At 62.6% G+C, this 65,368-nt stretch overlaps 4 protein-coding genes and 1 long non-coding RNA gene across 20 annotated transcripts in view; 2 read left to right on the plus strand and 3 right to left on the minus strand.

The window, feature by feature from the left end:
- INTS1 (integrator complex subunit 1) overlaps positions 1–5,445 on the minus strand; it is a 24,125-nt gene extending 18,680 nt beyond the window's left edge. For 2 of the 4 annotated variants that reach the window (XM_055410449.2, XM_055410447.2), the window contains exons 1-9: positions 5,095–5,445; positions 4,170–4,460; positions 1,859–2,055; positions 1,615–1,752; positions 1,196–1,355; positions 980–1,085; positions 702–888; positions 456–601; positions 1–67 (exon numbers count right to left, since the gene is read on the minus strand). The exon at positions 1–67 is cut by the window's left edge and continues 75 nt beyond it. In XM_055410449.2, the coding sequence (XP_055266424.2) occupies positions 1–67; positions 456–601; positions 702–888; positions 980–1,085; positions 1,196–1,355; positions 1,615–1,752; positions 1,859–2,055; positions 4,170–4,460; positions 5,095–5,152 (1,350 nt within the window). In that variant the 5' untranslated portion in view covers positions 5,153–5,445. Of the gene's footprint in view, positions 68–455; positions 602–701; positions 894–978; positions 1,086–1,195; positions 1,356–1,614; positions 1,753–1,858; positions 2,056–4,169; positions 4,461–5,094 lie in introns of all 4 variants that reach the window. The other 2 variants (XM_088832875.1, XM_088832874.1) reach the window with 1 other exon arrangement.
- A 17,209-nt stretch (positions 5,446–22,654) lies between these two features.
- On the plus strand, positions 22,655–31,755 carry MAFK (MAF bZIP transcription factor K). Of its 2 annotated transcripts, none has more exons than XM_055410445.2 (3): positions 22,655–22,849; positions 29,766–29,845; positions 30,545–31,755. In XM_055410445.2, the coding sequence occupies exons 2-3, from the start codon at positions 29,810–29,812 to the stop codon at positions 30,980–30,982; spliced, it is 474 nt and encodes a 157-aa protein (XP_055266420.1). In that variant the 5' UTR covers positions 22,655–22,849; positions 29,766–29,809; the 3' UTR covers positions 30,983–31,755. The 2 variants fall into 2 exon arrangements, with proteins under 2 accessions (XP_055266420.1, XP_088689351.1); XM_088833225.1 differs by lacking the exon at positions 22,655–22,849 and adding an exon at positions 23,290–24,774.
- Positions 31,756–32,370: 615 nt separating this feature from the next.
- TMEM184A (transmembrane protein 184A) lies at positions 32,371–45,417 on the minus strand. 11 transcript variants are annotated; one of them, XM_088833222.1, is made up of 11 exons: positions 45,212–45,417; positions 41,206–41,394; positions 40,378–40,491; positions 39,378–39,444; positions 38,731–38,896; positions 38,266–38,356; positions 38,091–38,166; positions 37,885–37,976; positions 37,112–37,281; positions 36,488–36,685; positions 32,371–35,769 (listed from the first exon to the last, which is right to left on the minus strand). In XM_088833222.1, the coding sequence occupies exons 2-11, from the start codon at positions 41,313–41,315 to the stop codon at positions 35,507–35,509; spliced, it is 1,347 nt and encodes a 448-aa protein (XP_088689348.1). In that variant the 5' UTR covers positions 41,316–41,394; positions 45,212–45,417; the 3' UTR covers positions 32,371–35,506. The 11 variants fall into 11 exon arrangements, with proteins under 11 accessions (XP_088689348.1, XP_088689341.1, XP_088689349.1 ...); XM_088833215.1 differs by lacking the exon at positions 39,378–39,444 and adding an exon at positions 41,853–42,108; XM_088833223.1 differs by lacking the exon at positions 45,212–45,417 and adding an exon at positions 43,464–43,600.
- On the plus strand, positions 42,353–48,588 carry LOC148773599 (uncharacterized). Its single transcript, XR_016036636.1, has 3 exons — positions 42,353–42,492; positions 43,024–43,341; positions 45,737–48,588. It is a non-coding gene; the product is annotated as an uncharacterized LOC148773599 (long non-coding RNA).
- A 134-nt stretch (positions 48,589–48,722) lies between these two features.
- On the minus strand, positions 48,723–50,538 carry PSMG3 (proteasome assembly chaperone 3). Of its 2 annotated transcripts, none has more exons than XM_055410444.2 (3): positions 50,187–50,538; positions 49,806–50,043; positions 48,723–49,206 (listed from the first exon to the last, which is right to left on the minus strand). In XM_055410444.2, exons 2-3 carry the CDS (start codon positions 50,019–50,021, stop codon positions 49,054–49,056), a joined length of 369 nt encoding a protein of 122 aa, XP_055266419.1. In that variant the 5' UTR covers positions 50,022–50,043; positions 50,187–50,538; the 3' UTR covers positions 48,723–49,053. The 2 variants fall into 2 exon arrangements, with proteins under 2 accessions (XP_055266419.1, XP_088689352.1); XM_088833226.1 differs by adding an exon at positions 49,328–49,471 and having other exon boundaries at positions 48,723–49,210; positions 49,807–50,538.
- Between the last annotated feature and the right edge of the window lie 14,830 nt (positions 50,539–65,368).

Here is a 65,368-nt window from a genome sequence, read left to right on the forward strand (position 1 = left end):
GAGCTCGTTGAAGACCACAAACTTGATGGTGGTGCCAAGGTTGTCCTTGTGCGCGTTCAGCAGCTCCCTGGGCGCGACCGAGCAGAGGGAGATCCGGAGGCTGCCGCTCGGCGCCGGCACCCTCCACAATCCCCCACGGCCCCCGGCGGCTCAGCGCCCCTGCCGCCCGCCTCCGGCGCCCCTGATGCCTCCCCCACACCCCCCGGCAGCCCCGCCCCCCGGCAACCCCCAACGCCTCCCCCACATCCCCCGGCGGCCCCGCACCCCTGCCACCCGCTGCCGGCGCCCCCCACGATCCCCCACGGCCCCCGGCGGCCCGCGCCCCTGCCGCCCGCGCCCCCAACAATCCCCCACACCCCCCGGCGGCCCCGCGCCCCTGCCGCCCGCCGCCGGCGCCCCCGACGCCCCCCCAGCGGCCCCGCCCGCGGCTGCCCCAGGCCCCGCCCCCCGCACACCTGATGCAGAGCATGTAGTGGTTGAGCAGGACCTTGGGCTTGAGGCGGATCTTGATCAGGTGGGAGATGACATCCATGTCCTCGGCGCCATGCGTGCTGCAGTTCATGCACACGGACATGAGCAGGTCCTGGGCGGGCCGCGTCAGCTGCGGGGGGCGGGGATGGGGAAACGCCGTCAGCCCCGCGGCCTCAGGCGCCGGAAGGGCCCGCGTGCGCGTATCCGTGCGCGTACCCGCGCGCCCTCACCTTGGGGTTCTGCAGCCACATCTCCAGCTTCTGCACCGTCATCAGCCGCACCTCCTTGTAGCCGCAGGTGGACGTGAGCAGCCGTAGGAGGTTCCGCGAGACGCTGTCGATGGGCTGCCGCCGGTTGAGCTGGTCGCGCAGCACGTCCAGGACATACTCCTCCACGCTCTCCGCCAGCTCCTCGTACCTAGGCCAGAGGGGGGACGGCAGCGGGCAGGAAAGCAGGCGCGAGGGGGGCTCTCCCGGGCCGCGCGGGTTGGGGCGCGCAGCACACCTACCTGGGCATGAGCTGGCCCTCCTGCTCGGGGCTGAGCTTCTCCTCGGCGATCAGGAGCTCCGTCTGGCTGTCCTCTTCCTCTGTGAGGGACGGGTGCGGGCTGCTCCCTGCAGAAGGAGCGCCTCATGGACACCAGCTCCCCAGGCGCCGCATGCCCGGGCCCCTCCCACGGGGAACCCCAGCCCAGCTGCGAGTGACGGGGGGAGGGGGATCTCACCAGCACTGAGGTCCCCTCCGCCACGCCCCGCCTCCCCCTGCAGGAGCACACTCTTGGGGGGCATCTTGGTGTTGAAGGCCGTCTGGATGTTGTCCACGAAGGTCCTGCAGTGCTGGCTGTCCACCCAGATCCGCTCCCCCAGGGAATCTTCGATGTACACCTGCAAGGACGGAGCCTGAGCCTCAGCCTGCCCTCTACTGCGTCCCCCTGCGTGTGGGCAGGAGCGAGCTGGGAGCCTCCCCAGGCCCCGGCTGCCCCTTCGCAGCCGGCAGCTCAGGAGAGGAGATGCCCTGGGTTGCCACACGCAGCCCTTGGGGCTCAGATGCCTTTAACCCCCTGGTGGTCCAGCGGTCCCCTCGCCCCGATCGCGGCCCTCTGACCCCTTCACCAACAGTGATCACCTGGGAGAGGCTGCTCACCTTGACGAAGATCTCGGGCCAGTTCTCGTCCTCCTCATACGCAGCCATGAGGAGATTGCAGGCCAGCACAGACACCAGGCTGTTCCCCTTGGCCTTGAAGTTGATGGAGGCGTCCCGCCGCAAGAGGCTGCACAGGGCCTGCGGGAGACGCGGTGGAGGTGGGAGGCCCGTGTGGAGGCGGGAGGCGGCGTGGCCCCGCCCCACCCCGCCCCCCCACCCCTGCACAGGAGGGGGCGGGCCTCACCTCAATGACGCCCTCCGTAGAGAAGATGTTGGGCTTCATCTTTGCCAGGTACATGAGGCTGAGGTACAGGACGCTGTCCGGCTTGGCCCGCGTCACCCTCAGCTGCTTCACAGCCCCGCACAGCACGCCCTCCAGCCGGTCATCGTTGCCCTCCAGCTCGGCCGCCTCGATCTCATCCAGCAGCACCGTGGGCGGCACTGCCGGGGGGACGGCCAGTCAGGCGGGCAGCCCCAAGAGAGACCGCCCCGTGGGGCCCCAGGCCAGGGGCTGCCAAGGGCGACCTCCAGGGACCTGACTGAGGGCCTGGGGCGGAGCCACAACCACAGGTCCCCAGGGCGGGCAGCCGGGCTGTGCAGAGCAGGGGTCACCTGACCCCTGGGAGTGACCAGGCCCAGGAGGGGCCGTGCAGGATCCACCAGGCACTGCCAGAGCCCTCTCGCTGCACCCAACCTGGCCTAGGAACATCTCTTTCTCTTCAAATTGGTCCTTTTTTCTAAGCTTCTGAGCAACCCGGCGGGGCGCCACCTGTGGCCTCCTCCTCCACCGCGGCCGCTCCTGCGCGGTCTCCCTGTCTCTCTGAGAGAGCCCGCCGAGGGCTCTGACTCTCCCTCCACGCAGCTGCCCTCTGCTATTTCCCTCCTGCTACCTCCTCGGGCATCCTGGCCCCCACCTTCCTTCTCTGATGGGATCGGAGGCCCCCAACCCTGCCCCCTACCTCTGAGGGCCCCCTGGGCCAGGCTCGGCTCCACCCACGTCTGATCTGTGCTGCACTTGCCATCACTCGGGGCCACCTACTCTCTCACTTCCACTGTGATTTCTTCTCTGACTCAAGAGGTTTTTTAGGACTGTGTTTCTAGATACCCAAGTGATGGTGACACGACGGATTTCTGACTCAGATGCATGGAGGACAGAGGTTAACCGACACTCTCCAAGTGATTTCCATGTGCCAGGGAAAAAGACAAACAGGCAGGACAGGTGGTGGAGCTCGGAAGGTCTTGGCCGTGGAGATACTCCAAGCACCAGACGCCATGAAGTAGCTGAACTCAGCCTCTTCTGTTTTGCTAAATGTGTTTCATTTGTAATATGCCTTTCATAACCATACTCCACGTAACCTTCAAAGCCACCTCACCTGGGACTCGTATGATGGTAAAACCAATGCACGGCCAGTGAGGACAGAGCTGTGGCCTGAGTTGGGACTTGGCCCCTCAAATGCTCCCAGCACTGACCTGCCCAGCTGCCAGGGAGGGACCCCGAGCCGGGGATCCGAGGCGGCCTCCACCTCGGTCTCACCACTGCTCAGTGCAGCCCCAGCCCTTCCTCGAGCACGGGTCCCTCCACCAGCACAAAGGCCGCCACGCCACAGCTCCTCTCCTAGCCCCGCACTGCCAGTCAAATCCCAGCCAGCCTTTCAGGCTCTGTTTCCCGCCACAGTCCCCGACGGGCCTCCTCCCTCCCCGGTTCCCGATGGACCTTCCCTCTCCCCCACTGCCACGTGAGCACCCGTACACTTTAACACCTGGGACTAGAGTGACGTTAAACAGACCCGATCTACAGAAAAACAAGGGAATGTCAGGTTCAGAACTAACAGCTTCTGTATAGACAGTGGGCTCTTGGATAAGCTTAACGCTATCATGATACCTCATCAGCTAAGAAATAAAAAACAAGCAGGTAAACTCTGCATTGTTAGGAACTGGGAAGAGGGCTGAGGCAGCACAAACCACCTCCTCCTGGGTGGACAGGGTACTCACGAGACGCACAGCTCCCAAGGAGAGCACCTATCTGTCTGCGCTGCCCTGGACTCCCTGCGCTCAGAGAAGACTGTCACAGACATGGCCTCGGAAAACACATCAGACCAGCAAGGGAACAAGAGAGTGAGCCTGTTCCCCGAGGACAGGAGCAGGTAGCCCTCCAGGAGGGCATCAGGCTCACGCCGGCTCCAGCCCCGGAGCAGGGCCGACAGAAATCCGTACAAGGCTTTCCCCTGCAGGAGGCCCCTGCACGGCTCTGTCTGCTCCACAGAGAGAGGGCCGCGGAGGCGCACACTTGGCAGCAGTACCTTCGGGCCCCAGATCGACGTGGGCCATCTTGTCCTGAGTGACATACGCACCTCCTGTCACTGTCAGTCTGAGGCAGAGGTGAGGTGAAGGCGGCCCTATGAGAGATGCTCTGAAAAACAAACTCACAGCTGACTCCTGTCCTCCATTCTCCAAAGAGCCTATACGGCTAAACCTGGAAGTGGCCTTTCTGAACCCGGGGGCATTGACGAGGCAGGGGCTGTGCTCTCTGGGGGTCGTCCAGAGGCCGTCTTTACCTTCAATCGGGACCACGGATGGCTCTTTAATCGAGGGAGAGATGGCACGCTTCTCTGCAACCGCAGCTTCAGCCAGGCGTCCCAGGGCACTCAACGGGGGCGTGGAGGAGAGTTTGGGGCGCTTGGTGAGCCCCGGCAGGGCTGAGGCACCCGCCAACGCAGCCGCAGCATCGCGCTTCCGCTCCGAGGGCAGGCCAGAAGGAGCAGGCTTCAGCAGGGTGGAGGCTGTTTTTGATTCAGTGGTCTGACCCTTAGAGCCCAGAGCAATGAAGTCTCCTGGTGGAGGGTGACCTGCAGAGGGACATGCACCTTCACACAGCAGCTAGGTGGAAAGGGTATCCCAGAACAACCTCCCACGAGTTCCATGGGGATTCAACTACGGTTGGGGGAGGTGTAAAGACACCCAGAAGTCCACAGCAGTGCTGGGACTGGACAGTGAGCAACAACGGACAGTCACACGGCGCTGACTGCAGACCAGGCCGTTTCCAGCTGAACGGCATCCGTTCCCTTCACCCTCAACAAGTTTCTGAAACAGGCACCATTAACCTCACTTTACAGGTTGAGAACCACCAGGCACAGAGGAGTCAAGGGAAGCGCCCAAGGCCACTCAGCTAGAGGGAGCGAAGCGCGGGTCGGGGGCCAGGCTGGCTCCGGCCTGCTGTCAGCCCCTGCGTTTGTGCCGCCCCTCCTCCCGCCAGAGACTCCTGGGCTGCTGTCCACGGCCTCGGATGCACAGACCAACGAGACGGCCTGGGTCGAGAGGGCGGCGGCGGCGGTCCCACACCCCCGCCCCGGGGCTCCCAGGGCCGCCGGGACCAAGGGCTGCTGTCCGAGACCGCATTCCTGGGCACCGCGATCGGCTCGGGGAAACAAAGCCGCGGACCCGAGGGCGCAGCGCCGCGTGCCGCGGGGAGAGGCAGCGCACCCGAAGGCTTAGCCGCCGCGCTGGGCCTGCGGACAGTGGCGGGCTTGGCCCGGTTCATGCTGCCGCCGAGCGCTCGCCGCTCCGCGCTGCCGACGCCGCACTGCGGGGAAGACCGGCGCTAGTCAGCAGCGCGCCGCTCGCCCATTCATTGCGGCCTGGGCCTGCGGCCCGGGGCGAACGCTCCGCCGCGCCGCGGGCAGCGACTCCTGAAGCGGCCGCGCGACCCCGCCTTTCCGCCCGGGATCCCGGGAGGCTCCGTCTCTCCTGCAGAGGTGGCCCCGTCCCTTTAGTGAGATCGACAGGGGCCCATCGCAGCGGCGCCCGGGTACCGCCGCCCGGAACCGGAAGCCGTCCTCCGACCCCGACTTCCGGAGCACCCGGAAGCAAAATGGCGAGGGGCGGGGCAGCAGGGTGGGCCGGTGAGCGGGTCCGCGGCGCCTGCGGCGCCCCCTGGCGGCGGGAGGCCGGTGCCGCCTGCGAGGGGAGGCGGGGTCCGCCGCGCGCTCCCGGGTGCAGAGGCCCGTGGTGCGCCTGGAGCCCAAGGACCCACAGCGCGGAAGGGGGCCTGGGCCGCTCCCCGCGCGGGCTGGGCCGTCCGAGCGCTGTCCCGCCCGTGGGCCGAAGGGCGGGTTGCGGGGTCCGCTGGGGGCTCTAGGAGGGAGCCTGGCGGCCGGGGCTGGGCCCGCTCGGCGCTGAGGACGCGGTCGCCAACCGCGCGCTGCGTGCGGGCCCCGGCGACCCGCACGCGCTGCTCTTGCCGGGGGTCTGCACGCCGTCCCCGCCTCCTAACCAGGGCCGGGGACCGGGTGACAGCCAGGCGGCCCCCGGCCACGCGCAGAGGGCGCCCCGCTTGCAGGCGGAGCGGAGGGCCCCGCGCAGGACGAGGCCGCCGTGGGAAGGGCGCGGCGCGCGTCGGACAGGCGGCGTCGCCGAGAAGGAAGCCGGGCGCGGGTTTGAACCGCCGCAGCGGGCGCAGCGCTGAGCTTCGAAGGGCGCAGAGCGGGAGGGCTCAGGTGAACACCTGCGCATGGAGGTCGCTGTGGACGCCCCGGAACAGCTGCCGGCGGCTGTCAGAGCCGGGGGTCTGCCCTCCAGCGCCGGACCGGCCTTCCTCCCGAGGATGGTGTTCGGAGAAAGGGCTGCGACCCCGGAGAGACTCCTGCAGGGGAAGGGGTCCAGGGGGGCGGGTGCTGGCTGCACAGCCAGTGCTCTGCGCAGCCCGGACATTGCTGGACCGAACGCACACAGAGGCGGCGTCCTGGGACGTTCGTCAGCTAGAAGCCCTGCTCGTCTCGGTCACGTCTCTGAGTGAGGGTGTTTGTGCAGAGGTGGTGTCTTGTTTGTTTCTTAAAATTAAGTTTATTTGTTTTTGTCTGTGCTGGGCCTTCGTTGCAGCGAGGGCTTCCCTCCAGCTGCGGCGAGTGGGGGCTCCCTACGGTTTTGGGGTGCGAGCGGCTCACTTCGGTGCTTCTTTTGTCTCAGAGCACGGGCTTCTGAGCGCAGGGGCTTCAGAAATTGTGGTGCAGACGCTTAGCTGCTCCACGGGGAGTGGGGTCTTCCCGGACCAGGGACCGAGCCCGTGTCCCCTGCATTGGCACGCGGATTCTTCTCCACCGCTCCGCCAGGGATCCCCCTGAGCAGAGATGTGCGGTTCTCACAGCCCAGCCCCAGCCCGAGAGGGGCCTTCCCGGACCCCACCAGCCCCGCCCCGCTCCCCCGGGCCTCTGCTGCCCGCCTGGGGCGAGGTGGGTCCTGGTCGCTTTTCCCTGTGCTGCGACAACATTAGTTGCAGTTGGGGTGTTGAGGTTCTAAGCCAAGGGTCCAAAGGTTCCCAGGGGCGTCTGCAGGAAGGACCGCTCTCCAGGGACCCTCGACACCGGAGAGGCTGACCTTGAGCCCCCCCCTCCATAGGGCCAGGCAAGCCCCGGAAGGTACCAGGGAGCCGGCAGCTCCAGGTGCAGGGAGCGGGGGCCAGTCTGCTGAGACCGGGCAGGAGGGCCAAAGGCTCAGCAGAGGCTGCAGGGAGGGCCGGACTCTGTTTTGCTTCCTTGGGGCCCGTCTGCCCTAGGTGTAACGACGGTGAAGGTGACGGTGGAGCAAGCGGGGGACGCTCCGTGAGGAGAGAGGTGCCGCCTCCGGGAGGGGAGACGGGCGGGGCGGCGGGCGGCCGGGTCAAGACACGCCCCTCTGACGGGGTCGGAGGTGGGCCGCCAAGGTGGGTGGACGGGCGTACACCTACGGCGGACCCGTGCCCGATACGGTAGTGTAATTATTCTTCTATTAGGAATTAATGTAAAAAATTGAAACAAACAAACAAAGAAAACCCCTCAGCATCTGACTCCCGGCGGCACGCCCAGCACTCCCCGTCAAGGCTGCCCCTGGCAGTGCTGGGGAAGCCCCCTTCTCAAACCCCTGAGTGGGAGCCGGGCTGCTGCAGACAGCGGGGCTCTGGGAAAACGGCCCAGGGAGCCGTCACGCCAAGGCCAGGTTCCGGCAGAGACTCTGCCAATGCTGGCCTTCCCCCGGGGCGCCAGCCGCCCCCACACCACGTGAGTGCACGACCCTCCTGGAGGGGGGGAAGTCTAGCGACAGCTTCATTCTGTGAGCTGTGCCCAACCTCTGACCCAGCCGGCGCTCCTAGGATCTGACCCCAAATGTGCAGGAATTCCAGCACCAAGTTGATCCTCTTGGAGGCCCGGGGTCCAGCTGCCTGGACCGGTAAGCTCAGCCACAGGGCGTCCAGACGATGCACTTGTCAGAAGCTGCTGCGGAAGCGCCAAGCAGGGCTCCTGTGATGGAACAGCCCCGTCGGCAGCAGAGGGGAAGAGGCCATTCGTGCGTCAGGATGTGGGAAGTGACCACATCTATCTAACGGCAGAAACGGTCTAGGAAGAAGCATACCCAGTGCTCCCCGTGGTTACGAGCAGGGCCAGGCTGGGGCAGGACAGCCAGACAAGCTGTCCTCTCTGTGTGCTTCATTTCACTGATATGTGAATGGCCCAGATAAGTTTCCCACTAGGGAATGAAAGGCAGCGTGCCTGCCCCACGGGGCTGTCCCGGCTCCTCCCGTGGGGGCCACACAGGCCCCAGCCTCCCTCTGTGTCCCAGGAGGGGCAGGCACGGTCCAGGCTGGCAGTCACCACCCTGGCCTCTCCCTGGGACTTCAACCTCTTTCTCACTGGACAGCCTCTTCTTCCTTCAGAATCCAGCCTCCCAGCATGGCCCCTTCTTCCGTGAAGTCCTCCAGGGCTCCCCCCGCCGGGGCAGGTGGTGGCCATTCCCCTGCTGGTGCCTCCGCCCTGGCAGCTCGCACACCTGGGTGTCTGGGCCCCAGGAATAGCACCCGACCCTTGTGGAATGGAGCCTGCCTGTCTGAACTTTCTGGACAAGTCCCAGATGCAGAGATCGGGGTCACAGAGGTCAGAGGTCAAGGGGTGATGGACAGATCTTTCCCACTGGGATTCTGGGGCAGCAACACTGGAGTCCCGTCCCCCACGGTGCCGCCCGGCCACCTGGAGCTCTGCCGCGCCTGGTCCAGGAGGGAGGAAGGGGCTGCAGGGGGCAGAGAGGGACCACCCGGGCCGCCCCCAGAACTGAGTCCTGGGGTCCCAGGAATCTGCTTTCCACAGGTTCCCCGAGAATGCAGGGGTCTCCAGGCCTCCCTGAGGCCCCACTGCGTTCGTTAGCTTCCCAGGAAGCCCCTCTGCCAGACGGCTGGAGCACAGGCGTGTCCTGCAGGCTGGACGTCGAGGCCGGGCGTCCAGGGGAGGGGCCCTCTGCCCCTTCCAACTCGTGGGGCACTGGCTCCGGCCGCGCCCTCTGTCTCTGCTGCCTGATCCCCAGGCCACCCCTTTCTGGTCCCCTTTTCTCTTGATGGATTTAGGCCCCCCAACCCAGGACGACCCCAGCTCAAAGGCTTTCCCCGAATTAGAGCCACAAAGACCCTGTTTCCCAACAAGACCCACTCTAAGGGTCCAGGGGGAAGGGTGGAGTGGGCATGTGTTCTGGGGCCGCCCTCCCGCCCACGGCAGCTGCATTCTGAGGAACCCCGCCTGGTCTGCCACGCCCCCCGACCCTGTCCAGCACCCCAGCCTTATCTCTGTGCGCGCCAGTCTCCTGTCTCGGGGCCTCTGCCTGCCCGGGCTGTTCCTGCGTCAGAAACCCCAGGCGCTGCCGTCCTCACCCCAGGACCGTGGCCCGGGCCCCAACAGCACCCTTTGGAGCCCCCGCCACCCCGAAATCCTATCGTTTACCTCCTTATTTAAGGCCTGCCTCCTGCCTCCCCCCAGCAGCACCTCGCCTGGGTGTTCCCTGCCAGGTGAATGTGGGTGGGCTGACTGGACCAGGTGGGCAGAGGGAGATCGCGAGCAGAGAAGCTGTGATGGGCCGGAGCGGGGTTCAGCCGGACGGATGCATTGGCTGGACAAACCCAGGCCTCTGACCCCCGCAGCCCCAGGTCATGTGGGCAGCGACCCCGCAGCCACGGTGAGAACTCTCATCCCCCAGATTCCTGACCTAGCGACCATGTGGCAGGCATACACCTCCTCCAAGCCCCCGCGGCTCCGCAGGAGGGCAGCCCTCCCCGGCACCTGCGGGTCTCAGGAGCTGAGCGGCCGGGAGGTGGGGGTCAGAGGTGAGACGCACCCACCCCGGCCCCCCGGGAGGGGGTGGGGGAGAGGGCAGGGCTGCAGCTGCGTGTGGTCTAACGGCCTCCACGCAGGAAGCAGCTGCTCCAATCTGGGGCCCTGGGCCCCCCTGAGCTGGGCTCCAGCCCCAGAGGGCGCCCTGTCTCCGACTGAGGTCTCCTTGCCCAGGGCAGGGGTCCCCCACCCAGCCAGGCCTGGCCCGGCCCAGCACTCACGGTGGGGGGCTGGGAGATGGGTGCCCCCGAGAGACCACCACAGGCTGGGGACCCATCAGCTTCTAAATCTAGAAGCCACCTCGTCCATGCTGGAGGCCGGGTCAGCCATGAGTCAGCGGCCTTGGGGGCTCTCAGGAATTCCCTCTGCCAACGCCGGGGCTGTCGGGGGCGCAGGAGCCTGCCGCGGGGTGCGGCTGTGGTGGGGCCAGTTGGGGAGCAGGTGCCCTGGGCACCCCCCACCCCGCCACCCTGCCTGAAGCCTCTGCGGGGGGCTGGGGGGCTGGGAAGGTGGAGCGGAAGCCCCAGGGAGGCTGCCTCTGGCCGGAGGTGGGAAGCGCCTTCCAACAATGGTCTGAAAATAGAACAGGCAGCTCCCGAGGAAGCTGACCGTCAGGGGAAGGGGTGGGAGCAGGAAGGCTGCCCGGCCGGGAGGAGCCCCCGGCCTCAGTTTCTCCGCCGGCACCGCCCGGGTGTGGGGGCTTGCGGCTGAGGAAGCAGGCCTGGGGGGCAACCCCCAACAGGAGTGCCTCTCGGAGGGCATGCTTCCCACCAGGCCGCGGGCGTGCCCAGCAAAGGATTCCAGGGATGTTCCCGGGGCGGCCAGCGCCCCCTCCCGCCCAGTGAGGGTGGCACTGTCTGTGGGGCCCGCACCCGCCCGCCCCAGCGCCCAGGACCAGGCCTAGCGCCTCCAGGGATGAGACTGAGCCCAGGGTGCAGCTTTGGTGGGCACGCCAGCCCACGTGTGACACGCTGCTCCCACGCCTGCGAGAGCTGCGAAGCAGCGGGAAGCAAGTGTCCACTGCGGAGAGCAGAGTGGGGAGGAGTCGGGGCCCCGGGGAGACCCTTCCGCCTGCGCAACCCTGGGGCCCCAGGGAACCCTGCTGGAGAAGCAGGGCAAGCGGACTAAGCAGCAGGGACCCCCGGCCCAGCCCGACCCCCCCCCACCGACCAGTGCTTCGCCGGGTTCCAGGCTCCCCGGAACAGTCGAGGCTGAGCACCTGCATCGCGGCTGGGAAGCCCCAGGTGCACCTGGGGGGCCGGTCAGCTATGGTGGGGAGAAGAGGCCAGGGGTCCAGGGCACGGCGCTGGCAGGGCTGGGGTCACTGGTGTCAGGGCCGGGCCGGGAGGGGCTCCCCCAGGCCTGCACGTGCCCTGGCCGGGGACGGAGACCCTCAGCCCAGCACCCCCTTCTCGTCTGTCCTCCGGCTGGCGGGCCACATGGGGGTCCTGCGACGGCCATGGCGAGGGCGGCGCCCCTCTGCTCAGGGCAGCCCTGAGTCCGCGCTCCCGTCTCGCCGTCCCGACACCACCTCGGAACCTCCCAGCTCCACCAGCCGGGTTTAGCTTCCTTGTGGGGTTTGCTTAAGTTGGCTGCAAAAAGCATGCACCAGGTTTGAAATTAGAGAAATACCCTCACATATTTTCCTTTCTTCTTCCCACTTTTCTTAAAAGCAGATACACACACAGATAGACAAACGTCCCAGAGGTTCCGACCTCCTTCCAGGCCTGCTTCTCCCAGTTGACACTTTTTTGTGGGAAGTGCCCTCACAGACTCACACTCCGTCACGTGCTCCAGCTTTTGGCTCAGAAACGAGTCAGATGTCCCAGGTTGGCTTGGTCTCCATGATATTCTCAGGCTGAGCGGAGGCCGGAGGGAGGGGGGCCCCCCCCCCAGGTGGTAGACAGGCAGGCCCCACGGGTCACAGGACTCGATGCACAGCCTGAGTTATCTCTCCTGGTCCAGGGCTCACTGGACTCAGCTGGGCAGTTTTGGGTGTGTGTGTGTGTGTGTGTGTGTCTGGGCAGTTCTGGGGTGTGTATCTGTGTGTGTCTGTGTGTCTGGGCAGTTCTGGGGTGTGTATCTGTGTGTGTCTGTGTGTCTGGGCAGTTCTGGGCAGTTCTGGGGTGTGTGCATGTGTCTGTGTGTGTGTGTGTGTGCAGTTCTGGGGTGTGTATCTGTGTGTGTCTGTGTGTCTGGGCAGTTCTGGGCAGTTCTGGGGTGTGTGTGTGTGTGTCTGTGTGTCTGGGCAGTTCTGGGGTGTGTATCTGTGTGTGTCTGTGTGTCTGGGCAGTTCTGGGGTGTGTGTGTGTGTCTGTGTGTGTGTGTGCAGTTCTGGGGTGTGTGTCTGTGTGTCTGGGCAGTTCTGGGGTGTGTATCTGTGTGTGTCTGTGTGTCTGGGCAGTTCTGGGCAGTTCTGGGGTGTGTGTGTGTGTGTCTGTGTGTGTGTGTGCAGTTCTGGGGTGTGTGTCTGTGTGTCTGGGCAGTTCTGGGGTGTGTATCTGTGTGTGTCTGTGTGTCTGGGCAGTTCTGGGGTGTCTGTGTGTGTGTCTGGGTGTCTGGGCAGTTCTGGGGTGTGTATCTGTGTGTGTCTGTGTGTCTGGGCAGTTCTGGGCAGTTCTGGGGGATGTGTGTGTGTGTCTGTGTGTCTGGGCAGTTTTGGGGTGTGGATCTGTGTGTGTCTGTGTGTCTGGGCAGTTCTGGGGTGTGGATCTGTGTGTGTCTGTGTCTGGGCAGTTCTGGGGTGTGTGTGTGTGTGTCTGGGTGTCTGGGCAGTTCTGGGCAGTTCTGGGGTGTGTGTGTGTGTGTCTGTGTGTCTGGGCAGTTCTGGGGTGTGTATCTGTGTATGTCTGTGTGTCTGGGCAGTTCTGGGCGGTTCTGGGGTGTGTGTGTGTGTGTGTGTGCAGTTCTGGGGTGTGTGTGTGTGTCTGTGTGTGTGTGTGCAGTTCTGGGGTGTGTATCTGTGTGTGTCTGTGTGTCTGGGCAGTTCTGGGGTGTGTATCTGTGTGTGTCTGTGTGTCTGGGCAGTTCTGGGGTGTGTGTGTGTCTGGGTGTCTGGGCAGTTCTGGGGTGTGTATCTGTGTGTCTGGGCAGTTCTGGGGTGTGTATCTGTGTGTGTCTGTGTGTCTGGGCAGTTCTGGGCAGTTATGGGGTGTGTGTGTGTGTCTGTGTGTCTGGGCAGTTCTGGGGTGTGTATCTGTGTGTGTCTTTGTGTCTGGGCAGTTCTGGGCAGTTCTGGGGGGGGTGTGTGTGTGTGTGTGCAGTTCTGGGGTGTGTATCTGTGTGTCTGTGTGTCTGGGCAGTTGTGGGCAGTTCTGGGGTGTGTGTGTCTGTGTCTGTGTGTGCAGTTCTGGGGTGTGTATCTGTGTGTGTCTGTGTGTCTGGGCAGTTCTGGGGTCTGTATCTGTGTGTATCTGTGTGTGTCTGTGTGTCTGGGCAGTTCTGGGCAGTTCTGGGGTGTGTGTGTGTGTCTGTGTGTGTGCAGTTCTGGGGTGTGTATCTGTGTGTGTCTGGGCAGTTCTGGGGTGTGTCTCTGTGTGTGTCTGTGTGTCTGGGCAGTTCTGGGGTGTGTGTGTGTGTCTGTGTGTGTGTGTGTGTGTGCAGTTCTGGGGTGTGTATCTGTGTGTGTGTGTCTGGGCAGTTCTGGGCAGTTCTGGGGTGTGTGTGTGTCTGTGTGTGTGTGTGTGTGTGTGCAGTTCTGGGGTGTGTGTCTGTGTGTGTGTGTGTGTCTGGGCAGTTCTGGGGTGTGTCTGTGTGCATGTGTGTGTGTGTGTGCACGCGCAGGTCTGGGGCGGGGGAGGCAGGGACACAGGGCCAGACGGGAGCACCCCGCAGTCAGTCTGGTCGGGGGTTGGGACCTCCTTAGGGGCAGCTCTCCGCGGCTTGGGCCTCCTCCCTGCAGGACACCAGGTTTCCAGGTCAGGAGGCAGAAAGACAGCCCAGCAACACTGCATAGCAAGAAGGGTGTGCGCTTGCCCGGTGGTCCACTGGCTAAGACTCCACGCTCCCAGGACCGGGAGTTTGATCCCTGGTCAGGGAACTAGATCCCTCCTACCACAACCGAGACCTGCCGCAGCCAATTGACATTTTTTAAAAAAGAAGGATGTGTTTCGTCTTCCTGCAGATCGCCCGGCGGGGAGCTCCTGAAGCCTTGAAGCTTCCTGAAGGGCAGGGTTATCTGCAGTTGTTCCTGACAAGCCTCCGTGGCCCCACCAGAGTTCACGCTAAGGAGGTGACTCCGGCCGGGCCTTGCGCGCCTGCGGGTGGAACCGCCCAATGAGGAGGGGGTGGAGCTTACAGCTGCACCCCACCCCCAACTCGGAGGAGGTGGGGCGGGGGGACCGGAGGAGGTCCGGTGAGTTCAATGGTCAATGGCCAGGGGCTGGATCGATCATGTGTACACAGCGAAACCTTGATGGAAACTCTGGAAGGAGCGCGCCTAGGAGCCTCTGGGCTGCTGCAGGCGCGGCTGCCCGGGGAGGACGTCTGCGCCCGGGGAGGACGTCTGCGCCCAGGCCCATCCCCCCACGGCCTGTGACCGGCCCCCCCACGCCTTCCCTGTGACCGTCCCCGGTGGTTCCTGAGCTGCGTCAGTGACGCCCCGCCCTGAGTATAAGTCCTTCCTGCGCCCTGGGCATGGGTCTCTTTGAGTGAATCATTGAACCTGAGGTTGGGGTCATGGGAACCCCCGGAATCTGCAGTCAGACAGGTAGATGAGTGGGGAACCTGGGACCTGGGGCTTGGACTGGGCTCCTGAAATCGAGGGGGGACCTCCTGGGGCCGAGCCCTCGCCCGCGGGGTCTGCACCGACCCCGGGAGCTGGTGCTCGAGTCGAGTTGCAGGACACCCCGCTGACGTTGGAGCGTCACACGGTTGGTTGGTATTTGGAGAAACCGAGCAGCTCCTTTGGTGGCCTGGCGTGGAAGCCCCCACCGTCCTCTGCGCCCCAGTGCGCTTCGGTCTTGGAAGCGGGACTCAGGGCCCGGCCGCCGCTGACCACAGCACGTGGTGACAGCTATGTCTGCTGCTCAGAGGGCGCAGCGGACGTTTCAGTTTGGGGAGATTACGAGTCAGGCCAAGATAAACTCCTGTGCGCAAGCCTGTTACCTAGACTGACTTCACCTGCACACAGTCACCCAGACGTGCTTCTCTGACCTGGTAACTGGGAGGTGAGGGAGCTGTGTCTCCAGGCCCTTGGCGGGGGCGTCTAATGAAGGCGTCTGATGGCCTCACCCTGCGTCTGGGGCCAAAAAGAACACAAAACGCAGCCATTTCTGTCATTGTTGTGGTAGGGCGTGGGGGGACACAAGACTTGCGTTTCCCCAGAGCAGTTTTTTACCATCCTTTTAAAAAGTCAATATACTGTTTATTGATAGGGAGTGTGTGTATATTTTGGAGAAGGAAATGGCAGCCCACTCCAGTTCTCTTGCCTGGAAAATTCCGTGGATGGAGGAGCCTGGTAGGCTACAGTCCATGGCATCGCACAAAGTCAATCTTGACTGAGCACCTTCGCTGGTGTGTATATATAGTTGTTGTTTGGCTGCTAAGCCGTCTCCTGTTCTTTGCCACCCAGTGCTTTGCCACCAGGCTCCTCCGTCCGTGGGCTTCCCCGGCAGGAACCCTGGAGTGGGCTGCCCTTTCCTTCTCTTTCTGTCCTGCGGTCTGCTTTGCTTTCTGGGGCTGTTCTGTGCATTGTGGGGTGTTTAGCAGCATTCCTGGCAACCACATGCTAGATGCCATAGCAATTTGTTATCTCAGTGGGACAGGGGAGAACCGCTCAAAGTGTCCTCTTGAGCAGACCCACAGCATTGGCAGGGAAAGCTACAGGGTTTCTGTGTAGGTTTCACACACACAAAGCATCACTGGCAAGGAAGCCTATGCTGTGCTCTCTGAGCAAAGCCCACATGGCTGTGTAAACAGGGACCATTATCGTGGTCACTTAACGACTCCAGACGGAAAGGCATGACTTGGCAAAAGAATTTTTAGTTTTGGATCCTAAAGTCAAGTGCAGTTATTGAGAGAGGAACTTCTGACAACATTTTTTGTCACTTCTCCAAGCTGTGACAACCCAAAATACAAAACTGTGTCCAGTCTTGACCAAGTGTCCCTAGACCTGGGTCATCCCGGTTGAGAACCCCACCCTCCAGCATCTCTAAGCCCCATGGGCAGGAAAGGTGCGTTTCTTTGCAGAATCAAAGGATGGAGGGTACCTGGCGAGTGGTCTCCCCGCCCTCACCGCAGGCCCTCCTCCTGCTTTATAACCCGCAGGGTCTGGGGGCCCTGAGACAAGGGAGTGAGCACCTTCAGTGAGACGCTGGTGCCCGCAAGCGAGCTTGCCATCGCCTGGGTCTCAAGTGCCCCGCCTGGAAAGGGGGCCAAGCAGCACCTGGGTAGCCCGTGGATACCAGTGTAGGGCAGGGCTGCAGACCACGAGGGCAGCCAGTGTCCCCCCACCAGCTGGCCGCCACAGATGGGCTGGGAATGTCAGGGGCGTTGGTCACGGGACCCTCACCTGGGAGCGGGAGCTTTGCAGAGCGCGCGGCTGCTGCCCGACTCCTACACCTCAGTTCCACTCCAGCACTAATTCCCAGGGTCAGTGCAGACCCCAATAGGTGGGGGCTCAGTCCCGCGAGGACCCCCGACATCTCCAGGAGCCTGTTCCAAGCCCCAGGGCCCCGGGTGAACACAGGAGCGGCGGTGGGCAGGGAGTTTGCTGGGGTAGGGGGTGGAAGGAGGTAACTTCTTCAGGAAACTTGATAGAATTGTTCTCAAAGTGTGACTGGAGACAAGCTTTATTACTCAGGAATACGTGAACCTGGGGCCATCACGGCCGCGATAACCGAGGTCTTTTCCTTTCACGGGAGCTCTCCCATGTGATCCTCGGGCAACTCCGCTCAGATGGACGCGGAGAGGACCAGCGCACACAGCACCCTTGGGAGCCCAACTCCGCTTCCTCCCTCCGCGGCCCCTTGGTCCCCCCCCAGGGTGGAGATAGAGGGGCCCCTTCCCTGGAGCTGGAGGGGGAGGAGACCACTGGGACACGGAGGGTTCCAGACGGGCCCCTGTCCCAGCCAGGCTACCACCTCCTTTGCCCCAGAAGCCAGGTGGGAAGCAGCAGACAGAGGCTCCCAGCCGCCCCCCAACCCCTGCTTCCTGGTGGCTCTGCACTCCCAGGAGGGGCCTTGGCCCCAAGGGAGGGATCAGGGCCCGGAGCAGGTGCATACATCTCCCAACGAGGGCGGCCCCTTGTAGGCCTGAGTGCCAGCGCCAGCCCTTGGTTCCTCCAGAGCCCTGATGGCCTGCCCAGGGCTGGGGGGGGCATGCAGGAGGAGCCCCTGCAGTCCAGCCCCCCCCAAGGCTCCAGCCCCCCACCTTTCAGGGGTCTGGGATCCTGAGGGGTCGTAACTGCTGGGAGCCCCCCAGGGCTGAAGCAGGCCCCTCGTCCCCTCCCCTGTAGACAGAGTCACTGATCTCCAGGCCTCAGTGTGGCTCCCTTTCCCCGGACCTTGGCCAGGGACACCTGAGTCTGCCCACGGCCTCCAGCTGTCTGGGAGGAGGGAGGAGCCGGGCCCAGACTCCTCCCTGGAAACCAGCTCTACCCAGCTGGGCAACGGGCAGGTCTGCTGCAGGTGGGGGCCCTGATGGTCACAAGCCTCTTCCCAGGGCAAAGAGGAGCCATTTATCTGGTAACCAGCTCTGCCTTCACCATAAAGGCGTCATAAAAGGGCTATTTGTCAAGGCCAACCATGATCCAGAGCCGTGCAAAGGTCTTCGCCGCCATTTAGAAACTACACTCTCACGACAGTCCTGTGAGGTCAGCCTAGGTCCCTCCATTTTCTTCCATTTCTAATTTGACTTTATAGCTTTGAATATAGTACGCTGCACGGTCTGGCTGTGGGACTGATGTAGAGGCTGGCACAGTCCTCGTTTCCGTCGCCGCGGCATCAGCCCCGCCAGCGACAGGCAACCCTCGCCCCGGTTTCCGTTTTGCCCCCGGCTTGCCTTCTGCAGGAACAGATGTGAATACGGCCGTACCTCCTCCATGGAAACCAAGTTCCAAGGATGCTCAAGTCCATTCCGTAACATAGCACAGGGGACTTCCCCGGTGGTCCAGTGGGTAAGACTCTGCGCATCCACTTCCAGGGGCCAGAGGTTCGGTCCCTGGTCAGGGAACTAAGATCCCATATTCCGTGAGGCACAACCAAATAAATTAAAAAAAAAAAATCTCACAGTATTTGCATGAAACCTACACACATATGCTCTCAATCATCTCTAGGTTACCTGTGATGCTTAATGCGATGTCATTTCTATGTAAATAGCTGCCAGTGCATTGCAGACTCGAGGTTTTGCTTTTTGGAACTTCTGAGAAGTTTTACCCCCGAATATTTTCAATCTGAGACTGATTGCATCTGAGGATATGGAACCCAAAGATGCAGAGCACCGACTGTATGCATTTTTATGTCCTTCCCTTCCCTAGTTCTGCACCTTGATGCTTCGTGTACAACAGACCCTGAGGTCTTTGATATCGATGCGTGGGACCTCTCACGCTCTTTCTGCGTGGCTGCGTAGTGCTCCGTCACGCAGGCGTCCCACAGTTTATCCAGCTGGTCCCTTGATAATGACAATGTGGTGGTTTCCATCTTCCTTAATTAACGGTGAGCTCATGCACTCCCAGCTTCACATGTGGCCAGGTGCACATGTGGCTCAGATTTCCAGAAGCGAGTGACAGGGTCTGAGATCGAGTAAGGTCCACGGTGAGTGTGGAAGAAGCTGCCAGATACCCCCCGCACCCGCTGCAGTGCGCTCCAGGGCCCACTCCCCCAGCCGCTCCATCCGAGGAGGTGCTCTGGCGTTTGGACCCTAGAAGATGAGCCGTGGCGTTGCACGGCCATGGTACCGCGCGTCCTCTCTGTGATGGACGTCCTTGCTGCGTCTGTCAGGTAGATGTTTTCTTCTGTGACTGACTAGATCTGATAGATAGAGAGTGCCTGATGAACTCTGGACGGAGGTTCGTGACATTGTACAGGAGACAAGGACCAAGACCATCCCCATGGAAAAGAAATGCAAAAAAGCAAAATGGCTGTCTGAGGAGGTCTTACAAATAGCTGTGAAAAGAAGAGAAGCGAAAAGCAAAGGAGAAAAGGAAAGATATAAGCATCTGAATGCAGAGTTCCAAAGAATAGCAAGGAGAGATAAGAAAGCCTTCCTCAGCGATCAATGCAAAGAAATAGAGGAAAACAACAGAATAGGAAAAACAAGAGATCTCTTCAAAAAAATTAGAGATTCCAAGGGAACATTTCATGCAAAGATGGGCTCGATAAAGGACAGAAATGGTAGGGACCTAACAGAAGCAGAAGATATTAAGAAGAGGTGGCAAGAATACACAGAAGAACTGTACAAAAAAGATCTTCACGACCAAGATAGTCACGATAACGTGATCACTCACCTAGAGCCAGACATCTTGGAATGTGAAGTCAAGTGGGCCTTAGAAAGCATCACTAGGAACAAAGCTAGTGGTGGTGATGGAATTCCAGCTGAGCTATTTCAAATCTTGAAAGATGATGCTGTGAAAGTGCTGCACTCAATATGCCAGCAAATTTGGAAAACTCAGCAGTGGCCACAGGACTGGAAAAGGTCAGTCTTCATTCCAATCCCAAAGAAAGGCAATGCCAAAGAATGCTCAAACTACTGCACAATTGCACTCATCTCACACGCTAGTAAAGTCATGCTCAAAATTCTCCAAGCCAGGCTTCAGCAATATGTGAACCATGAACTCCCAGATGTTCAAGCAGGTTTTAAAAAAGGCAGAGGCACCAGAGATCAAATTGCCAACATCTGCTGGATCATGGAGAAAGCAAGAGAGTTCCAGAACAGCATCTATTTCTGCTTCATTGACTATACCAAAGCCTTTGACTGTGTGGATCACAATAAACTGTGGAACATTCTGAAAGAGATGGGAATACCAGACCACCTGACCTGCCTCTTGAGAAACCTGTATGCAGGTCAGGAAGCAACAGTCAGAACTGTACATGGAACAACAGACTGGTTCCAAATAGGAAAAGGAGTACGTCAAGGCTGTATATTGTCACCCTGCTTATTTAACTTATATGCAGAGTACATCATGAGGAACGCTGGGCTGGAAGAAGCACAAACTGGAATCAAGATTGCTGGGAGAAATATCAATAACCTCAGATATGCAGATGACACTACCCTTATAGCAGAAAGTGAAGAGGAACTCAAAAGCCTCTTGATGAAAGTGAAAGAGGAGAGTGAAAAGGTTGGCTTGAAGCTCAACATTCAGAAAACAAAGATCATGGCATCTGATCCCATCACTTCATGGGAAATAGATGGAAAAACAGTGGAAACAGTGGCTGAATTTATTTTTCTGGGCTCCAAAATCACTGCAGATGCTGATTGCAGCCATGAAATTAAAAGACGCTTACTTCTTGGAAGGAAAGTTATGACCAACCTTGATAATATATTGAAAAGCAGAGACATTACTTTGCCAACCAAGGTCCGTCTAGTCAAGGCTATGGTTTTTACCGTGGTCATGTATGGATGTGAGAGTTGGACTGTGAAGAAAGCTGAGCGCCGAAGAATTGATGCTTTTGAACTGTGGTGTTGGAGAAGACTCTTGAGAGTCTCTTGTACTGCAAGGAGATCCAACCAGTCCGTTCTAAAGGAGATCGATCCTGGGTGTTCATTGGAAGGACTGATGCTAAAGCTGAAACTGCAATACTTTGGCCACCTCATGCGATGAGTTGACTCACTGGAAAAGACTCTGATGCTGGGAAAGGTTGGGGGCGGGAGGAGAAGGGGACGACGGAGAATGAAATGGCTGGATGGCATCACCGACTCTGTGGACATGAGTTTGAGTGAACTCCGGGAGTTGGTGATGGACAGGGAGGCCTGGCGTGCTGTGATTCATGGGGTCGCGGAGAGTCGGACACGACTGAGCGACTGAACTGAACTGAACTGAACTAAAAATAAAAAGCCCATCTTCATTTTGGTTTAATCAAGCCCATCTTATTTAAAAAGTTTATTTTATGTTGGAGAATTGATTAACATTGCTGTGTTCGTTTCAGGTTTATAGCAACATGATCACTTATACGTGTATATGTGTCTGTTCTTTATCACATTCTTTTCCCATTTAGGTTATTAGAGAGTACTGGGCAGAGTTCCCTGAGCTATAGAGGGAACTTGTGAGACAGGTCCTTGTTGCTTATCTGTTTTAACTACAGCAGTGTGTACATGTTAACACTAAACTCCCAGTATTCCTGCCCCCTACACTTCCCCACCGCCACCCTCGTAACCATAAGTTCTTGCTCTACGTTTGTGAGTCAGTTTCTATTTTGTAAAGAAGTTCGTTTATCCAAGCCCATTTTCCAGCTGAGGACACTGAGACGCAGAAGTGAATCTGCATGACCAGCCCCAGCACAGGTGTGCCCTCCGGCTCCCGCGCCCACCTGCTGCCGCTTCTCTGTGCCCGGCGGTCCCGGCCTGAGGAGACCGTTCAGACAGCGCCCTTGGTAACCAAGTGAACACGAAGCGTCTGCAGGCCAGTGAGGGAAAGAGAGTCCGTCACCCTGGCCTCTCAGCGTGGTGTCCTGCTGAGAGAGTCGCAATCTGAGGGCAGAGGGCGTGGGCTGGGAGAAGGGGAAACACCTTTCAAACTCCAGCTCTGAAAACATCCTGGAGAGGCGAACGCTGCTGTGTTTGTTGGCAGCTGTTACGGCTGAGGCCGTCGGCAAAGTCCAGCGTGCCTGGTGGCCCCACGAGGCCAGGGCACCCTGGCAGAGCAGGTCGCTCAGAAGGAAGCCCGCCTGTTGTGGGGACTGCGAACGGGGGACTCGAAAACCCCTTGGTACTTTCTCCCATTTGTTGCCAGGATAAACTCTGAAGGACCCAAGATGGTTTGAGGCCCCCCCACCCTCGCAACTTTTCCTGTTCTCTCAGAACTCAGAAATGCGGCCTCATGGACATAGCTCATTATTTCCGAGAAGAATCCAGATACCGTCCAGGGATCCGGCCTGCCATCCAAGTGCTGGGGAAGGGGGAGTGGGTCGGGGCGTGGGACTACACGGGTCAGCTCCCCGCTTCGGCCTGCACATGCAGCAGCAGGGGGCTTTCCTCTCCTGGGCTGGCCCTGACCTGAGTCTGGGCACATTCTATTCTGCCTTTTCGGGATCTGCCACCCCACAGCAACCATCAGCTGGGCCTTAGGTGGGCACTGTTTCCAGGCCAGGGGTCTCGGAGCCCCTTAACACTGAGGCTCTGGGTTGAAACCATTTATCACCATTTTATCTTGTTCTCTCTACCCCTATCTTGGTCAAACTGGGAAATCAAAAGACAGGGGTGTCTATCTGGAGGTCATGTCAGGGCTCTTCCCTCATTGCTGGGGCCAGGCTACCCCAAGACAGGGAGGTTGGTGTGTCCCCAGACCCACCTTCTCTCTTGATGAAACTACCAGACTGTTCCCAACAGGGGCTCCCCAACAGAGGTTCCTGCTGCGGCCAACCCTGGGGAGATCGGGGTCTCTGAGGGCCCTGGTGAGTCTCAGGGATGCGCGGGCCTTGGGGTTGGGGGGCGTTTAAGGTTAGGTTCGGGAGGCCAACTGGAGAATATGGATGTGGATTGCAGACAGGAGTTTGCCCCTCCACGGAGCTGAGAGCGGGCGAGCTCGAGAGAGACTGGGGGTGCTCCCGGCTGTTGACGTCTGGGGACTGCTGCCGCTAGCGCGCTGCACCTGCAGTCACAGGTTCGGCGGGTCGGCTCAGCGCAGGTGGGCTCGGGGGCGGAGCCTGCGCTGGGCGGGGCCCGGGAGGGGCGGGCGGTGTGTGGGCGGGGCGGCGCGCGGTGGGCGGGGCCTTGGCGCGCGGCTGGTGGGCGGGGCGGCGTGACGCGCGCCGACGCCGATCCCGGAAGCGGTGTCAGATGCTGGGGAGCCGGGCGGGAGGGCTGGCGGCGGGCGGCGCGGGGCACTTGTTGTTCTCCGCGAGGTCGGGGCCCGAGCGCTCGGCGGAGGCGGCGGCCGAAGGGAGGCGCGAGACCGAGCGCGCGGAGAGCGCGTGCCCGCGAGGAGCCGCCTCGCGCCCGCGCCCCCCGCGCGACGCCAGGTGAGGGGCGGCCGGGCGGGGCCGGGCGGGGCGCCGAGGGGCCGCCGAGCCTCCGCCGCCTCCGGCCCGCGGAGCCCGGCGCGGCCCCAGCCCTGAGCCGCGGCGCGCGTCCGGGGCCGGCGGGCGCCAGGCGGGCCGGGGAGGGACGGGAGGGCCGCGCGGCTTTCCGGCGGGCGCGGCGCCCCTGCCAGGCCCGCCGCGCCTGCTCCGCCCTCGGGCCGCGGGGCCGCGCGGGGGCCGCGTGCCGGGCAGCGCACGGCGACCCGGGCGACCCGGGCCTCGCGCACCTCGGCGCTGCCCGCCCCGGCGGCGCTCAGGCCCGGCCTGCGCTGCCCGCGCGCGCCCGGGTGCCCGCCGCGCCGGACGCGCACGGGGCGAGGAGCAGGGGCCTCGCTGCCCGGGTCCCTGTCCGAGCGGCCGACCTGCCGGGCTTCACCGAGGGCGGCCTCGGCGCGGGAGCTTGGGGTGGGGAGCGGGGCGCCGAGCGCGTCGTTTCCCGGTCCGTGGCTCGCGTCTCATCTTTCTCCTCGTTGAGTGAGGGTCTCCGCCGCTTCTAACTGGAAACGGAGGCCCTTCGCTACTTGCGTTGAGTTCCGGACCCCGCGCTTCCACACACCTGCCCCGCCACCTGGCCTCGGGTCTGCGTTGGGACAGCACGGCCGCTCCGCCCTGGACCCCGCACCACCACGTCCCCTGGCCCCGAAGCAGTGTCCTCACTCGCCACGTGTCCCGGAGCCCCCAACCAAGCGGCACTCGCCCCTTCTGCTCACATTCCGGGAGCAGCCTGCGGCCGCGTTGCTGGAAGTCCCCTGCTCTCCGTCTTGTGTTAATGATTACGCTCTTGTTTACCTTCCGCACGGTAGGGTAGGCTAGAGAAGTGAGATCCTCCCTCTGACAGTCATTCAGAGTTGACTGCCACTCAGCCCCCTCCTGCCAGGTGCCTGCTCTCTAGAGGTCCTGGGACTCGGATGGCCACATGCAGCCCATAGTGACAGATCAGTGGCTTCCGGGCAGTGTGGCTTGGCTGCCCATCGCCCTCCCCTCGTCCCTTTGTTGGCATCAACCAGGTTTTGCCAGCACAGTGGTTGCTGCCCAGGAGTCTTAACGAAGTGTGGCTGAATGCCTTGCCTGCCATCTCTGAAGCCCCGTCCGCCAGCCTGATGTCTTTGCTGGCTGGTGGGGGGTTGACCCTTTTTTAAAAAGCATTCCTTTAAGCAGGTGGAAGGGCCTGGAACTGAAGGTGGGCTGTGCAGTGGGTGGGGCACACCTGCAGCTTGTTGCATTGTGGCTGGTTGCCTCCTATACGAACTTCCCTCTCTGGGTCCAGTTTGAGCTTGGTAGAGGGTGGCTGCTCTTACAACTTAAAGCTGGCTCTCTCGGTATTCCAGAATAGAATATTTTTAAATTCAGAACCACAGGCGAGCCTTCTCGCCCGAGTGCATTTGCGCCTCATGCTTGAGCAGGGCCAGCCTTTAAGGGACAGCTTCCAAGTTCAGCATCGCTCACTTTCAAGGTAGCTGCTAAAAATGGGAGTTGAATCGCGGCTACTGGGGAAGTCGGCTCCGGGGCTTGCTGCGTTCCGGCCCTGAGGCTGAGGGCTGAGGCTGCCGCCAAGCGCGGTCGTTTTCCGGACCATTCTTTGTCCGCTGCAGTGCGTGCTTTCACTCTCAGGCTCTCCCATAGCTGGAAAGTTTGTTTACAGTCTCAGGCAACCTAGGATTCCTGCCTGTGTCCTGGTTGTTCCCGAGTCTAAAGGTTTCTGGATGGACTTTCTGGACAGCAGGTCCAGTCCGCACGGGAAGTGGAGCCCTGGCCAGTGGGGACGGCCCTCTGCATGGCTGCTCCTCGGGGCAGTAAACAGTGACTCACTGTCCTCTCTGCTCCCCGCCTCCCTGGTCTCGGCTGATGGAAGATGCGTTGCTCCGGTATTTACTTTTGCTTTTTATAAGTCACAGACTTGTCATGTTTCCTCTTTCTTACAGTTTCAGGAAATTGAGAGTGTCATCTAACAATCGTAGGATTTTAGAGCAGGTAGAGATGAACCTGCAGGGTCTCCGTCTACAGACACACAGTTCTCCCCGAGGAAACTGAGCCCCAGGGCGCCTCACCTGCCAGAGGGGCGGGCCCCACGCCCAGAGCCTGGTGTGACTGGCCTGCCTTTCTGCACTGCCCACCTGGGTGCCCGGGGCAGAGAGGAGACGGGGTGGAAGCTGCCCCAGCCCCCTCCCTCACGCAGGTGCTGGCACCTGCTCATGCAGCAGACCTTCTACCTGCCAGGGGCCAACGCTGGTCCTGGGCGCCGCCCTGGATGCGTGCTCAGGAGGGGCGCCCACCTCCCACACATGAAGCGAGGGAAGGAAGGGGGCAATGGCAAAGGGGCAGGAGCTCAGAAGCGGGAGGGTCCCCAGCACAGATGGGTGGGGGGCTTCAGGAAGCTCATGGGGGAGGCCTGGCGTGGCAACAGGTGGCCCTGAGAGTGGCAGCTTCAGGAGGGGCTCCCCCGCCTGCTTGTGGGGTTTGAGGCACTGGGATGGGAATCCAGACCAGACTTGGGCCTGTGCCCAGGCGGTGCCGAAGGGCTGCAGCATCAACGGGGACGCGGGTCAAGACAGCAGGTGGGTGGGGAGGGAAGGGGAGGCCTGGGGCTGCCGCCCAAGCTGGAGACCCAGGAGGAACGTGGTGCGAGAGGAGCGTCTCCGGGGCTGTGCAGGCTGGGGTGGTCCACGGCCGTTGCGTCCCTGGCTGGACAGAGAGGTGGGGCTGGTCGGAGCCCTAGTCAGCCTGGCTGGGCTGGGGCAGAGCAGAACCCCCTGCCGTGGGGGCTCCGGGGGAGCAGGGGCCCTGCCTGAAGCTGGGTGGCGGGGGTGGGGTGGTGTTCAGCCTGCTGTCAGCCCGGCGGCTGCCTGAGTCACCTCTGGACATGGCCAGGATGACACAGCTTCCTCGGGCTGCAAAGGCAAGGTGACCAGACGTCCTCCAGGCTGGGCAGACAGTCACGTCTTGCCGGAGGGCAGCCGGCCAGGGCCAGCCTGCAGGCTGGGTGCGGGCTGGACCGGTGGGGTGGCCGGCAGGGCGTGGCGGGATACACCCCCATCTCAGGGAGCTGGCACAGGCGGTGGGCGCCCTCCTGGTTCTGGGACCTGCCTCTGCTGGCTCCTTCCAGGGACGGATGAGTCGCCGGTTGCTTGTTTGGCAGACAGGCATCTGCTGTGGCGCCAGCCCACGGGGCAGTCAGCCGGGGGTCTCTCGAGAGGAGGCCCCCAGCCCCCAGAGCAGAGGCGGCACGGCATGGTGGTTCTGGCTTTGGGGTTCACTCTTGGCTGCCATGATGGTGAGCTGACCCCCTCCCTCAGGATGCCCCCAAGGCCTGGCAGTGGAAGGTCCGCTCCGACTCCCTCTCTTGGGCTGAGCACCGTGGGCGTCGGGAGCCTGCCCCGCTCGAAGCTGACATTGGAGACTCGGCTTCTCCCACCCGGGCTCACGACCTGGGCGTGTAGACTGGTCGCGCAGTCTAGTGAGAATCTGAGACTCTTGAGGCCCCCTTTGCTCCTGGGGAATCTAAGCCCAGGGCTGCCCAGGTGGGTCGTGCCCCCGTTTGCCAGTGCCTGCCCTGATGAAGAACGGGTTCCCCAGGCCTCGGCCACTGGCCCAGCCCGGTGAGGGGCCAGCCAGGCCATGCGTCACCCCGGGAGCCAGGTCTCAGCCACGGCAGGGACTTGCGAGGAGGAGGGCAGGAAGTGCTCCTGGCCCTGGCTCACCTGCCTGCTGGAAGGACACCTGCGCTGTCAGACCCGGGCGCCCTGCCCTGCCCTGCTTCTCACGGGCCCAGAATTTACTGCAGACCCCGTGGTCCCCAGGGTTGCCTCTGTCTAGGCCGCTGGGTTCCCTTCCTCTTTCGTGTTCAGCTGGACATCGGAATAGAGTTTCTGGCTTTGGGTTGAAAAGCAGCCTCTTAGCCGACAGTTGGCTGGGAGGTGTTCCTGGGAGAGGTGCTGGCTGTGCGCGCTGGACCAGTGACTCCTCGGGGCAGAAGAGGGAGCAGAGGCAGCCCCGTCCAGTGTCCCAGCCTGGCGTGGGCCCGGCTTCACAGGTGACGGCACCAGGATGAGCCGCTGGCCGGGCTCTCAGGAAGGCGTGTGGAGGGTCCAGCCTCCGATGCGGCAGCGCTGGCGCCGGGCGCCCTGGCCACCGTCTCCCCGGCCGGCTCCCACCTCTGAGCTCTGCTGGCCCGCACGGCCGCGGGGTCACAAACAGCCCTCCAGGGCAGCGCTTCCCCCGTCAGTTGTTCTACAAACTCTTGTTCGCACCTGCAGAGCCCTCCTCTGAACCTCTCTCCAGAAGCAGGCTGCTCTTTCCTGAAGCCTGAAGCGGCAGAGGTCGGTTCTGGGGGTGTGTCGGGTGTTTTGGGGAGAGCTGAGTAGCCTGCCGCTCCTGTCCCCTTACTGAGGCCACGGAAGGTTTCTCGGCCCGCCGACCTGCAGTATGACTTCGAGGTGAGCCCCCGGGGCCCTGAGGGCAGTGGAAGCCGAGCGCAGCGCCCGGGTCTGTGGGGGTTTGACGACGGGCAGGACCAGCCGGCGTCTGCTTGCCTGGAGCGAGCGCCCAGGGTCAGGGTGTGTCTCCGGGTGTCACTGGAGTGGCCCAGCTGAGGACATTTGGCACTGGGCCCTTGGTTCCGACCCCCTCATTTTTCAGAAGAGAAGACCAGGACCCAAAGAGAGCAGGGGCTCTGTCACCCCCAGCTCGTTTCAGAGGCTGGGAACCAGCCCCTCGGCTCTGTCTGGTTGTGGGGGGCCTGAGGACTGAGGTCAGGCCCTGGGAGGGTGCAGCCGAGCTGCTCTTCCCCGTCTCTGCCAAGGCTCCTCGCCCAGGTCCTGGGCCCAGAGGCCAGGTGGTGGGCCAGGTGGGCTCAGAGCCGGCAGACGTGGGGCCTGGGGTCTGCAGGCAGCTTGGCCCGGCGGACGGGGGCGCTGAGCCTGCGGTACTGAGCCCCAGTCCCTTGTGCATCCTGGGCCCTGGGTGCCCCACCCGGCAACGTCATGGTGGGCTGGTCTCCGGGGGAGGTGTCCCTGGGAAGGCGCTGGGGTCCCGGCCAGGCTGGCGAGTCCCTGAGGGTCTGCTCGGTCCAGTGCAGGCCCCCTGCCCTTCCTTTTCCCACCGGGGGTGGGCGGAGCCTCCGCCTGTGGGAATGTGAGCCCAGCTCTGTAAACAGCTGGTGACTCACCGCCCAGCTATGCCCTGGCGTGCTGGGAGCAGGCTGGAATGATAGTGGCCCCTCCTCGCTCGACGTGGAGAAGTTTCTCATGGCCTCTCAGCCACCCGGCCCGCCAGCCCTCCCGGTGGCTTCTCCAGGCCGGGGCTGACTCCCAAGCCGAGGACGGGTGGCCCACAGGGCGCCCTGGGTCCCGGGGTTGGGCTGCAGTCAGGCCACAGCTCTTGCCGCCTGGGTGGCCGCAAGTCCACCATGGGCACACGCATGAGCTGGAAAGGGCCCAGGGGCCTGGTGCCCCCAGGGCTGGGAGAGCAGGCCGGGCGCAGACCAGGCTGCTGAGACCCTCTGGTGCTGAAGGGTGGACGGGCCACCAGAGACAGGGCCAGTGCCTGGGGAGTCCAGGTGGTGCCACCGTGAGGGTCTTGGGGCTGCAGGGGAAGACTGCCCAGAAGGTCTCCCTCACCTTGAGATGGAGCCTCTGCTGTGGCTCCGTGTCTGGCCCCAGACCCTCCCTGGGTGTCTCTCTCTGCTCAGTTCACCTTGGGGCATTCGGAACCGGGGGGGGGGGGTGGGCGGCGCAGGCCCCAATCCCATGAGCCCGAGACCCGTGCCTGAGTCGGGGCCGGTCTTCCGCACCCCCTCCCCAGCTGCGAGCCTGGGGGGCCTGCTTGCCACCCCACAACCTGTGCTGTTGGTGTGGCCTGCACAAAGCCATTGTTGCTGTGGGCTTCTCCGTTTCCATGACAACCATCAGGGGCTGGCTACTTCCCAAGGTCGTCATGGCAACTATCAGAGGGGAATCATGCTTGGGATGCTTTGGCTGGCTTTTTCATGAATGATTAGAATGTGTGACACAATGCAGACGGGAAAACGAGAAGGGCGGGCGGCGGGTACAGCTCCTGCCAGATGGTCGGTGGGCGCTGGAGGTGGCGGCTCCTGCTCTCCACCCCACCCCACCCCCCGGTCCCAGGCTGGCCGGCGTCGGGTGCCCCCACCCACCCTCTGGGCCTTGGGTCATGGCTGCGGGGCAGCCTCAGTGGAGGGGGTGATGTCACCGCTGCAGTGCCCTTGGAGGAGGTAGGTCTTCCAGGGAGGGTGGGGCTGCCCGCACAGGTCGTGGGGGCAAGCTCAGCAAGGCTGGAGTTCCCCAAAGGGGGCCTTCCTGTCAGGGGCCAGGTGGGCCCAGGGTGACGGGGTCCTGCCAGGGCGGGCGCATCCCTGGGGCCGGCATGCTTCTCGGCTGAGGTGTGGCCTCCTGGGAAGGTACTCTGCTGCTGTGCATGTGGACCCCCAGGCGGGGTGTCCCGCGCGCTGCCCCGGCGCCGCCGTCCAGCTCAGGGCAAGAGCAGGAAGCAGCCACGGCTCCTGCCTGGTGCCAGCCCTCGGCGCTGGCGCTTGTAGCCAGGGCCCTGCGGGCAGGACAGCTGTGTGACCGCTGGCCCCAGAGGAGGCACGTCCAGGCCGCCCCGAGGGCGGATGCTAGACTGGAGGGCATAACCCGGCGTCCCCTCCGCCCTCGGCAGAGGCTCAGGCCCACCAAGATGCCCTCGCTTTCAGGGCTCTGTGACCAGATGGTGCGGACTGGGGAGCGGGGCCTCCCGGGTGCCCCTGCAAGGGGCCGTCCCCACTCGGATCACTTGTGACAGCGGTCTGTCCCCCAAGCCCCTGCCAGAAACTGACTGCACACGTCTCTCTGATTTCCAGCTACCCTTTCCAGGTGGTTCTGTCCGGGTGACTGTGCCCAGGTTATGACGACTAATCCCAAAGCGAACAAGGCGTTGAAGGTAAGGGAGGGTGTGCGCAGCCCCGTCTCTGCCCCGGGCACTGGCCTGGGAGAGGCCCCCCTCTGGCCCCAGAAGCCTGGAACCACCCTGGTGTGTGTGGAAGGGCGCCTGTCAGCAGGGTGGGGAGGGGGCTGTGGGCTGGAGGAAGTATCTGAGGGAGGCGGGAAGCCTCGGGGTTGCGGCCTCAGGAGACGCTGGGGAGGAGGGGTGGGTGTGCCACCCCTGCCGGCCAGGATGTGCTTGTCAGCCCAGCACCCAGATGTGGGCACGTGGCCTCTGGTCCTGCAGAGCCCCTAGGGCTGGCCAGAGTCGGTTCTCCGTGTGTGTGTGTGTGTGTGTGTGTGGCCTGAAGATCTCCAGGCCCCTGCTGGGTCCCGCTGGGTCAAGGTGGCCTTGGGGACACCCCATAGACCGGAGGGGCATGCAGGGCAGGGCAGCCCCCACCAGGCACTGGAGGTCCCCAGAGGGCAGCATAGCTGGCCCGGCCTCGCAGGGTTGGGGTAGCCAGCTCACGGCAGGTCATAGCCAACGGCCCCCTCTGGATGCCCTGCGCCATGTATGCCCAATGCCAGGTGAGGCAGCGGTGCCCGTCCTGTGCCTGGTGGGGGGCAGCCTGGGGGAGAGAGGGGCCTGGCCCCTCACGCCGCTCACCACCGGAGCCCTGGCCCCCGGAGCTGACTCCGCGCCACGGCTCCGCAGGTCAAGAAGGAGGCGGGCGAGAACGCCGCGGCGCTCAGCGACGATGAGCTGGTGTCCATGTCCGTGCGGGAGCTGAACCAGCATCTGCGCGGCCTCACGCGCGAGGAGGTGGTGCGCCTGAAGCAGCGGCGCCGCACGCTCAAGAACCGCGGCTACGCGGCCAGCTGCCGCATCAAGCGCGTGACGCAGAAGGAGGAGCTGGAGCGCCAGCGCGTGGAGCTGCAGCAGGAGGTGGAGAAGCTGGCCCGCGAGAACAGCAGCATGCGGCTCGAGCTGGATGCCCTGCGCTCCAAGTACGAGGCCCTGCAGACCTTCGCGCGCACCGTGGCCCGCGGCCCCGTCACGCCCACCAAGGTGGCCGCCACCAGCGTCATCACCATCGTCAAGTCCGCCGAGATGGCCGCCTCCGCCTCCGTGCCCTTCTCGGCCGCCTCCTAGTGCCTGCCCGGCCGAGGGGCGTGGTCCCGCGGAGAGCGGACAGGCCGGCGGGAACGGAGGGGGTTCCGCGCGCCGCCCACCCTGTGCACGCGCACGCGCACGCGCACCGCACGCCCCGCGCGCTCCGGGCTCCGCCGCCCGCCCCGGGCCGCTTCCCGGGCTCCCTCTCCGGCGCCGGCGGGGCAGGGTGTGTGGACGGAAGGCCCTCAGGAGGCCTCTGGCCCAAACGTCTTCCACCCCTCCCTGGAGCTGCCCGTCCGCACGCGGCAGCGTGTCCACACCGCACGGGCCCCCAGCTGGGCCAGCACCTCTTCAACACGCCGACTGCACCTGGGCTCCCGGGAGGAACCGCTCCCTGCGGGGTCCAAACACTGTGATCCTGCCGAAGCCTCGGCCAGAGGCCCAGACCCCATGAGTGGGCGGAGGAAGGGCTGTGCGCGCGTGCAAGCGTGTGCGAGGGTATGTCAGCCTGCACAACCTGTGCATGTGAACATGCGTGCACATGTACCTGTCCTCCTGCCGGGGCTGCAGCCACTCTGGGGGCCTCAGGGAGCAGCTTGTTGCTGGGGCCCGGGCAAGCTTTGGGTTTCCTCTCCGTGTCGGGTGACCCAGGGGCGGTCCCCAGCGAGGAGCAGCAGCCACCTGGCCAGGAGAGGGGAACCCTTGAGGGGCAAGCAGGGAGAGCACGTTCTGTGGGGAGCAGGTGTGAAGTTGGCAGCAGCCGAGGTCATGCTGGATGAGACGGAAAGCAGGGAGGAGGGTGGGTTGGAGGATGAGGAGTGTTGGTGGTGGGGGAAGGTAAGGACTGGGGTGGGGTGGGCACTGGGCTGGGGAGGCGGCAAGGACTAGCCTCCCGGGGGCACTCGGACAGTCTGTCGGCAGAGGACATGGGACTCTGCCACCCTGGTGCTTAATCGTTGCCTAAAACCTTCATCTGCTCTTCCTTCTTGGCACTCGGAGCCACTGCTGATCGGGTGGCCTTTGCTGGGCATCCCTTCCCCAAGTGTGGCCAGGCTTGGCCGCCCCTTCCCACCCTTCCTGGGAAGGTGCCGGGAGGAGAGGCGGGTGGTGGATGGGCAGTGAGCCCCAAGTCCCCCGAAGGCCGGAAGCCCTGAGCTCCAGCTCCCGGCTGCTTCTTGGCTTGCTTCCCACCTGTTGGCCCACCCGGGAGGAGGAGGAGGCGGCGTGCGGGGAGGGCAGAGGGCCCCAAGGGCTGCAGACAGAAAGTGTCCCCCTATCTGGGGGGAGGCGCGGCCTCGGGGACGTCTGGGTGCCTTCAGAGCCAGGCGGGCGTGTAGAGAAGCTGTCCGTACCATAGCCATGGTAGGTAATCCACATTGGATATCAATAAGGACCATGGGGATATTTAAAAGAGAGAGAAGTATATATATATACAAAATTATATACACATTTTATCGTACAGATTTTCATACCTTTTCTTCCTATTTGATACTGTAAATCTCTATAGAGCAGAGCTGCCTGGTAGTGAGGGTGGGGGGGACCCCTTCCCACGCCTGGCCTCTCAAGTCGGCTGCCGAGCGCTGCCCTCAGGCCTCTGCCCACCGGGGGTCCTGCCGGGCACCCCGCTCCCAGGACCAGGCCTGGGAGACCCGTGTGCCCCCTCCTCCTTTCAGAGCGTTGGAGTTTCATTGTCACAGTTTTAATATATGGGTTTTTTTTATTTAAGAAGACAGGCCCGTCCCCCTGCTCCCGGGCGACAGGGCCCTGCGCCAGCTCCACCCACACCCGTCTCCCACCTCCGGCCACTCAGCAGTTTCATTTCAATATTTATTTTTGTGCTGCTTTTATCGTGATATAAATTATTGAGAAGAGACCCTATGTCGTGGCCCTGAGGCAGGAGCGGCCCGCCCGCCGGCCACACCTAATTTATTGCTGTACATCTCCGCTGTGACGCTTTTGTACCTTTCAATAAAGAGTTTTCTGGTTTCATGTCGTCTTGCCGTACGGCTGCCGCTCGGGCCAGCTGTCTGTCCGTCTGTCCTTCCCCTGCCCGAGGGGGCTGTCTGCGCTGCACGTACCCCGCATTGCCGTGACCACACCCCCCAGGCCCGGGTCAGCAGCGGAGCTGCTGGGGGCGGGCGGCAGTGGGTGGGCTCCCCGGGACCCCACTGCCCTGACCGGGAGACCCCGTCGTGGACGCTGCGCGGCTGTCGGCTGGGGCTCGAGTGAGCCAACAGGAGGCGGCAGAGCTGGGGTCTGCTCGGGGTGTGGGGGAAGCAAGGCGGGAGGCTCTGCTGAAAGCCGGTGCCGGGGCCCAGCCAGCCTGGGCCTGCTGGGGTGGGGCGCCCGTCCTCAGACGCTGCCCCCTCCGTGCCCCACGGACCCGTGGAGGGTCAGGAGGGTCAGCACTCGGCCTTGGCCTCTGAAGAGTCAGGCTTGCAGGAGAACTGCTCATCGGTGTTTCTGACCACTGGCGGCCCTTCCGCCCACCCCTGCCTGAGCTGACCCGGGCGGCACCTGATAACCCAGGGACTCTGCTTCAGCGCCAGCCGCTCCGCAGGAGTCCACACCCGGCTTCCGCCGGCTCCTTCTCCTGCGTGCCCTGAGTGCCCTTCCGTGGAGTCAGGTGTGGGGACAGGTGTGCTCAGCTCCCCCCTGCCTTCTCTCAGCAAGGCTGGACCCCCACCCCGGCCTGCTGCTTCTCAGGACCCCCAGGACGTGGGCTGCAGACCAGGGCAGGCAGCAGCCATAGGTGTGGGCGGGGGAGGCACAAAGTGTGGGTATCCTGTCCCTTGGCTTTGTCAGGTCAGGAGGGCCTGGCCACAGGCAGATGGGCTGCAGGGCAGGACTGGGGTGAGCCGCTCCCTGCTTCCCAGCTCTGTGACCTCAGGCACGTGGCCCAACCTCGCTGAGCCTTCGTGGAGGTGGGGAAGGGGGGAGTGTGTGTGTGTGCACATGCCCGGGAGCCTCCTGCCCCCAGGACCCCACCACCTTGGGGTCTGCAGGAGGAGGCCCCATGGGCTCTCCGGGTGCACAGCTTTGAGCAACTCACACTGCATGGAGGTACCTGTGGACAAGGGCCTCCAGGCCACCGCGCCACCTGGCTTACCACGGAGCCTGGGCGGCAGGCCCCTGTCCTACAGCCTGCAGAAAACCTCCCTCCTGGGCAGGCACGTCTCTGGGAAGCCCCGTGGCAGCTCCCACACCAGCTGACAGATGAGGGGCCTCCCCAAGCTGGGTCTGGCAGCCGCAGAGGGCGATAAGGCAGGTGGGGACTTCCCAGGGGGCAGCGGGGAGGAGGCCAGCCTATCTTATCAGGCAGGCGGTCTGGGCCCTGGGAGAGGCCGCTGGCCTGGAGCCCCGTGTCCCCAGGCCCAGGGGTGGCCCGCTCTGGCCTGGACACCGCAGGCTGCTCCTGCCTGGCTGAGCCTCTCTGAGGCCCTCGGCCATTCGCTCTTTCCCTGGTGAGGTGGGAGCCAGAGACGGGGAGGCCTGGGGCGTCGCAGCTGGGTGGCGCCGGGGCTTCCTGCCCACCCAGCCGGGCCACTGCCCCCGCCCTGCTCCTTCCCCCAGACACACTGGACTGACTCAGACTCCCGGGTGGCTGCCGCCCCCTTCCCACGTGCTGACCCCCGACACCTGGGGCCCACTCTCACTTCCCCCGCTTCTGTTCCCCCTCCCAGGTCCCAGGCTCCCCCCGCACTCCAGCCCAGCACAGGGACGGGGAGAGGATGGGGAGGTGGCTCCAGGGACCAGGCCCCTCCTTGGCCTCTGCATACCTGGCCTCCTCAACCCATCCCAGGCGGGGTGGCACAGGGCCTCGAACCGGGAGAGCGGAGGCTCTGGATCTCAGGGCCCATGAGGGCTAGGCTGCCCTATCTCGGGTCCAAGCCCCTTGCCCGCCTACTCAGAGCTGTGACCGTGGCCGGTCGCCCCACGGTGGATGAGACCCCGCCCGCAGCACCCAGACTTAGGACGGTGGTGTCATCTGTCCCCCCCACCCTGCAATCCGTCCTGCAGGGACACAGGCCGCTGGAGGCACTGGAAAACCCGGCTGTTTATGAATAAATAAGTGCAGTTCATCAGGAGACCCTGTGCCCTCCACTGGGGGCCCTGCCCCTCCCCCTAGACCATAGCCAGCACACCCTCCACCTGGCGGGTCGGCTGACCTGGGGGCTTGCACCTCGGCCCCTCCCTCCACGCCTGCCTGCCTCCCGCAGCCCGCATGGAGCCCTCCCGCCTTGTGGCCCGCAGCTCCCGGCTGCCCAGCTTCCTTCCCCTCCACTGCCCTGCCCGGGGTCTGTCCATGCAGGGAGGCCACCTGAGCTGCCGGCCGGGGGAGCCCGGCAGGTCACTGGGGTCATCAGGGGGGCGGGAGTGCCCTCTTGTGGGGCTGCGGGCCCACTGGGTAAGGGTGAGGCCCCTGGGCGCCTGGCAGGGCTACCAGGTGACCCGCTCCACCGGCCGCAGGTGGGTGGGCAGGAGGCTCCCAGGAGAGGCCTGACCTTTGGCAAGACGGTCAGTGGGCGGGGTCCTTTCCAGGCGGCCACTGACTGCAGGCCCCTACAGCTCCTCTGCAGGTATTAGCATCCGCTTCTCCACGTTGCGGCTTTTCCTGCCCCGGCCAGGGCCGCCGTCCAGGCCGTGGGGGGGTGTGCGAGGTGAGGGCGCCCTGCCCTGGCTGGGCCGGGGCGCCTCCTGCGTGGCCTGCTGCGTGTACTGTTGGTAGGTGGGCGAGAAGTTGTGGATGGCGTCCTGCACAATGTCCTGCGGGCTCATGGTCTCCTTGAGGCCACTGGAGATGCTCTGCATGGGCGCTGAGGGGGCTGGAGGTGGACGGTGGGTGGGCTGGGTGCTCCCCGGGCACGCCCTGCCCCTCGTGCGCCTGGCCCCCAGGACCTGGTTTTGCTCCCTGCCAGCCTGCACGCTGCCCAGGGCCAAGGCCTCTCTTCTGCATGTCCAGGTCCTGGCTCGGCCAGCAGGGGGTGATTCCAGGACCCCTGGACCTCAGCCCAGCCCTGGGGCACTCCCAGCTCAGACCCTCTGCCAAGGCCGATGGTGGGAGGCCACCTTGGGCTGGCCCCACCTTATCTCCACCCTGGGGTGACCCCCCTCCACCTCCTCACCACTCTGGGCTGACCAGTCCCGGCCGAGACCCATCCCTACCCACATGGGCCTTTCTCTAGGGGCGCCAGCACCAGCCAGCCCCCCGACTCTCCTGTCAGGCCTGTCTGGGCACCTGGGAGTGCTGGCGGGGACCCCGCAGTCCCGGGGGCAGGAACCGTCTATCAGTGCAGGGACCCTGGGCCCAAACGCCAGGTCCCGCCATCTCAGAGCTCATCCCGCCCCTGGTCTCCTCCCCTGGACTGTGAGCAGGTGAGGCTCCTGTCGGGGGCTCGGGCCCTCCTTGGGGCCGTCTCCCTGCCAACCAGGGTGAGGTGGGGAACAGAGGCATGGTTCGGGGGCTGCTCGGGCCCCGCTCCGCACCCCTGCCCTCGAGACGGTCCAGGCACTCCTCGCCCCGGGGCTGTGGGTCCCACATACCTGGTGAGTTCTCTTTCTTCTCCGAGTACACCTGGCAGCTGAAGGCATAGCGCAGGGCGACGGAAGCGAAGAGCATCTCAATGCAGATGATGAAGTTCTGGTAGCCAGCGGCCACCGTGCCGGCCCCCACCGTGCTCCCGTCGATGACCTGGACCTCGGGGATGACCCCACACCTCTCCAGGACGGCCAGCAGCAGCCCTGGGGGTTAGTGCCGGCCACTCAGTCAGCTGCGTGGACAGGAGGCTGGACGGGAGCCGACCCCAGCCCAGACCCCGCCCCGCCGAGGCCACGTGAGCCTGGTGGGGGTCTGCAGCGCCGAGCTCAGTTCAGGGGGCTGGATGCCTCCAGTGCTGGTCCCTTGGCACAGCGGGCATCAAGAATCCCCAAGGGCCTGTCTTGCTCTCCCCCTGGCCCCAGCTGCTCACTGTCCTCTGAGAAATGGGGGCCACGAGTGCCCAGGAGCTGGTGGGCGCAGGGCTCCTGCACCCCTCTGGGCGTGCAGTCTCCCCACGTCAGGCCCCACATGCTGGGGGGTCCTCGTGTCTCCCCTGCTGAGAGCCCTGCTGACCGGGACTGCAGCTGGGGTGGGGCTGGGCCTGAGGGCAGCGGGGCCTGTGCACCCACCCTGCCAGAAAGAGAGGAAGATGGCGGCCTTGATGGTGAGGAACTTGAGGGCGGGCTCGAAGGGCCGCAGCAGCTCCCTGGTGGCGGAGTAGAAGAGGAACAGGCCGTAGAGCGCCAGGCTGACCGAGGCATTGTAGACCAGGGTGACGTACAGGTAGCCGCTGCGGATGCTGGGGGCCAGGGCGGGCACCCGTCAGGGCGGCCACCCCGCTCCACCCGCTGTGCCATCGGCCTGAGCCGCTAGCCTGGGCACCGCAGAGACTCAGAGCTGGGCTCCCCAGGGCCACACGGGACACGTGGAGGGCGGCCGAGGAGCTGGGGGCGCTGGTCTCCAGACCCCACCGCCTCCAGGCAGGAACACCACTGCCCCTCCCCAGCCTCCCGCCATGGGAGCAGCCCTGTGCAAGGCGGACTCACATCGTGGGCGGGCATTGGCGTGCATGTGACCATGTGGGTGGGCACACGTGTGCACACGCATGCGTGTGCTCCTCTGTGAGAACGTGTGTGCGCTCATGTGAGCAGGTGTGCCCATGCGTGTGAGATGCGCCTGTGGGCCTGGCCCAGGGGTGCATGTGAGGGCGGAGCTTGGCTCCCTGGGTGCCCTTAACTCCACCCTGGCTGCCTGGGGCCGTGGGGTCCCCAGGGCTCACCTGTGGCAAGGGTGTGTTTGCCACAGCCTTGCCCCTGGCCCTTCCCCCTGTGCTGAGCCCTGCCTCCTGCCCCGGCCCCCTAGGGTGCCCCCCCCACCCTGCCCACCGCCAGCCAGGCCTCACTTGAAGTCCCCGTCGTGGTATTTGCCGAATGCCTGCAGGACGATGGTAACCACGGCCATGATGGGCTTCACAACGCAGAACTGCAGCGTGGCCTGCGGGGCGGAGAGGGGCTGGGGGTGGTGGCTGCGGGCTGCTGGTGAGGAGCCAGCCCAGCGTGCTGGGCATGCAGGGGCCGTGTGGGACTGGCCGGGGGGCCCAGGACTCACCTGTTTGCAGAAGCGCAGAAAGCCGATGGAGTAGGTCATGCCCCGAAGGCAGCAGGTGCCGTGGAAGCAGCTGGTCCTGGGGTGCAGGAGTCCCTGAGGTGTGTCCCCAGAGGACACCCCCAGCTGGCTGCCCACGGAGGGGTGGGGGACCCGCGGGCTCTGGGCAGACGCTTACCGGACGGGCTTTCCCCGGATCTCAGCCATGATGGCGCTCTCGCCCCCCAGGTACTGGAAACAGAGGCTTAGGAAGCTATAAATGACAAAGGCTGCAGAGCAGGGTGTGGGCAGTGAGCCTGGGCCCGCCGGCCACGCAGAGCTCCTGGGCGCCCCCTGCCTGGGAGACAGACTCACTCCTCGGGGCTCGCAGCCCAGCCCTGGGACCTCCCCGGCTGGGGTGGGGCCCACAGCAGTCCCTGTGGCTCTGACTCCCCCACGACCTCCCCCACGACCTTTCCCAGGCTCCGGGCCGGCCCAGCTGCAGCCCCACCCCCACCTTGGGAGCCCGGGAGTCTCCTTGGCACCCCTGATCTGGCTATCGGGCGGGGCCCTCACTAAGCCAGACTCAGGCTGGCAGGGGCTGTGCAAGCCCCTGGTAGCCCCTCGCTCACGCCCCGGGCCCTGGAAAGTCAGCGGCACCCACCTTCGTAGCAATCCCGCACGGAGTCGAAGTAGATGTAGTGCTGGTGGCCCCCCAGGAGGAGGAGGCTGAGCCAGGAGTCGAAGGCGTAGACGGGGACGATGAACAGCAGGCGGATGATGTACCGCTGCTCGCTGGGCACCGTGTAGGAGCGCAGGTGCAGGTAGATCTGGGCAGGTGGAGAAGGCAGGCCTGGCGCACGCTGCCCACCTGCCCCTGGCCCCCCAGCCAGTGGGAGGAAGCAGAGCCAGCCTCCCTGGGCCCTGCCCTGAGCGGATGCTGCGCAGCGGGAACACGCATTTAGACACAGGCTCGCTCACTCATTCATTTCAGAGCCTGCGGAGCAGCGGGGCACAGCAACATGGGGGCGTTAGGACGGCCGATGCCTCCGACCCCTCCTGGGGATTTAGCCCACGGAACAGATTTATTCCGAGACAAAGACAGAATTCACGTTCAAGGACGTTCGTCGGAGAGACACCGGAGACCGAGCCGGGTGGTGGGCCCGTGACTGTGACGCAGCCGTGCAGACAGCGGCCCTCAGCCCCCGGGCACCGGCCTGGGGAGCTGCTCTGAGAGAACGCGACAGCACAGCAAAGCAAGTAGGGCCCAGCTTGTGCCAAAGCCGGGCAGAGACAAAGGGGAGGGCGCACCTGGACGAGAGGGACGGGTGGGAGGTCCCCACACTCATCTGTGACCTTCCTACGTGTTCCTTGTTTTCTGCGAGGACGTGAAGAAGCAGTTGGGGGAAGAAGCACAGGGAGCCAGGCAAAGAGGTCGCTGGCTGTGGCCCCCAGCACCCCTGGGAGGCTTCCTGGAGGAAGCGCCATGAGGGCAGCGGGAGGGGCAGGCAGAGGGCAGGCTGAGCGCAGAAGCAGAGCCTCTGGGGGCACAGCCCAGGGTGGCAGGGGCAGGCCGGCGTCAGTCAGGCTCCTTATCAGCCGCTCCCTCCCCAGTGGGTGCAGTGGGAAGGGCACGGCCTGGCCAGCTATCAGGAGACAGACTCGGGCCCCTGGGCAGGCGCTGCCCACTGCGGGCCTCGGCAAGCCACTGTCCTCTCAGGCCTCACTCTTTAAAGTGAGGGTCAAGTCGCTCTCTGTCCCCCTGCGTGGAGAGTGAGGGACTCCCTGTCAGGGTGGGGGCCTGGGAAGTGCCGCCCACGGGCTCTCTGTCAGCCCCGCCCAGGCTGTGGGGCCCTGGGACGCTGGGCTCCAGGCACACACTCCCAGAATTACAGAAGGTCAGGGCTGGACAGAGGGCCAAAGCCCAGACTGTGGCTGGAACTGGGGCAGCCTGGACCCAGGATGCTGGGTGCCCAATCGCCCCGGTTCTCCTTGTCCCACAAAGCACAGCCACCTGGGAACCTAAAGCCGTGCTGCCACCAGGAAGAAGGCCTGGCTTCTGTATGATGCAAACACACCACCCACCTGTCCTGTCTACCCTTACAGATGCTCTGGGACAGCTTGCTAAAACTCAGGGCAAATACTGCCTTCTCCAGGAAGGCCTCCTGGGTGGCCCCAACAGGAAGGGGCCACCTCCTCCTGCTGTCCTCAGCTGCAGCTGGCCCACCCTAACACACCTGCCCTGTCCCCCTCACAACCTGGTTATCTGAGGCCACACCTAGACACGCACCGCCCTGGGGGCGACACTCACGGGGTGGGGGGGCTCGGCCCCCACAGCTCCGCCTCGAGGCCTCTGGTCACCTGCTGTCCTGCCCGGCAGTCTCCTGACTGCCCCTGCCCCAGGCTCACTCTGCCAGTCCAGCCCCTGCAATGATTCCAGCCAAGCCATCCTACAGGGGCTGCCCTGCCCTTGGTGCCCAACCGCAGCCTCCTCTGGCTCCCCAGCACCCCCGGCTGAGGGCCAAACTCCTGCACGTCCGGGGAGTGCCTCCAGCCCGGGCAGCCTTCTCCTGCCCACCTCCGCTTGTGCCTCTCTGGGCTGGCCCTGGGCTCCCGAGCCACAGTTATCTGCGATGCCCGGTACCTGCTGCCCAGAGCTGCCCCCATGCACTGCCTCCCACCCCCACTCCCTCTCCCTTGCTGCCAGGCCCAGCGCTTCCACCTGGGGCCACCTGGCTCCCCAGCTTTGGGCCCCTCCAGCCACGCTCTGACTCCCGGGAGCAGACTCTTCCCCTCCCAGTGACCAAGCCTGGGAAAGACCCCTGACCTCTCGCAGCCCCAGTCTCCTCGTCTGTGGAAGGGGACCCTGCCGCTGACCTTGGCGAACCAGCCCACGGGCTGACGAAGCGCCCACGGAGGGGGTTAGGGGGGCTGGGCATCCGGCTGGAGTTCTTCCCACTGCTGGGAGGAGGCCATCTGTCTTCCCGCCCGGCTCTCTGCGTCCCCTGACCCTCCCCTGGCCCCACGTGGCTGCGGTGAGCGCCCAGGTGCTGCTCCTCCAGCCAGCCAGGCCTCCGGGTCTGCCCCAAAGCCACGGGCTGAGGCAGGCCCCCTGGGGCTGGGCTGCAGGTCCCCTCACCTGGTGGCCGGTGAGCACCAGGGCCGCCCACACGAAGACACCCGAGACGCCGCGGGCCAGAGGCGAGGTGAGGAAGAGGGGCCCAGGGCCCTGGGAGTCGTTCCCCGCATGCTCCATCTGCAGCCCCGCAGGCCCAGCTGGCAGCGTCCACGCCAGGGGGGTGCCCGGGAGCCCCGGGGCGTCAGTCATCTGCAGAGGGAGGGCGGGCACACGGGACGTGGTGAGGGCAAAGGTGCGCCAGGGGCGGGCGGCAGTGTGGGCGGGCAGGAGTGCCAGGCTGGGCGGCCGTGCTGGGCTTTGGCCAGCAGCCCTCCCGTGAGGGTGCCAGGTGGATCCTCCTGCCTGTGTGCCTGGGCTCCGGGCAGCCCTCCATATGCAGGGACCCAACTCTGAGGCCTGGCCCCGAGGTGCCCTCCTTCCTGGTGTTGGCTGCCTGGGCGCAGACGCCAGGCACCCGCCCGTGACCTGGGGCGGTGTCCCCCTCTGGTTTCCTGGGCTTGTGGGGAGCCCGTGTTCAGGGGTCAAAGACACCAGAGGAAGTCAGGGAGCCCCTGTGGCCCTGCCTGTTGGGGGTGGGGTCTGGGAAGCCGGTCAGACTGGCCCTGCCCTCAGCAGCAGATGGGGTGTGGGGCGCGCCCAGTACCTACCCAGCCCACCTGCCTGACCATCTGATCTGGGATCCTGCTTGGCCGGGGTGCCCACTCTGCAGCCTCTTGTAACCTGCTGGGACACCAGGCACCTCCCCGCTCTCGCACTCAAGGCCTCCACCCCGCCCTCCGGCCCTGGTCACAGGGCCCAGCACCTACCTCTCCGGCAGGAAGCTCCCGGGCCAGTCCTGGGCGGCCGGGCCTCTAGGGAAGCCAGGCTGGTCGTTTGCGTGGCCAGTGAACCCGGCGGGTGGCCCTGGTGAGGGTGGGACCAGGGTACCTTCCGGAGGTCGTGCTAGGCCAGGGAGGGGCTGCCACAAGCAGGCCCCCAGCCTCGGGCAGAGGGCGGGCCGGCAGAGGGGCGGCGCAGAGGGCAGGCCCCTCCCTGACACTCTATCCCTCGGCCGGCTGCTTGCTCCAGGCGGCTGGCTCCCTGGGACTTCCTGCCGCCAGGTGCACTCACCTGCCTGGACCAGAAGGCCAGGCCCGCAGGGGCCTGAGACGGGGGAGGGTCTGCGGCGGGCCAGGGTGGGCTGCGCCCCTGTGGGTAGGGGCTTCCCGTCGGGCTGATGGAGTTCTCCGAGGAGACAGAGTGGGCATAGCATGACACCGAGGGCAGATTAAATGCCCCTTAAAATGGGTAAACTATCATCGGGTCCCAGCCCCCAAAAGTCCCCTGGAAACGTTCCTGTTTGTCTGCTGGGGGTGGGGAGGATGGGCCAGGGTGAGTGAGAAAGGCGGCTGGGCCTGCGGGGTCAGCCCTGGGCCGGGGGCCCGGGGAGCTGCTCACCCGCCTGGCCTCAGAGGGGGCTGTGGGGGCACCTTGGTGGGCATCAGCGTGGGTACCTGCCTGCACGGTCTGTCCTTGGTGCCACCCACCCTCCCCAAGGCCCTGGGTCAAGGGGTCAGGCTCCTTTCAGAGGCGGGAGTCATTGGGGGGACGTGACTGGGGTCCCCCAGGGGTATGGGGGGGCTCCAGGGAGGCTGCCCGCCCTTGCGCCTGCACCGTCCACCCACACGGTCGCCCCCAGACACACCCTGAGGCCCTGGTCCTGACCGGAGAGCCCAGGACCGCCCCTCCCCCAGGCCCCCTGCAGGCTCCCTCTGCCAAGGAGAGGGCCCAGTGTCCTCCTGCCCTGCGTCCCACATGTCACCTCCTTCAATTCCACAGACTCGTCAGGATCCCTGTGCCCTGCCCAGCCCACACCCGGGCCCCAGGGAGCCAGTGCCCTGCCCGTGGGCTCCCACGCAGCCTGGCGGTTGGCCCCTTCGGCCTGTGGCTTCTCCTGCTGCTGCGAGTTCCTGCGGGCCCCCAGCCCTGCCTGCCCACCGTGCAGTGGCTGCACGTTATAAACCTGGGCGCCCGCCCATCCTGCGGCTTCCTGATCAGGTCACCCCAGCGGCCGCCTCGGCCCTGCCTCCTGCTGGGATCCCGGCCTCCTTGGAGGCCCCTTCACCTCACTGCACCTCTGCTTTCTCGTCTGCAAAGGTGAGTCTGAACTCCGCCAGCCCTCCCATGGGGTGCTGTGTGTAGACTGCAGTCCCTGCCCCACCTTCTCCTTCCTTGAGCCCCAGACCCCAGACCGCAGACCGTGGAGCAGGGCCACGTACCAGTCGCGGCAGGATCAGGGGCCCGCGGGCCCGGGGGCGTGAGGTGTGGCTTTTCCAGCTTAGAGGGAAGGACCAGCTGTGCCAAGCCTGCGCAAGTCCAACGAAGGGTCCCGGGCCTGGGGAGGCGCGGGCTCCAGCACCCGGCTCCCGGGAAGGGCCAGGGCGAGGCTGACCCTTCGGCCACCATGGGACTCTGGCCAAAGGAGGCCCTACCGCTGTCACAGCCACACTTTCCTGGGAGAGGTGGCCGGTCCGGCTGGGCCTGCTCACCCTCCTGGGGCTGGACACTGACCAAGCCCATCTCGGGACAAACCTGCCCGCCCAGAGGCCAAGGCCCTTGACTGCAGGTAACCTGATGTGACGGGGCCCCAGGCAGCTCCCGGCCAGGCTGTGGGAGGCTGGGACCCGCGGGCCCGTCACAGACCTCAGCGCCCTTCCCTCACCTGACGCCCAGGGCTCTCGGCCTGGGTCGGGCACCGAACCTCCCTCCAGGCATCCCTGCCGAGCCAGCCCCTTTCTAGGCCGGCCTGATGCCTGGGGATGTCTCTGGGGGCATGCGGGGGCAGACTCTTCCCTCCCGCCCTCCTCGCATCCAGGTCCTTCCCACACTGAAAGCCGCCCACCCCGGGCTGGCCCGCCAGGGTCCTTTGATGGCCCCTGGGCCCTCGCCGACGGTGCCCACGGGCAGCAAAAGGACTCACCCCTGGGCTGTGGCTGCTGCCTGCAGAATGGCTGCTAACAGCCAACACCTGCCATGGCCTGCGCCGGGCGCCTGTCAGGCCCGCAGAGCGCCTCTGCAGCCCGCGGGGGATGAGTCCCGGCCTGGCCGCCCACCAGCCAGGGGACTCCAAGCCCCTCCTCCACTCCCTCTGGGCCTCAGCGGGGCGGGGGCTGAGGGTCCTTCCAGCTCTAGTTTGCGGGCGGTTTTGGAAGCGTGGCCTCCCCGGTCCAAGGTGCCGGCTCCCTGCCTGGGCGGGGCCCTGGGCCTGAAGCCGGGTGCAGGCCTGGTCAGAGGCGGACCCGGGACCCTGCGGGCCCCCACTGTGTCTGTGGCTTTGGCCGATTGTGGCCTCTCTGGGCCCTGGTTTCCGTGGGTGACGGATGGCCGTGTGTGGCAGGGCAGCCCTGGTCAGCGTGGGACTCGGGAGGCTCTGCCGGCTCCTCCCAAAGGCGGCCTCGGCAGCTGCCGCCGGGTGCTGGGCAAGGGGTCCCGCCAGCGAGCGCACGTGAGTGGCCTTCTGCTGCCCAGGCACTGAGCCAGCGAGCCTGGCTCCGCAGGGACCCACACAAGGCTTCCTCCTTTCATCCCGCCCTCTTTCCCACCTGTGCCTGGCCGAGTCCCTACCAGGCCTGCTGCCTCGGTCCCCAGGAGAGCCTGTGCTTCCCCAGGGCCTGTCCGTACCTGCACGTTGCCCCAGAGCAGACCGCCAGCCCTGGCCGCCTGCGTGGGGGACACTCTTCCCGGTGGCACTGGGGCAGGGGTGCTGACCTGGGCCTGGCCTGACCGGGCTAGCCTGAGGCTCTTTTTGGCCACCTGGTGGCACATGGGGCACGGGGTGCCTCGCAGGGGGCACGGCCTCTGGGGTGGAGGCAGGTTGGGGACGGAACCGCTGTGAAGCTCAGAATCTCAGGGTGTGGGCATTTCTCTCCAGGGGTGAGCGGGGCCCAGCCTGGACACCTCTCTCCTGGGTGTGCGGGCGCGCAGACACACACGTGCACACACATGCACACACACACACACAGCTCACCTTCCTGGTAGCGCCCTCGACCGTCTGGCTGGGCCCCTGAGGCAGGTTTGATGCAGGCCTCCGGGCCCGAGAGGGTGGCTGGGCAGTCTGGCACCACCGCCAGACCTCCAGGCCTCTGCCGTGCCTCCTCCCAGAGGCCTGGGTCAGTCATGCTGCTGGGAAAGCGCTGGCCTTGCCCCAGACCCAGCAAACGCCTCCCTGCCAGGCCGGCCCTACCTGCCCGGGTAGCCCAGCCACGCCCTCCGCCGTGCCCTGCCCAGGGTTGGGGCCAGCCGTCCTTCCCACCCACCACCCACCTGGCTGTCGCGGCTCCGACCCCCAGGCATGGGTCTTGCTGGACCAGCGACCGCTGTGGCTCTGGGTCCTGCGTCTGCCCGGCCCGTCTGTGTGGCCGGGGGTCTGAGACCCACTTCACGTGAGGGTTGAGTGGGGTGACGTGGCGTCTGCCACACCCGGAGACCCCCACCCAGCCCTGCTCTGTTCATGCTGTTCCATTTTCCTGTCTTCCGTCCCTTCTGCCCTCAGCTGCCCCACGTCAGGGAGCCGCGCCTCCCGGGGCTCCGGCACCTCCCACGTCTCGCACCGTGCGGAATGTACCATCCTGATGTTCCTGGTCCCCACAGGAAGCCGGGCCTGCCCTCTGCTCTCCAGCTGTGACTGTGAAAGCTGATGGCGCGGTCACCGTCCACGTCCCTCAGCCAGCTCCGAGCTTGTGCTCATGGATCCGGCCATCACCCTCGTCCCCTGCCCAGCACCTGCTCCTGATTTCCAGTTTCACTCCAAGGTGCGAAACAGAACAGCCAACACCAGCTTATCCAGCTGGGCTCGCGGCCGCTGCCTCAGTCCGCGGGCTGTCTGTCATGATTGGTTCAGGAGGATAGAGGGCTCCACCAAACCCTGCACAAGCTGCTTGGATGGATAACCGAGGATGGCCGTTCTCCCGGCCTCTCTTGACCGCCAGGGCACCCACTCGCCCTTGACTCTGAGATGGGGCTGCAGGCCCGTGTCCACTTAGGAAAAGGTAGCAAGCGGAAGAACTTGGGCTTCTCTGCTTGCAGCTCAGCAGCAGGGGTGTCTACACCAGCCCATCCCACATGTCCACACCACACTGCGTTGGTCCAAGGGCACGGCCTTGAACAAGGGCACTTCCTGCACCTGTCAGCGTTGCAGGGGCTGGCACACCGACCCCACGTGCGTTATTCACATTTGGCCGTAAATTGCTGGGAGTTGTAATTACAGTTTGATCGCTGGGTAAAGCGCCATACGCAGCCTTTCCGTCTAAACGAATAACAATTTCCATGAGGTCGACAGCCCTGCCTGCGGAAACCGCGGCTTTATGGGTCTCTTTATTGGAGCACATATCTCTGCTCCTGAATTACAGCAGCTGCAAGCAAAGCACCGCGGAAAGCAAGGGCCCAGCGCCTCCTCACGAGCCGCTCATCTTGATTTACAAGGCAGAGCAGAGCAGCGAGGCACTGGCTTCAGTGACGGAAGTCTATTCTCGATAGCTGCCAGACAGCTTCAGGCAGTTCTGAGTGAGTGCCACTTGGGACAGCGCCGGGGACCCTGGTTTCAATTATACGTCAGCCGTCGGGCTCAAGGCTGTTTGCATCCTGGGGCCAGTCCCCTGGGGGTCTGAGCAACTTGCCCTGTCCTGCCGAGCCTCGATTTCCTCCACTGCCCGCCTGCCTCTAACGCAGTCACCAGGACTCGGTCAGACGGCGGGGGTGCCGCCAGGGCCTGGTGCGCAGGAGGCCTCCGCATAAGGTTGCACCGGAGCCCTGCATGCAGAGCCCGGAGGGACATCTGCCTTCAGTGTCGACGAGGATGGCCTGTTCCTTAGAAAGGGGACCAGGGAGTGCCAGTGAGGGGCTGGGGCCAGGTAAACAGTGTGGAAAAGTGAAAGTCGCTGTCGTGTCCGACTCTTTGTGACCCCTCGGACTGTAGCCCGCCAGGCTCCTCTGTCCATGGGATTCTCCAGGCAAGAATACCGGAGTGGGTAGCCTTTCCCTTCTCCGGGGCATCTTCCCATCCCAGGGATCAAACTCTGGTCTCCTGCACTGCAAGTGGCTTCTTTACCAGCTGAGCTACTAGGGAAGCCAGTGTGGCCCATCCAAGGAGTGTCAGTGAGGGGCCTGGGGACGGTAAACGGTGTGGCCGCGGGGCCTTCAAACGCCAGCCCTGCCGCCTGGTGGCAGCGTGCCTCCGTTTCCTCAACTGCCGAGTGGATGACAGCGGTGACCTCATGGAGCGGGCGGGAGAATTAAACGTTACCAGGACTGAAGGGTGAGCCCAGAGCTCACCAATGGGCAGCGTGAGTCAGACCTCTTGTACATTTAGGGGCTGAGTCAGAAAACCAAAGCTGCAAATCTGGACTTAGCCCCAGGCTGGAGCCTGACCCGAGGTTCAGGTTCCCAGCTGGTCAAGCGGGAGAAGCGTGTTTCCAGACTGATGGTTGGATGACAAGCGCACTAATTACAGGCTGATACGGATTGAGGCGGCTCCAGCCCCGTGTGCCCAGCCAGGCACCAGTTCCCCCATCACTCCCAGGTCCTACTGACCCAACACGCCCCCTGTACTCCGGTGTCTGTGTCCCCAGCGCCTGCCGTGACCTGTGTCGCCCCTCGGGTCCTCTCACGTGGGCGGACAGGCCTTTCCTTCTCCGGTTGGTCAGCTGCTTCCTGGCCTTTAAAGCATCCATGCAGCCCCTCCAAGTGCAGACGCCAGGTGGGGTCTTCTCAGGAGAAAGGCCGGGGCTGAGAGCAAGCAGCAGGGAGGTGGGACCCGGGGCCCCCAGCCAGATGTGGCTGCCGAACAGCCCTGAGCCACCTGGCGTAGATCTGCCTGTTTCCCCTGGTGGGGGCCTGGCTCCCGGGTCCCTCAAGCTCTCCACAGGGGCATCTGCACTGCTCCAGGAAGTCTGGTGGACCCTTGTATGACTGCCCGGCCCTCCTGAACCAGGTCACCAGGTCACCCCACAGCTGGCGTGTGCCTGCAGGTTTACCCGAGGGTCCTGAGGGGCTGTGAACGTGCCTCCCCAGGGGCCCCGGCATCTGCTGAGGGAATGAGCCTTTAAACACTGTGGTCCTCTGTCCCATGCTCAGCAACCTCACTGAGTCCTTCTCAGGTTAGACCAGCAGCGTGGTCTCGCCATCATGGGTCCTCAGCAGCCCCTAACGTCCCAGTCTGCACTTCTGCCTCCCGGCCGTTCCCACAAGCACCCGCGCCTGTGGGGGGAAGCGCCTCTACCCCCCTACCTTTAAGCACGCGGCTCTGGACGCTAGGGTGCCAACCCACCGCGAGGCCGCGTCTGGGCAACCGAAGGATCAGAAAAGCCATGGGAAGAGGAGCAGGATGAGGGAGGGGCAGAGTCAGCTCCGGAGCCGTTGCACCATATGAACCTCAGATCGAGCTTTTGCCAGATAGGTTTTCCTCCCCCTCGGCTGTTCACGGCAGTGAACGTATGCTGTGTGCCTAACGTTTCTCATCGTTGTTAAGAACAATAGTAAGGTATTTGGGGATGTGCATTTATTTTTAATAATAATAAAAAAAAAATTTCCCCCAATAATTGAGGGCCATGACTCCTCCTGTCAATTCTCACACATGTTAGGCTGTCTGGACCTGGGGAGGAGGACTCGCAACCTTCTCAGGATATGTTTCCCATCCTCCCTCCATAGGGAACGTCAGCCTCCAAACCAAGGTCAGCCTGAGGTGTTTGTGCTTCTTCCAGCTTCAAGGGCCACAGCCAGAGAGCTCCTCCTCCTGACTAAAGGAGGACCTTCTGGTCCTTGAGGAGGTGTCTGAGTTGCCGCCTCTGGACGGCAGGGGTGGCCGCTCCAGGGTCACCACACCTGGCACGCCTGGATCAACTCCTTCAGGGCCTTCACCACCTCCATGTTCTTGTCCTTCATGGCCAGGGCGAGGAGAACGGCTCTGTTTCCAGCTTCTTGAGACACAAATGCCACCAGGTTCTTTGCGAAGACATGGACAAGAGGCTGATAAGGGTAAGGGGGGAAGACCACTTTAACCGAAAGACACCTGTTTGCTTCTTAATGCCTCCTCCCAGTACCTCTCAGGAGCCCAGGCCAGCTTCCCAGTCCGTTCAGTCATCGCCGGCCAGTGGGGTGCGACAGTGACTCAGATTTAACCAGACCCTCTGGACACTCAGTCACACACACGCTGCTTGGGAGCGTCACTGGCCATGTTTCCTTAGTGCTTTCCGGCTCCCCTCTCTCCTGGTTATCTCTACTCTGGAAGGGCCGCGAGAGTCCACAGAGCGAAACCCTGACAGACCTCACAGATGATCTTTCCAGACCGGGGCAGAACAGGCACTCATTACCGTAAGATACTATGATGGGGTCAAACTGGCACAGGCTGGCATTACAAAATCAATGGCTCCGTGTGTCTGTCTGATAAAATGCTGATGGGATGCACGTCGCAGGCGGACACCCTCCAGTTATCTGGGGGGCCCCGCACAGCGCTGCCCTGGGCTGTGGGGGCTGTGGGGGCTGGGGGACGGGGGCTGTGCCTGCCTACTGGATGCTCCACATCCTGACAAAGTACAGGCACTGGGAGCCGTTCCCAACCACATTACCTCATCCTTCCCGAGGAGCACTTTAGTGGTCAGCAGAGGCTTGCCGATGTCACTGGTCACACTGCTGGGTTCCAGGGAGACCAGGGTGCCCATCTTCCCCAGCTGGGTCGCCACCACGAGGATGTGACTGCTGAAGGCTGTGCAGACCACCTGAGTGGGGACGCCACACACCACGGCAGCCTTCTGTTTGGATGTCACCAACGGTTTACCTTCCATGGCTGAGTCTGCTCGATGGCACCTTTCATTTATGTTAAGAAGAAAAGTAAATCAATCAATGGCAGGTAGCGTGGGAGCCCCAGAATAAACACTGGCGTTAAAAGAGAAACACAAGTTGGCCCGTTCAAAAGCCCGTGTGTGTTCGCCCACAGAGGCTTTACTCGCCGGGAGCTTTTTGGATTCACTCAGACACACAGAGGCACGCAGGCTGGACGCCGAAGTGTGCCTGTCCCTGCGGAGGCAGACGAGGGCTCTCCCTGCCCGCGCGGGGCCCGCACCCCACCCCGAGGGCCCTCCCGGAGCCCCGCGGGCAGGCTCGGAAACGCGGCGGAGCGGCAGGCCGCGCCTCCGGCCCGCCCACTGATCGAGCCCTGCGTTCGGGGAACCCGGCGGCCCCACAGAAGCAGCAGCACCCCGACCGCAGCGCGGGGACGGCGGCGGCGGGGGCGCCCGGCCAACGCGCCCCGCTCCGGCCCCGCGAGCCGCCCACTGCCCGGCCGCCCGCCGCGCCGCCCGCGCTCACCGAGCCGCGCCCGGAAGTGACGCACGCCGGCGCCGCGGCCCCGCCCCGCCAGGCCCCGCCCCGCCGGAAGTGCGGCCGGAAGTGCAGCCTGCCCGCTTCCGGCTGCGCTGGGGCCGCGCGGCTCCGCGCTGCGGCGTCCGTGCTCCCGGGCCGCGCGGGCTGGCGCCATGTTTGCGGAAGGGGGCTGCAGCACCAACCCGGGGGCCTCGGCCTCTCGGCCCCCGGCCCTCCGGCTAGGGGCGTCTGGCCTCTCCAAAAGGGCGTCCCCGCGCCCTCCTGAGGGAGCCCTGCAGCTCTGTGTTGAGGAGCCTCAGACGGGGTTTCTGGCCCCTTGGCCGTGGGTTCCAGGACCTTCAAGGAAGCACGGGGAGCTGAGGGAAAAGCAGGGCTGGTCGCCACTTTAAGCGCCGACAACTCCAGTCAGGACCCTTGATGTACGGCGCAAGAGAGCTAGGTGTGGGACCCTCTGGGTTCATCCCAAATGCCTCTTGACTGAAAAAAAACACACGACCCAAAAGTCGGGAGTTATGTGTCATTCCTTGGACAAAACTGAGGACTTTAGCCCAGGACGCAGCATCTCAGAGAACTGAGAGACTGCCCCGGAGAGGTGAGGGAGGAGCCAGGGTGTATACGGGTTTCCCAATAAAGACCAGGTAGTCCGAGAGTCAGAAGGTTGCTTAATACAGGAAAACCCGGTGTCTCCAGGAATTCTGCGCTTTCCGACGCTCCTTTGATGTGCATCTCAGCTTCCTGGGGCCAGCGTCCCGTGGCTTCTCACCCCGAGTCCCCTCAGGGTGCACCGTTGGGCAGCTGTGATGTCATGGCTTGGAGGTTGCAACATCCTTTGGTTACTGATACAGCAGGTGACATTTTTCACTTAGAGCAGCAGGAACCAGTGGGGATTTACCGCCAAGGAGCAGGATAGGGTCAGTGGGTGAGAAATTGCTAGGAGGAAGAGGGGTTGGGGGCTTTCTAGGCAGGAAAACCTAGCAGAATTCCTGCTGGAGGCGGGCCAGGGTGGCCTCAAACCACCTGGGGGACGGTGGGGGATGAGGAACTGGTTAGACATTGGCAGTTACCAGACATGCAGGATCGGGGAGCTGTTCTTGCTAAGACTGGAAAATGCACAGACATCACAGAAATCCAAAAGGAGTGTCTAGTTGGGAAAGAGTTGAGAGGGACTTCCCTGGCGGTCCAGTGGATAAGACTGTGCTCCCAGTGCAGGGTTCCATTCCTGGTAGGGCACTGGATCCCTCATGCTGCAGCTAAGCCCAAGTGCTGCAATGGAGACCCAGTGCAGTCAAGATTAAATAAATAAAATGTGGAATAGAATTTTTAAAAACAGTTCAGGGAGTAGAGTCTGGTCTAGGAGAGAATCTTTGTCAGTATCCTCTGCCCGGCAGTAACAAAAACCTTTTCAAAAAACAAATCTTTTGGGGGTTTCCCTGGGGGCTCAGTGGTAAAGAATGTGCCTGCCAGTGCAGGAGACAGGTTCAGTTTGTGGTCGGGAAAGAGTCCGCGTCCCGAGGGGCAGCTCCGCCTGTGCACAGCCTCTTAGCCTGTGCTCCGAGACCCACAAGGAGAGAAGCCACAGAATGTGCACCACAGCCAGAGAGAACCCCCCGCTCACTTCAGTCAGAGAGAAGTCCTCACAGCAACGAAGACCCACACGGCAAAATACATGTATTTGAAAGTCACTGAGATTTTAGAAAACCTTTTGGTTGCACCACGTGGCATGTGGGATCTTAGTTTCCTGACCAGGGATTGAACCCATGTCTCCTGCATGGGAAGTGCGGAGTCTTAACCGCTGGGCCTCCAGGGAGCTCCCTGACTAAGGTCTGTGAACCCCTCTCGATGGTGCCAGGAGCCTCTACCCTCAGAAACCCGTCTGGGCCGGGCTTCCCCGTCCAAGGGGATGATGACAGCTGACATTTGTTTGGCACTTAGTGTGTGCCAGGAGCTGTGCTAGGGGCTTTCCTATAGTGCCGTATTTAATCCTAACCCCACTCAGCAGACACATTACCATCCCCATCGTGTAGACAGTATGTTCAGGTTCGCAGAACTTGCCCAAGGTCACAAAGCTGAGAAGGGCGGGATCTGGGCTTCTGAACTTTACCCTTGGTGACTGGTCTCACAACGTGCACGCCCAGGTGGAGGGGAAGAGCAATGGCAGTGCTGTCCTGCAGCAGGATCATTTCTGGTCCCCCCAGGAGTCTTGAGCACACCCCACACCCCCTGCACACGTCTCTCTCAGCTGAAGTGGTGTTGGCAGAGGGGGTGTCTTGTGCTGATCCTGCAGTAATCAGAGCCCTGAGCCTCTCCCTGAAGAGATGAACAACCCCTCAGAAACCTAACCGGCTTCCTGACAGGCCTGTCAAGGCAGATTCCCCCCGGCCTGGTCTGTCCACATCACTTAACCCCTCAGGAAGCCCTGTTGTCATGTCCAACTCTGCGATACCGTGGACTGTAGCCCACTAGACTTCTCTGTCCGTAGGATTTCCCAGGCAGGAATACTGGAGTGAGTTGTCATTTCCTCCTCCAGGGGATCTTCCTGACCCAGGGATTGAAACTGTGCCTTCTGCCTTAGCAGGCAGATTCTTTACCACCAAACCACCTGGGAAGCCCTAGGAAACTTTGGCACCCTTCTATCCTCACTGCTCTTTCTCAGGGTTTAATAACTCCGTGCACAATCCAAGTTATGTCAAATGAAGCATGCTCCTTGCACAGTGATTTCTGGCGGCATGAAAGAAAAAGGCATATCTGCGAAACATGATCAAGATAGAAAAGCCAAGAGAAACCTTGTATTTTGCTTTTTTTTGCAGTCGGTTCACTGAGGGAAAAATTAGGAGTTTCGTGGTTCTAAGATCCAAAAGAGGAAGCATACAGTTTCTCAGGAGGGTCTAGGTTTTTTTTGGCTCTAAATTTAAATAACCATCCATCCACACATGCCTCAAAAGCCAATTACCAACGTATTGCCGTGTGAAACCTGTAAAAGGTTCATTTACTTTCATTTACCAGTTCATGCATTCTCTCTCTCTAGGCAAATAGGTACAAGAAATCTGAGCCCCCCTGAAAATAACCCCACCCAAAACAAAACAAAACCCCCCATGTCTGGAATAGGCTTATCGCTTTTATTAAAGAGATGCTGAAGAACAAAGTAGATAGTTTTTTTAAAGATTCATTTTGATGACCATATTTTAAGTCTCTGTTGAATTTGTTGTAATATTGCTTCTGTTTTATGTTTTGGATTTTTGGCTGTGAGGCTTGTGGGGTCTTAGCTTCCTGACCAGGGATAGAACCCACAGCCCCTGTGTTGGAAGGTGAACTCTTATTTTCACTGGACTGCCAGGGAAGTCCCTAAACTGGATGTTTTTATGATGGTGTTCTTTGGTTTAGATCTTTGGTAAAGACTGAGTATGCAGGACACATGAGGTGAGATGCCAGCCCAAACTGAGGTGATGGCCGTGCGGGGAGGGGGCTTCCTGGTGGCCTGAGCGGGTGTGTGAGCAGAATTTACACAGTTACAGTGTTGGAGCAGGAGGTCACCGCCTGCCCCCGAGTACTTGAGTGCAAGACGAGACTCGACCTGGAAAGAAATATCCCTTAAGTGAATTCACTGAAAATGGGGATGACATAGTAATGATGTCAGTGGTGGGCAAAGGAGTTTGAGAATTTATCTTGAAAAAAAAAAGAGGGAGCATCTTGAATTTGTCTTGAATTCAAGGAAATTTAGGTTCTCAATGCAATGATAAGTTGTAGAACCAACAAAGAATTAATGAGGTGTTGTTTTGGCAGGTCATAATTTTTCCAACAAATTGTATGCTAGCTCTCCACGTCCGCCTTCACAGCGTGTATGATCCTCTCGGTTCTGTCATAGGAAGGGGCAGTTGTGCTGAGATGTATCAGCTCGCTATCCGTCTCCCGGGGGCCTCTCCTAGCCCCTTGCTGCTCACGTCACCCTCAGTGGGAGCCCCAGCCTGGCACCAGCGTCATCAGTTTCCTGGTCCTCACTTGCACAGTCAGGCCCTCCCACACTTGCCGGTGGCTCTGGGCCAGGTCTGAGCGTCCCTCGGCACTTCAGTTAGGGACTTTCTGAAATGTTGCATCTCTTGCAAGATTTACAATCTGACTTGGTCTGCACCGCGCTCCCACAGCCTCACGACATGATTCCCAGGGCGTTCGGTGTTGGGGGTGTGAGAGAGAGAGAGAGGCAGATTCCGGAGCTACACAGTGGGGGGCGCCTGCGCGGGGGGCCGCTCATGCAGGTAGTCCGCTCACTCAGCTCCTTCGTTATGACACTGCCTCTTTTCCCCTGCAGCCTCCTGACCGCAGGCTCTCAGGCAGCTGAACCTGGACCAGCAGGACCTCCAGGTGTCGCGGTCTTGGAACAGGTAAGGCGTTGCCAGGGTTTGCCTCGGTCTCATAGAGGCAACGTCCCTCTAAATTTTTATGAGACGCAGCAGTTGGTGGAACCCCTTTACTTATTTGACTGCACCTCCTTGCTTTCGGGATCCTGACGAGCAGTTGGACCTGGGGCTGCAGCAGTGAAAACACTGGGTCCTAACCACTGGACCACCAGGGAAGTCCCAGAACCACTTTATTTGTATAAATGATGCTCTCACTTATCTTGGCTTGTCTGGGTCGCAGCCACTGGAGATTACATTTGTAATGCGGGCCTAAGACACAGCCATCAGATACAGATATTTTATTATATTTAGATTATAGATATCTTCAAGTGAGTGAGAAAGCTGCATCCATTAGGATTTTTTTCAAGTGTAGGTGGCAGACACAGATGTGAAACCATCTTCTGCCCAAAAGGAGAGCAGACGGGCTTGTACAGAGAAGACCAGAGCTCTGACGTCTCCCTCTGCCTCTCAGCTCTGCAGGCGCACGGGCCCCACCCTTGGATGGGCTGACCCTGTGCTGCGGCGGAAGCACTAGCCTCCATACCTCAGCAGCTACCCTTTCCTTGGGTCCCCAGTGCAAGTCCTATGACTAATCTCCTTAGACCATCCTGGGTCATGTGCCTGTCCTTGAATCAGTCACTTTTTTTAAGAAGTTAATGTCAGGAGTTCCCTGGCTGTCCGGTGATTAGGACTCGGAGCTTTCACTGCTGTGGGTTCAGTCCCTGGTCGGGGAACTAAGATCCCACAAGCTATGTGGCTCGGTCAAAAAAAGAAAAGAAAAAGTTAACGGAGAAGCATTAACCCATGTATCTAGGAGTTTAAAAAATACTCCTGAATAACGTATGTCAAAGAAGAGGTTGTAAGTGGGAATAACAGAATGTTTAGGACTTTCCATTGGAAACCACTCATTCACTTCCCACTTCTGTGGTTCTGCCTGTCCTGGGCATTTCCTACAAATGGGCTGACAGTCTGCGGCCTTTCATGTCCGGCTCTCAGCCTTTGAGACTCATCTGTGCTGTGGCATGGGTCAGTGCTTTATCCCTCTTGGAGAAACCCATTCTTGCTCGTTCAACAATTGGGAGGATTAAATGATATCCCTCTTGGAGAAGGGCCTCCTTTAGGGCCTGGTCCATACGAGGCGCTTACAGAGTCTCCTTCCCCCTCACGAGTCATTGAGTTTCACTGGCAGTGCCCTACGCACAGGCCCTCATGTGATCTGTGACACCAGCCGCTCCATGCGCCAAGCTTTGGCAAGCAGCAGAAAGACCAGGAGAGGCTCGGTCCCTGATTCCTCTCGATGCCGAGTCTGGTATCAGAGCAGTGTCCTAGGGACCATCGGGGCCATGAGGTACTGATGCCCCGGCCCCCTCTCCGAAGAAAGGCTGTGATGACGCGGAAACCGTGTCTTGCTGAAACAGGACGTGTGTTCAGAAGCAGGCACGATAGCTGCGGGGCCGAGAGGGCCAGCGTGGCAACCACGGTCAGCCTCGGGGTGTCTGCAGACCTCTGTCCACTCGGCAGCCCTGCACCAAGGATGGAGCGTCTTCGTGCTTGCAGACCCCGGGTGTTACCCCCGCCTGCCCCTGCTCCTTGTCTGCCCGCCGCAGGGTGCAGCCTAGTCTCAGGTGTGGCCGCATGCCCGCAGTCACCTGTGTGGTGTGGGGTGTCCCTGCTCGGCGGTTGCAAAGAGCCTTGCGTAAGCAGCAGCACAGAAATGACACAGTTCCAGCCAGGAGGCTCTGGGGTCCGGAAGTGGCCTTTCACTGCACCCAGTTATCTGGGAAAAGATGGTGAACCAGGAATTTTTTACGAACTAGGTTTATCTAAGCTGAGGGAGGGGGAAGGATATAAAGATTAAAGCAACGCATTGAAAATCATATGTATTTTATTACAGAAACAAAACGCTGGGACTCCCTGAAATTCTGATTTTTCCTCAGGGATACAAACACCGTTAACACCGAGCCCAGTTTATAAGGGTCCGGGGAGTGTTTCGCTGGAAAGGGCATAAATCCTCTTCCCGGAGAGCATTCAGAGACCGTTTCCGAGATGCCTGCCACCCAGGCCGGGAGTGGAAGCAGCACTCTGCCGTGGAGGCTGGTGCCATCTCTCCGGCCAGGAGCCCGCTGCGTGGCCTAGCGGTGCCCCCAGCTTTGGAGCTTTATATCAGCAGGAGTATTTTTATTTAATGTCACGTGGTAAACACAAAGAAAATCCTGAGTTTTCAGACCTAATTTCAGCAGGGCACAGAATTAAGAGTTTAGCTTATCGCCTTGTTTTCTGCCAAATTTAGCCAGGCTTCAGTATTTTTGTTCCTGGAGCGAACCTTCCTGCCCTCATTAGAGATATTGAAAACTTCCTTGTACTCATATCTTGCACTATTTGTTTAGTTCTTTAATAAATGAAACCCTAATCCAAGTGCAATTTCCGAAAGCCTTTCTTTCAATATTTTAAGGAGTTATTTCCCCTGATGAGAAGCCGTCTTGTTGCCGCGTATTGAGCTGAATGACAGAGCCTGCCAGGCTGGCTGTCGGCCGTCCTCTCCTCTCTCACAGGGAGAGGACAGGAAGCCAGTGCACAGCTGTGATGACGGCTGGCCAAGCTGGATTGTATCCTAGTTGGTGAGTGAGACAGGGGTCCAGGGTAGTGGGTGGGAGTGGGGAGGGGGCAGGGTGAAGCGGAAGGATGAAGCCCTGCCCCTGGGCCCTGGCACTAACTTCTGATGACCACGGACAGTGCCCTTCTGTGCTCTGGGCCTCCGTTTCCTCATTTGTAAAATGGGCAAACTGACTGGGTGGCCTCCAGGTGTCTCTGATCCATCCCCTGAGCTCTGGGCCTGCAATGAGGACAGAGCCGGGCGGGGGTGGGGGGAACCCGGCGTCGGTCCTGTCCAAGCAGGGAGGGCGTGGAGCTGTCTGGAGAGGTCAGAGGCAGGCTCGCCTTTCTGAAGGCCCGTTCTGCATCTGTGCAATGGGCTGGGGGCCTGCACCCCGCGGAGGGTCTGGGAAGGCAGGCTGGGCACAACACAGGGACTGTCTGGCCACCAGGGACGCTGGGCCTTCCATGGGAGGTGGTGACCACGCTCCCTCTGGAGGTGTTGAGGCCGGGCGGTCACTGGGGGTAACGGCTGTGCTAGGGTGTCTGCGCTGAGGGGACTGGACTCAGAAGAGTTTGAAGGCTTTCCCAAATCCAATGTCTGCTGTTCTGTGAGTCAGTGTGGGCCAAGGACCACGAGAGATGTGGCTACCAGCAAGACACACAGCTGAACTCCACAGGGACCCGCCACGCCAAGTGCTGGCGGGAACGCGGAGCAGCTGGGGAGCCCCTGCACCACTGCTGGGGTTGCTGAGCAGGCCGGGCTCCTTGAAAAGCAGTGTGGCTGCTCCTCACAGAGGTGAGCATGCACCTGCCGTATGACTCCCTGCATGCAGATGCTTACCTGGGAGACAGCGAGCATCGTGTTCATACCAGCGCCTGCACACAGGCGTCCTCACTGACCAAAACCTGAATACGACCCAGGTGTCTCCAGCAGGCAAGCAGATGACAAGCTGTGTACATCTGTGGACAGAGCACTGCTCTCTGATAGGAAGGACAGAGTTATCGGGGCTTTTGATGGCGGGATGGATCTCAAGAACAGAACCAGGAAGGAAGCCAAGCAGGGAAGGCAGTGTGCTCTGTGAGTCAGCTCGGGTGATGTTCTGGAAAAGGCAGGGTTCTGCATGGATCAGGGTGGGGGTGAGGAGCGGCTTTGGATGCGAATGGGGGGCGCCCGGGGAGGACGGATCCGCCGCGTCCTGAGTGTGATGGTGGCTGAGCACTCATCTGCACTCAGAACTGTGTCCTGAGTGAATCCTAAGCTTGTAAATTAAAGAAGGGCAAGGAAGTGATTCAAGTGAAGAGCAGACAGCAGCAGTAGGAAACTCCCACTCCCGCCCAAGGCAGTGACTGCCTTTAAACGGGGGTCCGTCACACCCTTTGGGATGTCTCGTGTACACACAGAAGTGGGGAGAACGAGCGTTGGCCGGAGCGTGGGGGGATGGCACTGTCCGTGAGGGGCTGTCAGTGGTGCGGTCGCTGTGTAAAACCATGTGGCGTTTCCTCAAAACATTGAGTTATGATGTGATCACAGTGCTCCACTCCTGGGTCTGCCCAGAAGAACTGAAAGCAGGGCCTTAAAGCGACGTGTCAACACACACACCCACGGTCACCGCGGTATCGTTCCCTGAAGCCGGAAGGTGGAAGCGACCCAAGTGTCCACGGACAGGCAGACGGATAAACACCATGGGGGCCGTCCCTGCAGCGGGAAATCACTCAGCCCGCAATCCGTGCGTGCGTCTGCATGTCCGTCCATTCATACATCCGTCCCTAACTCTCCACGCGTCCGTCTCTGCGTCCGTCTCTCCATCCAGCCAGCAGTGAATTGTTTGCTTGCTCACTCGGTCGGTGGACAGCCTCTGCGGGGAGCTGGTCTGAGGGCTCCCCAGATGCCCACCACCTCCACCATTCATCAAGAGATGAATGATGAGCAAACAGCTGCAGGTCAAAGGTAGAAGCAGGAGAAGCCCCACCCCAACAAAGGAAGCAAATGAGACTTTGGAAGGAGGCTGAAAGTGCAGTGGGGATACTCCTCTAGGAAGACAACTCTGAAACATAAGGAGACGGACGCAAACGCAGCGAGGTCCTGAGACACAGGGTCCACAGCCTGGTGAAAAGGCCCGTCACGACACTGGCTTTCTGGGGTGGTGGGGGTAAAGAGTTAGGTGGGACTTTGGGTCTCCACGGCCATGCCTTTCTGTGCCATTTGGGTCTGTGGCGTATTTCAGAAGAGAAGTACAAAGGGGAAGAGGGGGATGTGGTCCTGGCCGTCGGGGTTTGTGCCCTGCAGACGCGCCCAGAGCACCAGGTGGACCCCGGCTGGGGTCTGAGCAGGGTCAGGGAGGGAGGGGCTGGGCCGGGGGGGGGGGTCCCTGTGTTACCAGCGAGCACCCCTGGGGGGCAGCAGAGGCCGCAGAACTTGCTCAGCGTGTGGAGCAGGGACCGGCCAACCCCAGTGTGGGCCGAGCGTGGTCCTGTCCGCCTCCTCCCCGCAGGCCCTTCTGCCTTGTCAGCCGCCCCGCGTCTTCCCAGAGGCCGGGGCCGATTCCACTCCCTGCCTCCCTCCCTCCGCTGCCCACCCACCCTTCCTCTCACCCCAGCCCACCCACTCTCCTGCTCTGCCTCTCTGCCCTCCAAAGAGCCGCCTGATGACAGAGCTCTTTGCCCCTCAGAGGTGTCAGCATCTGTAATTTATGTCACAGTCTCCTGCCAAGCTTGTCCTGAGGTTTGGACCGCGGGCTGCAGGGTTAGCAGGAAGCTCAGGTCCAGCCCTGGCCCCTGGGAGACCGTGGAGTCAGCCCCGTGTGGGCATTGCCCTCAGCACTAGGAAGTACCACTGGACGAGACCGTCAGGGCCGTGCTGAAACAGAGTGGGTCCCGCTGGCCTCTGGGCTCCACATCCGCTAAGGTTGGCCTCAGGTTTAGCTTTGCGTTTCATGGTGCTGCCGAGAGAAGGGGAAAGAGGTCCGGCATCCGGGTGCCTCCCCCGCTGTCCACAGTCAGAAGCGTGGGCTGTGCGGACTCCGTGGGAAGGACGGTCCTCTCCAGGCTTTCTGCAGGGGCCACTGCGGGGCTCGAGCTGCCCCTTGCTGGGATGTGGCCCCGAAGCATCACTCAGACAGGCCTGGATGGTTGGGAGACGGAGAATAAGGACCAGCCTCCCCTGGGGCTCAGTCTTGGAGCCCTCGGGGCCGTGATTTCCCCTGAATAAACAGCAGGACTCTAGTGCGGGTTTTCGTTCTTTTAAAAAGTTGAGGCGTGATGTCCACGTGGGGGATGCCCTTGGCGTGCCATCCTGAGTTCTGACAAGCGTGTCGTCATGTAACCATGACCGCGTGCCCCACCCCCGGCTCCCCCGGCCCCCGGCCCCCATGGCCCCTGGGCTCTTCTGTCCCCGCAGTTTTGCTTTTCCAAGCCATCACCTGGAGAAGGAAACGGCAACCCACTCCACTGTTCCTGCCTGGAGAATCCCATGGACAGGGGAGCCTGGCAGGGCACAGTCCACGGGTTACAGAGAGTCGGACACAACTGAGCGACTGAGCAATAAAGCAAGCGCCTGAGCAGAACCGCACAGTGCGTGCTGGCAGGGCCGCCGGGGGCGGCGAGCTGTGCGGACACGCGTGCGTAAGCGTTTGCGCATGTGCAGCTGTGCGTCTCTGCTCCCTCCTGGGGTGCTGGCGGCCCCGCCCGCGCTCCGCCCCCGCCCGGCTCGCAGCCCCTGCAGGGATGAGCTCCTGACCTCCGTCCGCTGACACTAGTCCTCCCCCCTTGCATTCAGGCTGCTCGCCGCCCACCCCTCACCAAGGGCATGGCCCCCCCGGCCACGGCAGGCACTTCTGTAGAGACACACGGGTGACCGTGGGAAGGGAGGCTGTGGGGGGACCCCGTGGGCGCGGCTCCCGGAGGGGCCAACAGGGGTAAGTGGGCAGTGCCACGCCTCCATCCTGGCCCTTGGCTCACGGCTGTTGGGCCAACCCTCCAGCGTGACTGGTCAGACTCCCAGTGCGCGGGGGCACGCGGTGGGGGCCTTACATCCGCCCAGATTGCGGTTCTGCTGGGCCCTCCGGTGGTCAGTCAACCGCTGCCTGCGAGTCCCCTGCTGCTCCCACCACGCGCTCTGGGGGTGAGCACTGGTCCTAAGTGCCGCTGCCCGAGCCCTTCCCTCCCCAAACGAGCGAGGAGGCGGCTGTGTCACAGCAGGCTTCGCCCAGCGCAGCTGGAGACGGTAACCTTCTCAGCTGACTGCCCTGGTTGTCGACACGTGGGCCTTGCATGGCCTCAGGCCTATCGAGGGGCTTCTTCATCTGCCGAGTGTCTGGGGGAGACCCCAGCACCCCTGCATGGGGCTGGGGGCCGTGGACTCACTCTGGGGCATGGCCTGGCACAGCAGAGGTGGCCAGGGTCTGGATGCAGCGTGGGCCATGGCACTGTGGGGTGCAGGGTGAGGGCTGGGGTGGAGGTCTGCCGCCCCCACCCCCGCCCGTCTCCTCCCACGTCACACTTGGCTCCACCAGCGGGAGGTGCTTCTCTCCTGCACCCAAAGGCCTCCCAGCTCCCGCCTGTGCCCCGCCGCTGTGTGTCTGCTGTCCCTTGGCAGCCCCCCAGGGCTGTGGCCCCCGAGAGCCTGCACTCCGGGAGCAGAGCGGCCTGAAACCAGAGAAGCGAACACGGAGGATTTGGCTTAAACTCATTACACCCCACGGCCTCGCCTGCCCGTGATCCCAGCCTGCATGCCCGGCCTTTTAATCTCGTCCGGCCTGGGGATAATTTGTTTAGCTGTGCTGATCAGTTGAAGGTTGATTCAATTGCACTGGGGTTATTTATTTGTGCCCGGACTTGCTAAGTGTCATTGGAGGTGCACGAGGCCTTCATTATGGTGGCCAGGTGGCTTCGTCAGGGTGACGGCCCCTCCCTCCCAGGGAGGGCGTGGCCGCCTGGCTTGGGGGGCGGATGCTGTGGGGGGTCCAGGCCGGGGTTCTGATTCTTGCTCTCATTTTCAACCATCTGCAGTCCCGCTTATGAAAGCGCCGGCTCTGAATGAGTTCGGGTGACCTGCTCACCTGCACTCCGCACAGTGTGTGTGTGTGTGTGTGTGTGTGTGTGTGTGCTCAGTTGTGTCTGACTCTTTGCGACCCCATGGGCTGTAGCCCACCAGGCTCCTCTGTCCACGCCATTTCCCAGCAAGAACACTGGAGTGGGCTGCCATGTTCTTCTCCAGGGGATCTTCCCGACCCAGGGATCGAACCCGGGTGTCCCACAGCACCTGCATTGCAGGAGGATGGCTTACCACCGAGCCATCTGAGGGGCCACTCTCCCCTTTTAGTCTCCTCCTTGTATAAGGACTCCAGGAGAACCCCAAAGGCACCCCCTCCACAGCCTTGGATTTCCCCTCCTCACACTGGGAACACCCACCTTCCCTGTTGCTGCACCCCCACCCCCTCCCTGGGGTAGGCTGCACAGTCCGTGAGACCCCGTGGCTGGTGCCTGTGGACACCGAGGTCACAGGGAGGGCAGGTGGGGCCAGCCGGCTGGCACACTGTCCGAGCTGGGCTCACTCTCTGGGCAGTTGGGAATGATGGATGGCCCTGCGGTGCCCGCCCAGGATGAGTGGCCCTGGCAGCTTGCCGCTTCCCTGGCCCAGGGTCAGATGCCTAGCCGGCTCCTCCGCCTGGCCTGTGTCCTCCCAACCCACCTCATCGTGACTGGTGTTGGGGGCCGGGGCAGGCGGGCGGGGGGCCCCTCTCCGTGATGGCGCCTGGGGTCACCCCAGGGCTGCCCGTCCCAGCCTGCAGCTCTCCAGCCCAGAGCAGGGCAGCGAGGACAGCAGCAGCATTCTGGGTGGAGTGGCGGGCCCGGGGTGGGGACTGCAGTGACCACAGCCGGGGAGATGGGCACGGGACGGGGGAGCCCCCAGAGACCGCCGGGAGGGCTGGAGGACGGCCATCATTCCGGTCTCTGATGCAGGAGCCAGGGCAGGGCGGGAGGGCAGGGGCGTGGGGACAAAGATCCCGCCCACGTTCCCCACCCAGGAGGCACCCAGGACCAGCTTGTCCTTCCATCCCTTCTGGGGAGGAAGCAGGGCGGAGTCGAGTTGCCCCCTAGGCAGCGCTTCCTCAGCGAATACGCTCAGTTCTAGGAGCTCAGTGGGTCTCAGTTGCTCAGGCTGACCCCTCAGCTGAACCTGGAGGAATCTGAGGCCCAGAGAGGGACGGCGGTGCCTGCAGAGTCACAGGGCTCACCAGGGGCCCCGCAGGGACCGCAGTCCAGGGCCACACGAGGAAGATGCTGGAAGTGACCCAGAAGCCAAGCCCTCCATCCACAGCTACCGATTTGTTAAGGCCCAGAGAGTTTAGGTGACGTCCGCGGGTGCGCAGCTGCCACACTGAAGAACCGACTGCAGACGTGTCTGTCTCTGCCTCTGTCCCCGGGCCTCCCTGTGCAAGGCAGGCGTCAGGCCGTCCTGGGAAAGACTCGGGGTTACCCCCACCAGCCAACCCCGAGAGGAGGGTCTGAGAAGTGCGGCTGTCGGGAGGTGTGTGCAGGGTGGTGGTGGGGAGGGAGGCAGGGGAGGGGCGGCCGTTGGGGGCAGGGCTTCATGCAGGTCACCCCGGGGTGGCTGGGCCCCCTCTGCTGCAGGCCCTGGGCCACGCCGTGGGGCACCCCTCAGGGCTGGCCCCTCCTGCAGGTGAGGGGTGTGTCGTCAGGCGCTGGTGAGCCTCTGTGTCCTGGACCGTCTCCTCCTGACACTGTGGTGTCCCGTGGCCCTCACGTCACGGATGGAGAAGGGTTCAGAGAGTCCTGGCCAGTGCAGAGCCCAGAGGCCCAAGCAGGAGGCCCTACTTCCTTCTCCCCAGCTGGATGCCCCAAGTCATCACTGTCATTGCCTCGAAGAGCTCATGTGAGCCCCCAGGGAAGTGCGTTTCTGACTCACCTGAATGCCCCCAGCTGTCCCCATGCTCTGGGCACCGTGAGAGGGTTAGTATCTGCACTGTCAGTCCTACTGTGTGTTCCAGTTACCCGTGCAGTGTAACAAACCATGTAACAACACTTACCGTCGCTTGAGACTCTCTGGGTCAAGAATCCGGGCGGGGCTCAGCTGGCTGGTTCTTCTGTTCTATGTGATGCCAACCAGAGGCCACCTGGGGCACTCAGCCCAGGCTGGGCTGGTCTGGTGGGTCCCTGACAGAATCACTCACATGCCTGGCACTGTGACAGGGATGGCTGGGTGGCTGGGCTTAACTGGGATTGTCCGCTGGGGTTCCCACCTGTGGCCTCTCCAGAGGAGCTGGACATCTCACGTGACAGCCCAGGGCCCCCAGAGCCAGTGTCCTGGACGCAGAAGCTGCCAGTGTCTTTGGGCTGGAGCAGAAGCCAGCAGCGTGGCACTGGTCCCCTGTTCCCTCTCTGTTAATTGTGGCAAAATACTCAGAACGCAGTGGGGCTTCCCAGGTGGCTCTAGTGGTGAAGAACCCACCTGCCAATGCAAGAGACAGGAGAGATTCAGGTTCCATCCCTGGGTCGGGAAAATCCCCTGGAGGAGGGCATGGCAACCCACTCCAGTACTCTTGTCTAGAGAATCCCGTGGACAGAGGAGCCTGGTGGGCTGCAGTCCACGGGGTCGCAAAAGAGTCAGACATAACTGAAGTGACTCAGCGTGCATACACACAGAACACAGTAGGCATTATACCATTTTAACCGTTTGTAAATGTCAATCCAGCGACATTAAAGTTACTTACAGCGTTGTGTGACCATCACCATCCGTACCTGAAATATTTTCATCACTTGGAACAAAAGCTCCGTCCCCATTAAATACTGACTCCCCCTTG

This window comes from Moschus berezovskii, chromosome 27 (assembly GCF_049115385.1).
Source record: "Moschus berezovskii isolate FMDL1 chromosome 27, NW_MosBer_1.0, whole genome shotgun sequence".
NCBI lineage: Eukaryota > Metazoa > Chordata > Mammalia > Artiodactyla > Moschidae > Moschus > Moschus berezovskii.

Coding starts and splice junctions, on each gene's coding strand:
- MAFK (XM_088833225.1), top strand. Junction 29,846..30,544: donor AAGCGAACAAGGCGTTGAAG/GTAAGGGAGGGT, acceptor ACGGCTCCGCAG/GTCAAGAAGGAGGCGGGCGA.
- TMEM184A (XM_088833213.1), bottom strand. CDS start 40,733: ATGGGGGCAGCTCTGGGCAGCAGGTACCGGGCATCGCAGATAACTGTG. Junction 39,445..40,377: donor GGGCCGAGCCCCCCCACCCC/GTGAGTGTCGCC, acceptor ACGTCCTCGCAG/AAAACAAGGAACACGTAGGA. Junction 35,770..36,487: donor GAAGAAAGAGAACTCACCAG/GTATGTGGGACC, acceptor GTCCACCTCCAG/CCCCCTCAGCGCCCATGCAG.
- PSMG3 (XM_088833226.1), bottom strand. CDS start 50,021: ATGGAAGGTAAACCGTTGGTGACATCCAAACAGAAGGCTGCCGTGGTG. Junction 49,472..49,806: donor GTGCTCCTCGGGAAGGATGA/GGTAATGTGGTT, acceptor TGGACTCTCGCG/GCCCTTCCAGAGTAGAGATA. Junction 49,211..49,327: donor TCACTGTCGCACCCCACTGG/CCGGCGATGACT, acceptor CCCTTACCCTTA/TCAGCCTCTTGTCCATGTCT.